Here is a 72,089-nt window from a genome sequence, read left to right as displayed (position 1 = left end):
TAAAACTCTATACAAATGAAAGCTTCATTTCAGACTCATATTTAATTTGTATCTAGTTGTTTCTAAACTTGAATGCTATTTTAGTTTTCCTATCTTTGATTATAAAATCTCAGTAAGTAGGAAACAATCCTATGAACTAGTCTTAATATAACTTTGAGGATAACCAATGTTGATGAAGATTTTTTGATGAAATTAGTGAATAACATAAACTGTGCCCAATAATTGATACAGGTGAAAATGTTGTGATTTATTTTTGTACTCTTTCTAGCATTCTGCACAAACTTGTTGCAGTAGGTCACACTGTTGTTTCACTCATTAAGGCAAATCAACAAGTTTGGATTTTTACCATCTATATCGTTCTCTCATTTAAAAAAAATCAGCTTTGATGAACAAATAATAGTGAAACTCTGTTATGAGCCAGGCACTAATCTGGACACATTCACATGTATCATCATTTTTAACCCTCACAACAGCACTGGGAAATAGGCATCATTTTATACATGCTACAGATGGGGAAATTAGGGCGCCAGTAATTTAAATGATTTGTTAATTTGTCTAGACTCACTTGACTTGTCATTCAGGGAGGAGTATTGGAACCCACCCTATTAGGCAACTTCTCTTTCAAAGATGGTATTGTGGTAAAGTGACACATTGTGGTAAAGCCAAATGTTTGGTTGTTGTACAGTCATGTAAATTGGATTCACTCTAATTCATCTAACTGATATCCCTTTAAATATTTTGTAAGAGTAAGAAACATACGTACATCCATTCTTTTTCAGATTTTTTCCCGTATAGATTATCACAGAATATTGGGTAGAGTTGCCTATGCTATAGAGCAGGTCCCCATTGTCCACCCACTGGGTATGTGTTTATGTATGACTGAATCACTTTGTCATACAGCAGAAATTATCACAACATAGTAAATCAACTATACCTCAATAAAGCTTGAAGAAAAGGAAACATATCAATTCCTTACTCAATTCATTGGAGACATCTAGTTGGAGTCAAAGTTGAGAAGAAAATAAAACCTGTGGCAAGGTGGAGAAGAAATTGGTGAGACTTTGGAAAGGTTAGTTTTTACCCATATGTAATAGCAAACTTAATAAACAAAATACATACAATAAAATTTGATCCAATGAATGGATAGAATGGAAGAACAAAATTAATAGAAGAACAGATTTGCTTTATGGAAGAAAGGAAGCAGAAGGTAGAACATTTCAATATGAAAGGTGTTTTTTGGAGTTTAAATTAAAAGTCATAAATAGGAGTATTATGACTTCACGAAACAAAACCAAACAATGAAGTTACCATCTCCTAACCCATTCATGAAAAAGTAATTATTTTAACCCCAGATTTTCTACTTGCCAAAACACTTTTCAACTTGTTATGTCTTCTAAATTTTCCACGTAAGTCCACTGCTATCCCACAGCTTTTGCATGGCTGATTTGACCTCTTTGTTCCGAAGTGTGTAGATGAGGGGATTCAACATGGGGGTAATAACGTTGTAGAGTACAGACACCAGCTTGTCCACAGAAAAAGTGGAGAAGGGACGAGCATAGATGAAAATACAGGGTCCAAAAAAGAGTGTTACTACCATGAGATGAGAGCCACAGGTTGAGAGTGCCTTTCGCCTTCCCTCTTTGGAGCGGATCTTGACCAGGATAGTGGTGTAGGAAGAAACCAGCACTACAAAGGAGCTGGTAGAGATCAACCCACTATTAGATACCATTAGCAATTCAATGACAGATGTGTCTCCACAGGCAAGTTTGATGACAGGGGGAACATCACAAAAGAAGTTGTCCACCTGCTTTGGCCCACAAAAGGGCAGATGGATAGTGAGAATCGTCTGGACAGTAGAGTGCACAAACCCTCCCATCCAGGAGGCAGCCACCAAGGCACAGCATAATCCTCGACTCATGATAGTGGTGTAGTGGAGGGGGCGACAAATTGCAACATAGCGATCATAGGCCATCACTGTGAGCAGGAACATCTCAGCTGCCCCTACAAAATGCAGGAAGAAGAGCTGCATAATGCACTGGTCATAAGGAATAAGCTTTTCATTATCAAGAAAGTCAGCCAGAAGCTTAGGAGTAGTTACTGTTGAATAACATAAGTCCAGGAAAGACAGGTTGCCAAGAAGGAAATACATGGGTGATGAATTCAGATGCTTATCAGAGGCCACTGTAACCATGATAAGGACATTGCCTACCCAAGTGGACACATAGAAGAAAAGAAATAGTACAAATAGCCCTTTTTCAATATGTGGTCTATGTGAGAAGCCTGCCAGGACAAATTCTCTGACTTCTTCTGTTTGGTTTTTATCCATTTGATCTGGCTCCACCTTCATCAAAGAAATTGAACAAGGAACATTAGTAACATGAAAAATTGATGAGCTATTTCACATTAAATGCAAGAATCTTCTCAATTCAAAAAGGGATATTTTTTCTCTAGGATACTTCTTGACTGATTATCTGGAAGAAATTATTTTTCTTCTTAGATGACATAAATATATATTCTCCAACATCACCAAATTTCAGGCAGTGATGAAGTAACCAAGATTTCTTGAAGAACAAAGCCACGTAGTGAACCTTCAACTTGATGCATCTCTCTCAGTTAGTATTTTCCCTCCAACTTTATACATTCAGCCTCAAAACCTATGTTATTTCCCTGAGATATTAGCATTTAAAAAAATTTAAATCTTTAAGAAAAAATAAATCTTGACGGTAAAATTTAAGATTCCAGTAGAGGTTTTATTTGGGATAGGAAACATCACACTGTGTAGATGTTTATACCTTTATAGTAATCCTGTGCCCTTTTCTATAAGGATAACTCTTGAGGCTCTGTGCTGTGAAAGGGGCCAGAGGAAAGATTACATTCCACCCTGGGCCTATTGCTAGTTCATTACCTAAGTAATGCCTCTTACCTAGGTTTGCTGAATGCCTGGTCAGCTTATTACTGTTGTTATAAATCATCTCTGTCCAGCTTATTATTGCTTATAATACGTTCCTTACCTTAAGTCATAGTTGCGAACATATGGGCACAGCTTACACCGTTACAGATCTAAATAGAATATAAAATGGTTACTCATCCCTTCAGGTTACTCCTTCTTTTGACTCCTGTCAAATTGGGTAAAAATAAATAATTTCTCTGAGATGAAAGTATTAGCAGTCCAGGAAGCATGTGTATGTGTTTGAGCAGTGGCTAGAATGTGCTACTGCCTGAGATGAAATGGGCGATAGCCCACTGAGGACTGCGGAGGATCATGATAACTGCTCTGGACTCAAAATCTACAGCTGTTCCATGCACACAGCAGTACTGTGAGGAATTAACACATAATAATTTCAAAGCTTAGACACTGGTGAATTTTCCCTTTCAGAGTTCATTCCCCATCTAAATATACGAACTGAATATCTTCGCTTAGATATTTTAAAATAATTAAAGTTTTGAAAAAATTTTAAAACAAAACTTGGTTTAATTAAAACAATAAAAATTTATATTGCTTCCTTATAAGGCAATAACACAGAAATATTAGCAATATGCTAACAATTAAAAGTATCAAGGAATAATGTGAAGAAAACTCCCCAAATTTAAATATTAATTTGTTAAAATAATGTTTGCAAAAGATTCATTAATCTGAGAAAATGATCAAATAATAAAGAAAAAAATAAGACACAAAAATATAATTTATGAAAAAAATCTATATATGGAAAAGTTAACAAATATAAGAACTAAATATAAACCTTTCAGTATATAAACCTTCTATGAATTTGTGCAGTTAGGTATATCCACAGAACTTATGTGTATGAAAAAAATTTTTATATTAAAAATTGAATGTAAATTCTTTTTGGCATAAGTATATAATTATAGTTACTAAATTTCAGGTAAAAATCCCCTTATTACAATCCACATAACTTTTTCAGAGAATAATTATTGTCTAGCTATAACATAAAACAACCTCAGATTTATTAAAAGCAAGTATTAAACATAGATTGTTTTTCAAGAAATAATTCAAAAATTTAATTTTTCATGTTTAAAAATTTTTATAATTAAAAAGTAATGAATACATATTGCTGAAATTTGGAAGCACAAAAAACATATAGAAAGTAGTCTTCCCAACATCAAGAAGCAAACATGGTTAACTTTAGATAGTCATATATCTGAAACTTTTTAAAATGCATTGTTGGATTTAAAATAGATATAATGATGTATATGCAATATGACCTACTACTGAAAAATACCACAATTACTGTTAAATACTAACATTCCAAGGGGGTACAGGTGACAGGAGCATGAAGAAGGGCTTTAAGTATTACAGGCTTCAAGTCAAATTACATACCTTCTATCTATAAAGTGTAGATTCTCAAGTCTTAGAGTCACAGAAGCCTGGCATGCTAACATGACAGAGCCATCCTAGACACTGTAGAAGCAAGAAGATTAATAAATTAGATTGAACCCCCTGGTTACAATGGTCATCATTAAGAATTTTTGACATTTAGGGATTTAGGAAATCAGGTGTTCACAATCAAATCACAAAGGGAATCATTAAAAATTTTTAATCACAACCTTTGCCAGAAATTATGGGACAGAAAAATATGTGTGTTTTAGGGTAATAGTGGAATGTGAGGGTTAAAAAAAAGACAATGGATAAGAAAAAGAAAATGAAAATAAAAAGATATGATAGTTGCAATAATATCAGCTGGGTTATATTGAGAAGAAGTATTCCCAGGACTGAGGATGGGAAAGATAATGAAACATTAGGAAAAGTTTGGCTGCAGGTGTCTTGCCAAAAATTGTACGTTTTGTCCTGCTTTCTTTATATTAAGTTTTTCAAGCCTGGAATATATGTATGTTTAATTTGCCAAGAAACTTCTAAACATTTTTTATATGTGATTGTACTAATTTACAGTTCACTGTCATTGTAAGAGAATTCTAAGTGTTCCACATCTTCTTCAGCAATTATTATCCATCTCTAAAAAAATTTGTTTATGCATTCTGCTGAGTATGTTATAGTATCTATGGTTTAATTTGCATATTCTTGATACGTTGTGGTGGTGAACACCTTTTTCATATGTTTATGGGATATTTGGAAATCTTTTTCATCAAGTGCCCATTCAAATTATTTGCTTAATTGTTAATTGGGTCATGTGCATTTTCTTATTGACCAAATTATTTGTGTAATGTATAAGCAAATCCTTTGCTGAATATATGTATTGAATTTATCTAATTCTATGAGTGGCTTTTCTTTTCACTATCATAGTGGTGTCTTAGTAAATAGAAGTCTCAATTTTAATGACATCAATTTTTTTTCATATGTGATAAATATCATTTAAGAAATCTTCGTTTCTTTCAAAGTCATGAAAATATTTTTTTTTTCATTTTTAAAAATAGATTCTTAAATATTTGGCTTTCACACTTAAGGGTATGATCTTTTTAAAATTAACTTTTTTAAGTGGTGTGAGGTAGGGTGTCAAGTTTCATTTTCTTCCATATGTATATTTAATTGACCTAAAAAGATTTATTAAAAAGACCATTGATTTCCCATTGCATTGCAATGGAGGCTATGTAATAAATAACACTACTGTTTATGTGTGGGCCTCCATTTCAGTCTGCTTCTCTATTTCTCGACTCTTATTAGTACAACAGCATCTTAATCACACTAGGATTTACATGAAATCTTGATATCTGATTGTGTAAATATCCCCCTTTTTTCTATAATATTGCTTTGTGTATTCTAGGTCCAATGCATTTTAACCCACATTTTTGAATTAACTTATCAATTTCCTTAAACATACTTATAAGGATACTTTTTTAAATCTTTTGTTATGTGTATATATTTTTCTACTGTACAGCATGGTGACCTAGTTACACTTGTATGTATACATTCCTTTTTCTGACATTACATGTTCCATCACAGGTGACTAGAGTTCCCAGTGCTACACAGCAGGATTCCATTGCTAATCCATCCCAAAGGCAATATTCTGCATCTATTTACTCCAAGCTTCCAGTCCCTCCCACTCCCTCTTGGCAACCACAAGTCTATTCTCCAAGTCCATGATTTTCTTTTCTGTGGAAAGATTCCTTTGTGTCATATATTATATTCCAGATATAAGTGATATCATATGGTATTTGTCTTTCTCCATCTGACTTACTTCACTCAGGATGAGAGTCTCTACTTTCATCCATGTTGCTGCAAATGGCATTATTTTGTTCTTTTTTATGGCCGGGTAGTATTCTGTTGTGTATATATACCACATCTTCCTAATTCAGTCATCTATCGGTGGACATTTGGGTTGATTCCCTGTCTTGGCTATTGTGAATAGTGCTGCACTGAACATGCTCAACAGAAAAAAAGCCAACAACCCAATGGAAAAATGGGCAAAAGACCTGAATAGACATTTCTCCAAGGAAGATATTCAGATAGCCAACAAGCACTTGAAACAATGCAAAACATACCTGATTAGTAGAGAAATGCAAATCAAAACTACCATGAGATACCACCTCACACCAGTCAGAATGGCCATCATTAATAAGTCCACAAAGAACAAATGCTGGAGGGGGTGTAGAGAAAAGGGAAGCCTCCTGCACTGTTGGTGGGAATGTAAGCTGGTACAACCACTATGGATAACAATATGGAGGTACCTTAGAAAACCATACATAGAACTACCATATGACTCAGCAATCCCACTCTTGGGCATATATCCAGACAAAACTCCCCTTAAAAAAGACACATGCACCCACATGTTTATGGCAGTACTTATAAGGATATTGATTAGGTTTTTAATATATCAATCAAGCAATATAATTGGGGAGAATTTCCATATAACAGCACTGACAACATGAACATAAACTTATCTCTTCACCTAATTTCTCTGTTATGCATGTTAGTTTTCAGAGTGAATGTCCTGTATCGATTTTGATAGAATTTTTTTACCTTATGATATGTTTAAACCACTGTAGCATTCTTTTGCCTTAGTTTCATTTTTTAGATTATTGTAGTAACTTGGCTATATTCCCTTATTCTAGGTATTGCATTGAATCTGTTGATTGCTTTGGGTAGTTTGGGCATCTCAGCGATTTTAAGTTTTCCAATCCATGAACATAGAATGTTTTTCCATTTATGTCTATAATTTATTTCATCAATATTTCATAGTTTTGAGTGTATATATCTTCGACTTCCTTAGGTTAGGTTCATTCCTGAGTATTTTGTTTTTGATGCTACTGAAAATAAAATTGATATTAAGTTTCTCTTTTGGACTATTCATAGTGTATACAAATTTTGGATATTAACTCCATATCAAGTACATTATTTGCAAATATATTCTCCCATTAATAGGCTGCCTTTTTTGTTGTTGTTGTTGATGGTTTTCTTTGTGGTGCAAAGCATTTTAATTTGTTGTAGTCCCATTTATTTATTTTTGCTATAATTTTCCCTTTCCTGAAGAGCAGATCCAAAAAAATATTAAGACCAATATCAGAGAGCATACTTCCTGCATTTTATTCTATGAGTTTTAGGGTTCCAGGTCTTAAACTTAAGTGTTTAATCTCTTGTAAATTAATTTAACATGTGGCATGAGAAAGTAGTCTATTCTAATCCTTTTGCATGTACTTGTCCAGGTTTTCCAACAACATCTGTTGAAGATTCTATGATAAATAAAAATGGTGAAAATGAGCATCTTTGTGTTTTTTCTTATCTTAGAGGAAATTCTTTCAGATATGCAACATTGCATCTGTTGTTAGCTCTGTGCTTGTTGTATGTAGCCCTTATTATGTCTAAGTATGTAACCTCTGTACCCATTTTGCTGTTTTGTAATTCATAAAAGGATGTTGAATATTACTTTAAAAAAGGCTATCTCTAAATCTCTTGAGATAATCATTTGTTTTTCATTCTTTAATTTCTTAGTGTGATGTATTCAGTTGATTGCTCTGTGGATATTGAACCATCCCTGCATATCTGAGATAAACTCTGAGATCACAGTGTATGATCATTTTTAAGTATTGTTGAATTTAGTTTGCAGATGTATTGGAAAATTTATGCATCTACTTTCATCATGATATTAGCTTGTGATTTTCTTTTTTTGTATGATACCTTTGATATTAATATCAAGGGAATTCTGGCATTATAAAATAGGTTTGAAAGTGGTCTTCAATTTTTTTTGGAATAATATGAGAAAACAGGTGTTAACTATTATTTAAATGTTTTTCTAGAATCCATCTATAAAGACTTCTGATCCTGGAATCTTGTTTGCTGAGGGTTTTTTTTTAATCACTGATTCAACTTAATTATTAGCAATGAGTCTATTAATATTTTCTATTACTTCCTGACTCAATCTTGGGAGATGATATGTTTCTAGGAATTTATCCAATTCTTTTAGGTTGTTCATTTTCTTTTTTGTGGGGGACACAACCATAGTATGCAAAAAGTTCCTGGGTCAAGGATTGGACCAAAGCTGAAGTAGTGAAAAATGCCAAGTCCTTAACCGATATTCCACCAGGGAATTTCTGTGTTGTCCATTTTCTTGGCATATAGTTGTTCTTAATAATATCTTGTGATCCTTTGTATTCCTGTGATGTTGGTTGTAACCTCTCCTTTTTACAGTTCTGATTTGATTTATCTGGGCCATCTATTTTTTTTTTTTTTACAAAGCTGGCTAAGAGTATATCAATTTTTATATTTTCAAAGAACCATCTCTTAGTTTTATTAATATTTTATATTTTTAGAGTCTCATTAATTTCTGCTCTGATATGTATTATTTCCTTCCTCCTGCTAATTTGAGGTTTTGTTTGTTCTTTTTCCCTAGTTCATTTAGATGTAATGTTAAGTTGTTTGAGGTTTTTCTCCCTTCCTTAGATAGGGTATTATTGCTATGAACTCTTCTTTTAGAACTGCTTTGTTGATAGAACTTCATTCATTGTGTTTTCATTTCATTTGGCTCCAAGTATTTCTTGATTACCTCTTTCATTTCTTCAGTAATCTGTTTGTTTTTTAGCCCCATGTTGTTTTAGATGCCATGCATTTGTGGGTTTTGCAGGGTTTTTTTATTCCTTGTAGTTGATTTCTGGTCTCATCTGTTGTGGTCAAAGGAGAGGCCTAATATGACTTCAGTCTTATTAAATATATTGAGACTTGTTTTTTGGTCTAGCAGGTTATCTCTTGAGAATATCTCATGTGCACATGAAAAGAATATATAATCTGCTGTTCCTGGATGAAATGTTTTACATGTATCTATTAATTCCATCTGGCTAATGTGTTATTTAAGACTACTATTTCCTATATTGGGTGCATATATATTAGCGATTGTTATATCTTCTTGTTAATTGATCATTTTATTATTATATATGTCCTCTTTTGCCTGTTGTTAACAAACTTTGTCTTAAAATCTAATATAAGTATTGCTATCTTGCCTTTCTTTTCATTTTCATTTTCATGGAATACCTTTTTCCATCCCCTTATGTTCATTCTATGTATTTCTTCAGATGAAGTGAGTCTCTTATGGGCAGTATATAAATGAGTCTTCTTAAAAAATCCATTAAACCACTGTATGTCTCTTGGTTAGAGTACTAGTCTATTTACAATTAAAGTTATAGATATGTACTTATTATCATTTTGTTCATTGTTTGGGGACTGCTTTGTAGTTATTTTTTCCTTTATTCTTCTTTGCTTTCTTCCCTTGAATTTGATGGCAATATTTAATATTATGTTTGTATTATTTTCTTTTTTGTATGTATCTATTATAAATTTTTAATTTGAGGTGTTCCCATTGTGACACAGCAGTAACAAATCCAACTAGGAACCATGCAGTTGTGGATTCAATCCCTGGTCTTGCTCAGTTAGTTAAGGATCTGACTTTGCAGTGAGGTCTGCTGTAGGTTGTGGCTTGGATCTGACATTACTGTGGCTGTGGCATAGGCCAGCAGCTGTAGCTCCAATTCAACCCCTTACCCTGGGAAACTCCATATGCCGAGGATGAGGCCCTAAAAAAAAAAAAATCCCAAAAACAAAACCCCAAAAATCAAAACCAAAAAAAAGTTTGTGATTACCATGGGGTTCATATGTAACAATTTTCATATACATAAGAAATTAGTTTTCAGTTGGATGGTCTCTTAAATTTAAATTCAGTAGAAAAATTCTAAATTTTTACTCTTCCCACCACATTTAATGTTTTTGCCATCATATTTTACATCTTTTTATTTTGTGTATTAGCTAATTACTTGTTGTGGATATAAATGATTTTACTACTTTTGTCTTTTAATCTTCCTAGTAGATTCATAAGCAATTGATTACTACATTTACTATATATTTGCTTTTAACAGTGAGATTTTTTTCTTTTATAATTTTTAAATTCATAGTTATGGTCTTTTCCTATAATATTTTTTATATAGTTGCATTAGTGATGTTCAACACTTTCACCTTTTACTTGTCTGTAAAATTCTTTACTTCTCCATCAAATCTGAATGATTAACTGTCTTAATAGGGGTCTCTTCATTGTAGGTTATTTTCATTGTTTTGAATATATCATGCCACTCCCTTTGGGCCTGCAAAGTTTCTGTTGAGAAGTCAGCTCATAGTCTTATGAGAGTTCCTTGGTTCATGAGTAGTTGTTTTTCTCTCTTTATCTTTATTTTTACCAATTAATTAAATGCATCTCCATGTGGTCCTGTTTGGGTTGATCCTTTTTGGGACTCTGTTCTATGCAGACATGGATATCTGTTTGTTTTCCCAGGTTAGGGAAGTTTTCAGCTATCCTTTCTTCAAATAAAATCTTTGGTCCTTTATCTATTTCTCTGGGCCCCACATAATAATGGATATTTTGACAGCTTAGGTGATTACACTACTCTGTCTTCCAGATCACTGATCCATTCTTTTGCATCATCAAAACTACTTTTTTTATCTCAGTGAATTTTAGTATATTTACAGTTGTACAACCATCATCACAACCCAGTTTTACAACATTTCCACCCTTGACCCCCCAACCAGTCCTTCCCTCTCCCAACCTGTCTCTTTTGGTAACCATAAGTTTTTCAAAGTCTGTGGGTCATTTTCTATTCTGCAAAGAATTTCATGGTATCCCTTTTTTAGATACCACATGTAAGTGATAGCATATGATATTTGTGCCTCACTGTCTGACTACCTTCACTTAACATGATAATTTCTAGGTCCATCCATGTTGCTGCAAGTGGCATTGTTTCTTTCCTTTTTATGGGTGAGTAAATATTCCAATATGTATACATACCATGTCTTCTTTATCCACTCCTCTGTCAGTAGACATTTTAGGTTGCTTCCATATCTTGGCTATTGTATATAGTGCTGCAATGAACACTGGAGTACATGTATCTCTTTGAGTCATGGTTTTCTATGGATAGGTGCCCAGGAGTGGCATTGCTAGATAAAATGGTAATTTTTATTTTTAGTTTTTTGAGGAATCTCCATACTATTTTTCATCGCGATGGCACCAATTTACATTCTGAAAATAGTGTAAAAGGGTTCCCTTTTCTCCACAACCTTGCCAGAATTTATTGTTTGTAGACTTTTTGATGATGGCCATTCTGGCTGATGTAAAGTGGTACCACATAGTAGTGTTGATGTGCATTACTCTAATAATTTGTGATGTTGAACATCTTTTCATATGTTTTTTGGCCATATGTATGTTTTTTTTTTTTGAGAATTGTCTGTTTAGATCTTATTCCAATTTTCTGATGGGGTTGTTTGTTCTTTTGGTATTGAGCTGCAGGAAGTGTTTATAAATATTGATATTAATCATGTCAGTCACTTGATTTGCACATTTTTCTTGCATTCTGTGGGTTGTCTTTTCATTTTGTTTAGGGTCTCCTTTGCTGTGCAGAAACTTTTAAGTTTAATTAGGTCTCATTTGTGTATTTTTGTTTTATTGTCATTACTCTACAAGGTGGATCTTAAAGGTATTGCTGTGGTTTATGTCAGAGAGTGTTCAGTCCATGTTTTCCTCTAAGAGATTTATAGTATCTAGTCTTATATTTAGGTATTTAAATCATTTTAAGGTTTTGTTTTGTTTTTATGTATGGTGTTATGGAGTGTTCTAGTTTCATTCTTTTACATGTAGCTGTCCAGTTTTCCCAGCACCACTTGTTGAAGGCACTGTCTTTTCTCCATTGTATATTCTTGCCTCCTTCATCAAAGATTAGCTGTCTGTAGGTGCTTGGGTTTAATTCTGGGCTTTTTTTTTTTTTTTTCTCTCTTCCACTTATCTATATTTCTGTTTTTGTGCCAGTACCATACTCTTTTGATGACTGAAGCTTTTTAGTATATTCAGGGAACCTTATTCCTCCAGCTCCACTTTTCTCTCAGGATGGCTTTGGCTATTCTGGATCTTTTGTTCTTTCAAACAAACTTTAAAATATTTTGCTCTGGTTCTGTGCAAAATGTCATTGGTAATTTGATAGGGTTGCATTAAATATGTAAATTTCCTTTGACATTGTATTCATTTTGACAATACTGATTCTTCTAATACAGAGCATGGTATATCTTTCCATCTGTTTTTGTCATCTTTGATTTCTTTCACCAGCTTCTTAGAGTTTTCAGAGTAGAGGTCTTTTGTCTCTTTAGGTGGGTTTATTCCTAGCTATTTTATTCTTTCTGATGTGATGATAAATGGGATTGTTTCCCTAATTTCTCTTTCTGATCTTTCATTATAAGCATATAAAAATGCAGTTGATTTTTTTTGTATTTTGTATCCTGCAACTTTGCCATATCCATTGATGAGCTCAAACAGTTTTCTGGTAGCATCTTAAGGATTTTCTAGCGATAGTATCATCTCATTAGCAAACATTAAGAGTTTTACTTCTTCCTTTCAAATTTGGATTCTTTTTATTTCTTTTTCTTCTCTGTTTACCATGACTAGAACTTCCAAAACTATGTTGAATAGTAGCGGTGAGAGCAGACATTTCTTTTTCCTGATCTTAGTGGAAGTGTTTTTAATTTTTCAACATTGAGAATGATGTTAGCTGTGGGTTCGTGTTATATGGCCTTTATTATGTTGAGTTAGCCTCCCTCTATGCCCACTTTCAGGAGGATTTTTTTTTAATCAGAAATGGGTGTGTTGAATTTTGTCAAAAGATTTTTCTGTATCAATTGAGGGAATCATGTGTTTTTCTTTTTAAGATTTTTATTTTCTTTATTTTAGTTGATTTGCAATGTTCTGTCAATTTCTGCTGTATGGTTTGTATTCTTCTGTTTGTTAATGTGGTGGATTACACTGATTTATTTGCAAATATTGAAGAATCCTTGCATCCCTGGGATAAATCCCACTTGATCATGACGTACAATCTTTTTAAGGTATTGCCAGATTTCATTCGCTAGTATTTTGTTGAGGATTTTTACATCTATGTTCATCAGCAATATTGGCCTGTAATTTTCTTTCTTTCTTTTTTTTTTGTATCTTTGTTTTATTTTGGTATCAGGGTGATGGTGGCCTCATAAGGTGAGTTTGGGAGAGTTCCTTCTTTGGCAGTTTTTTTGGAATAGTTTCAGAAGGATAGGTGTTAACTCTTCGCTAAATTTTATATAGAATTCTCGGAGCCGTCTGGTTTGGGACTTTCATTTTTTGGATTTTTTTTTAAATCAGTTTCAGTTTCAGTTTAAGTACTTGTTTTGGTCCATTCATCTTTTCTATTTCATCTTCATTTAATCTTGGAAGATTGTACTTTTCTAAGAATTTGTCCATTTCTTCTAGGTTGTCCATTATATTGGCATATAGTTGCTTGTTGTAGTCTTTTATGATCCCTTGTATTTCAGTGGTGTCCACTGTAACTTCATTTTCATTTCTAATTTTGTTGATATGAGCCCTCTCTCTTTTTTTCTTGATGAGTTTGGCTAAGAGGTTATCACTTTTTTTGATCTTTTCCAAGAACTAGCTTTTAATTTCATTGATCTTTTTTATGGTTTGTTTCTATTTCACTTATTTCTTCTCTGATCTTTATGAATTCTTTCCTTCTGCTAACTTTGGGTTTTCACTGTTCCTCTCTCTCTCTGGTTGCTTTAGATGTAAAGTTAGGTTGTTTATTTGAGCTTTTTATTGTTTTGTTTTTTCTTGAGTTTTTGTATTGTTATAAATTTCCCTCTTATAAATGCTTTTGCTGCATCCTGGAGGTTTTGTATTGTTGTGTCTTTCTGGTCATTTGCTTCCAGGTATTTTTAAATTTCCTCTTTGATTTCCTCAGCGATCTGTTGGTTGTTTACTAACATGCTGTTTAGTTTCCACGTGTTTGTGTTTTTTTTGCAGTTTTTTCTTGTTGTTGATTCCAGTCATGTAGCGTTGTAGTTGGAAAAGATGCTTGGTATGATTTCAGTTTTCTTAAATTTTCTGAGGCTTGATTTGTGGCCCAGTATGTTATCTGTCCTAGAGAATGTTCTGTGCGCACATGAGAAAATGTGTATTCTGCTGCTTTTGGAGGGAATATTCTATAAATACTTACCGAGTCCTCTGGACTAATTCATCATTGAAGGCATGTGTTTCCTTGTTGATTTTCTGTCTGGATGATCTGTCCATGGCTGTAAGTGGGGGTATTCGAAGTCCATCACTATTATGGGTTATTACCAATTTCTCCTTTTAGGGTTGTTAACAGTTGCTTTATATACTGAGGTGATCATACGTTGGGTGCATATATAGTTACAATTATTATATCTTATTCATGGATTGATCCTTTGATCATTATGTGATGTTCTTCTTTGTCTCTTATAATATTCTTTATTTTAAGGTCTATTTTGTGTTTTGTTTGGACTGCTTTTTCTTATTTCTGCATGTGTCTATTGTAGTTTTTTCATTTTTTTTTCATTTATTTATATATATATATATTTTTCTACTGTACAGCATGGTGATCCAGTTACACATACATGTATACATTTTTTTCTCACATTACGTATTCCATCATAAGTGACTAGACAGAGTTCCCAGTGCTACACAGCAGGATCCCATTGCTAATCCATCCTGAATGCAATATTCTGCATCTATTTACCCCAAGCTCCCAGTCCCTCCCACTCTCTCCCCTTCCCCCTTGGCAACCACAAATATATTCTCCAAGTCCGTGATTTTCCTTCCTGTGGATAGGTTCCTTTGTGCCATATATTAGATTCCAGATATAAGTGATATCATATGGTATTTGTCTTTCTCTTTCTGAGTTACTTCACTCAGGATGAGAGTCTCTGGTACCATCCATGTTGCTGCTAATGACATTATTTTGTTCTTTTCTATGGCTGAGTAGTATTCTGTTGTATATATATACCACATCTTCCTAATTCAGTCATCTATCAGTGGACATTTGGGTTGATTCCATGTCATGGCTATTGTGAATAGAGCTGTAATGAACATGCAGGTGCATGTGCCTTTTTTAAGCAGAATTTTGTCTGGATATATGCCCAAGAGTGGGATTTCTGGGTCATATGGTAGTTCTATGTATAGATTTCTAAGGTACCTCCTTGTCAGTTGTATCATTTGAAACTATTTTCTCCCATTCTGTAAGCTGTCTTTTTGTTTTCTTTTTGGTTTCCTTTGTTGTGCAAAAACTTGTCAGGTTGATTAGGTCCCATTGGTTTATTTTTGCTTTTATTTCTGTTGCTTTGGGAGGCACTGACCTGAGAAAACATTTCGTAAGGTTGATGTCAGAGAATGTTTTGCCTATATTCTACTTCCAGGAGTTTGATGGTGTCTTGTCTTATACTTAAGTCTTTCAGCCATTTTGAGTTTATTTTCATGCATGGTGTGAGGGTGTGTTCTAGTTTCATTGCTTGGCATGCAGCTGTCCAGGTTTCCCAGCAATACTTGCTGAATAGACTTTCTTTTTCCCATTTGATGTTCTTGCCTCCCTTGTCAAAGATTAATTGACCATAGGTGTCAGGGTTTATTTCCGGATTCTCTCTTCTGTTCCATTGGTCTGTGTGTCTGTTTTGGTACCAGCACCACACTGTCTTGATGACTGTGGCTTTGTAGTATTTCTTGAAGTCTGGGAGAGTGATGCCTCCTGCTTGGTTTTTGTTTCTCAGGATTGCTTTGGCGATTCTGGGTCTTTTGTTGCTCCATATAAATGTTTGGATTGTTTGTTCTAGTTCTGTGAAAAATGTCATGGGTAATTGGATAGGGATTGCATTGAATCTATAGATTGCTTTGGGTAGTATAGCCATTTCTACAATATTACTTTTTCCAGCCCAGGAGCAAGGAATATCTTTCTATTTCTTTACATCTTCTTTAGTGTCCTTGATTAACGTTTTATAGTTCTTGGCATATAAGTCTTTACCTCCTTGTTCAGGTGTATTCCCAGGTATTTGATATTTTGGGGTGCAATTTTAAAAGGTATTGTATTTGTGTATTCCTTTTCTAATATGTCATCGTTAGTATACAGAAATGTGACTGATTTCTGAATGTTAATCTTATATCCTGCTACTTTTCTGAATTTGTTGTTCAGTTCAAGTAGTTTTGGGGTTGAGTCCTTAGGGTTTTCTATATATAGTATCACATCATCTGCATACAGTGACAGTTTTACCTCTTCCCTTCCTATTTGGATGCCTTTTATTTCTTTTGTTTGTCCGATTGCTGTTGCTAGGACTTCCAATATTTTGTTGAATGGCAATGGTGAGAGTAGGCATCCCTGTCTTGTTCCAGAGTTTAGTGGGAAGGCTTTTGGCTTTTCTCCATTGAGTATGGTATTTGCTGTGGGTCTGTCATAAATGGCTATGATTGTGTTCAGGAATGTTCCCTCTATACCCACTTTGGTAAGAGTTTTTATCATGAAGGGATGTTGGACTTTGTCAAATGCTTTTTCTGCATCTATTGAAAAGAAAAGTCAAAAACCACATGATCATCTCAATATTATAGGTGTATGGTTTGCAGTTAACATGAAGTTTTGCTATAGGAGTCTATATATATACATAAGATTGCTTTAAGTTGTTGGTCTACTTAATTCCAAGTTCATCTCCACTATCATACATTCCTCTTCTCAAAATTTATTGATTTGGAGTTCCCGTCATGGCGCAATGGTTAACAAATATGACTAGTAACCATGATGTTGTGGGTTCGATCCCTGGCCTTGCTCAGTGGGTTAACGATCTGGCATTGCCATGAGCTGTGGTGTAGGCTGCAGACGCAGCTCGGATCCTGTGTTGCTGTGTCTCTGATGTAGCCCAGTGCCTATGGCTGTGATTCGACCCTTAGCCTGGGAACCTCCATATGCCATGAGAGCGGCCCAAGAAAATGGCAAAAAGACAAAAAATAATTATCAGTTTGGTAGCATATTTGTTTGTGGATGATTTCCTACTTTTACTATATGTATGCCTTTACTGGTGAGCCTTATCATTTGCAGTTTTTTTGTTTCTAGTGGTGGCCTTTTCTTTTCCCACCTAGAAAAGTTCCTTTGATATTTGTTGTAAAGCTGGTTTAGTGGTGCGAAATTTTCTTAGCTTTTGCTCAGTTGTAAAGCTTTTGATTTCTCCTTCAAATTTTAATGAGAGCCTTACCAGGTAGAGTAATCTTGGTTGGAGGTTTTTTTCCTTTCATTGCTTTAAGTATATTGTGCCACTCCCTTCTGGCCTGCAGAGTTTCTGATGAAAAATCTGCTGATAACCTTATCGGGGTTCCCTTGTATGTTATTAATTTATTTTCCCTAGCTTTTTTTCAGTATTTTCTTCTTGTCTTTAATGTTGGTCAGTTTGATTACTTTGTGTCTCAGGGTGTTCCTCCTTAGGTTTATCTTATAAGTTTATTAAGCTTCTTGGATTTGAATGACTGATTCCTTCCCCATGTTAGGAAGTTTTCAGCTTTTATCTCTTTGAGTATGTTTTTCTGTCCCTTTCTCTCTCTCTTCCTTCTGGTACCCATATAATTTGGATGTTGGTGTGTTTAATGTTGTCCCAGAGTTCTCTTAGACTGTCTCCATTTCTTTTCAATCTTTTTTTCTCTTTTCTTTTTCCACATCAGTGATTTTCACTAGTCTGTCTTCCACCTCACTTATTTGTTCCTCTGCCTCCTATATTTTGCTGTTGGTTTCTTCTAGTGATTTTCTTTTTATTTCAGTTGTTGTAGTTTGCATCTCTGCCTGCTTAATCCTTAAATATTCTATTTCTTTGTTCATTGGTTCTTGTAATTTATCAATCTTTGCCTCCAGGTTGTTTCCAAGATCTTAAGTCATCTTTATATCATTAGTCTGAAGTCTTTTTTCATGGAGGTTAGTAATCTCCATATCACTTAGCTGTTTTTCTGTTTTTTCTTTTTTCCTATTCCCCTATCTGAGTCATAAATCTCTGCCTTTTCATTTTGTATAGATTTTTGGTGCACGGTCTCCTTTTTGCAGACTATAGGGTTGTAGCCTCTTGCTTCTGATGTCTGCCCCCCTTCTAAACTACAATTGATTACTTCTAATCTATTTTCATTTCCGTAATTGTATTCTTCACCTCTCTTTGGTTCTCTATATTTTCAGTTCTTTGTTGAAATTCTCACAGTGCTCCTCATCTCAGCATTTCAGTGAGCATTTTTGTGATTGTTATCTTAAACTTGTTATTGGGTAGATTGCTTATCTTTATTTTATTTGATTTTGGTTTTGTTTTCCTGAGGTTATATCTTGTTCCTTAACTTGAAGTATATTCCTCTATCATCTAATTCCCTAATTCCCTTTGTTTATTTCTATGTGTTAGGTGAGTCAATAATATTTCCTGATCTTATAGTAATGGCCTTCTACAGGAGATGTCCTATGAGGCCCAGTAATATGCTCCTATGTGGTCACCAAAGCTATATCCTCTGGTGATTATCCCTATGTGGGTTGTATATGTCCTTCTTTTTGGCAGAAATGATTACTATGGACACACAGAGAGGTCAGGCTGGTTCATTAGAAGGTAAGGCTGGCTTCCTGTATGGTTGGCCATGCAGACCAGCAGAGTTTGTGGCTGATGCTAGCCTACTGATTAGTAAGACTTTGTCCTCGTACCACTATGTGAATGACCCAAGAGGAATCAGGGCTGGTTCTAGCCCAATGGCTAGTGGGGCTGGATCCCCATGTGGTTGTCTGCATGCCTGGGGAGGCTCAGGGCTGGCACCATCCCACTGAAGGCTGGAACCAGGTTTCTTTGTAGAAATCTGTGTTGTCTGTTAATGGCTTGGCACTGGTGACAGCCTCCTGGTAGTTGGGTCTTGGTCACAAGTGCTAATAAGCTAAATGGAGTATTCCAAAATACTAGCTTCCATCACCAGTTTTATGATAGTAGAACAAACTCCTCAAAGTGGCTGCTACCAGTACCTCTATCCCCAAGGACAAGTCCAAGTTGCATCCTATCTCTCCAGAAGGATTTCCAAGAACAGCAAGTGGATCTGACCCAGGTCCCTTTTAAATAATTTCCTCTGTACTAGGACTTGAAGCAAGTGAGGTTTTGCATGTGCTCATAAACATGAGGTCTTGTTTTCCTGAAGCTCTCTAGCTCTCCAGAAAATAAGCCCTTATGATTTGCAGAGTCAAACATACCAGGGTCTTATTTCTTGGTACAGGACTTCCAGACTGGGGAGCCTAATATGGGCCTCAGACCATGTTGCTTATTGGTGCGGGGGGGGGAACCTTTGTGGTTGTGATACTTCTCTCATTTTTGGGTTACAAACCTGGTGATGTGTTTTCTGACTATACCACATATCCACCCCCCACAAGCTGTTTGTGGTTTTTTTGTTTTTTTTGTCTGAGTTGTAGTAAAATATTTCTTCTAGTCTGGAATTCATTGTAATAGATAGAAGCTAGGTAAGTATTTATAATTTTAGTGTGTCTGTCAGAAGAGGTAAGTCTTCCTAGTCTACCACCTCGGCCACCAAATTTTTCATTCTTTTTTCTTTATATACTTTATTTTAATTATTTCAAATTATCAGTATTCCAGTTCACAGACTCTTTCTTCTACCTATCAAATCTGATAGTAATTTATTCTAATGAATTTTTCAGTTCAGTTATTTTTTTGGCTCCAGAATTTTGATTTTTTTTTTATTTTTAGTCTCTTTCTCTGCTGATATTCTCATTTTGTTCATGCATTGTTTTCCTGATTTTATTTAGTTGACTTTCTGTGATCTGTTTTAACTATTGAGCCTCTTTAATTTCTCTGTCAGAAAGTTCATGGGTACAATTTCTTTAGGGTTAGTTCTGGAGGTTTATATTAATGTTTTGATAGGGTTGTATTTTCTTGTTTCTGTTTATGCTCATAAATTTTGACTGGCATTTGGACAGTTGAAAAAACAGACACCTTTCCAATTTTTATGTACTTGCTCTGTAAAAGATGAGAACTATCTGAATTGGCTAGAGGTTCTAGGGATTCTCAAACCTTTCTCTGGTATCATCCCCCCCCCAGTATTTGCTTGTAAAACTGCAGCTCTAATGTGCTAATAGCATCTGTGTTAAGTAGATTTCAAAGTGACTTTTCCCCCATTGGTGCTGCTTTATTTTTTAAATTTTAATTTTCCTTGTTTTTGACTTTTTAAATCTTTTCTTATTATGATGCATTCTAATATTTAAATTTATTATAATTTACCTAACATTATTTTAAATTTCCGAAAAAAAGGAAAAGGGAAGTATATTTTTATTTTATTCACTTGCATATGCTTTTATCATTTCTAAGCATTTTCTGCTACATCTATATATTATAAAATGTGGAGTCAGAATTTAATTTTTCAACATTTTCATTTAACATTTTATCTTTCCTATTTATTTGAATTAAAGATAATCTTCATCAGACTCTGAACTCTTTAAAATTTATTATGTTTATATATATACTGTCCACTAGATCCATTAATTTGAAAAGTTCCTACTACATTTTCATTTAATTTAGCTTTAGAGGTAATTTTCATTATGGTAGATGAAATCTTACATCAAAATATTACTTTTTCAAAACACACATCTAATCTTGAGAATTTATATCAAAGGATATTTTAAAATTTCTTTCTCAAGTCACAAACTTCTAGAAGTCCTCTCCAACAATCTGACTAGGACTTGTCTAGACCACATTGAATTTGTGTGTTGACTCATCTTAAATATTTATCCTTAACACTAAGAAGTCATTCCATCAAGGAGTATGGTATGACTTTCCTGTTAATCAGGTTTTCTTTCATATATTTATGTAAAGGTTCATATTTTCCTCACGATGCTTATACTATCTTTCAAAGTTTATTTCTAAATGCTTTTAAATTTACATTTTTATTAAAAATAAAATAATTTAACCATAAAAGTTTACAAATTATTTTATCTATTAAAAGAAGATTGTATTATCTACATGTTTTTTAACTAGCCAATTTATCAAATATTTGTGTTTTAATTAATTCTCATACTTTTTTCATTTATAATGATTTTTATTTTTTCCATTATAGCTGGTTTACAGTGTTCTGTCAATTCTCCACTATACAGCAAGATGTCCCCATTTACCCATACATGTACACATTCTTTTTTCTCACATTATCATGCTTCATCATAAGTGACTAGACATAGTTCCCAGTGCTATACAGCAGGATCTCATTGCTTATTCATTCCAAAGGCCATAGTTTACATCTACTAATCCCAGACTCCCAGTCTATCCCTGTCCCTCCCCTGCCCCTTCACAACCACAAGTCTGTTCTCCAAATCCATGCATTTCTTTTCTGTGGAAAAGTTCATTTGTGCTGTATACTAGATTCCAGATATAAGTGATATCATATGGTATTTGTCTTTCTCTTTTTAACTTACTTCACTTAGTATGGATTCTCTTATTCTTTTCAGTCAGTGATTTCTTAGCCAGCAATTAAAATTTCTCTCTTTTTTTTCTAACATTCATACCTATATATTATTTTCTACGTCTCATTTCATTGGTGTGGATAAGGATGGTGATGGTTATTATTTCAGTTTGCTTTCCCCAAATTATATTGTCATAAAATTACCTGTAAATGTTAATAACTTAAAACAGCTTCTTTTTTTCTTATCGTATGACCCTGCTTGCCCCATGCTTGGCCCTTTATGTCTTCCACATTCTTGTATTAGGTTAAAAAAAAAACCTTTTTATGGCACAGGAAAATGTGCTGTGGTGCATTGTATAATGCTTCTTAAAGATTATTTAGACATGCCATATGTAAATTTGTTCAGTTGGCAAACGAAGTTATATTACCTAGCCTAAATTTGTGAGACATGGACATATAATCCTTTAGTAAAAAGGGGAATGAATCACTTGGGGTAGTAATGCTATCATATGACCACTTTTTGTCTTTGGTTTTAATTAGCATGCTTTTGTGTTTTAATACAAAAGTGTGATTTAGCCTAGTATTTATTTATTTTTTTTATTTTTTGCTTTTTAGGGCTGCACCCACAGCATATGGAAGTTCCCAGGCTAGTAGTCAGATCAGAGCTATACCTTCTGGCCTATGCCATGGCCACAGCAATACAGGATCTGAACCGTCTCTGCAACCTATACCACAGCTTATGGCAACACTGGATCCTTAACGCACTGAATGAGGCCAGGGATTGAACCCACATCCTCATGGATAGTAGTTGGATTCACTTCCACTGAGCCACAATGGGAACTCCTGGCCAATTATTTCTGATGAAAAGATTCTTTACCAAATTAAAATAAATCTTTTCTATTTCTGATTTATTTTGTCAAAAGTGGATTTCAGTTTTATTACTGCTACTTCTACATCTATCAAGACATTCCTCTATGTCTTCTATTAAAATAATGTTATCTTTATATATTATATTCACATATAATGGATAATTCTTAAATCAAGGAATACATCATACTTGATATTCCTTCATTCTATTATTTTCAAATATTCTATTATGTGCAAGTATTCTATTCTAGAATGTGCCTTAATATTATACTTAGAATCTTTCTAACTCTGGTTATCACACTAAAGGCTCAATAATTAGGCGTTATTTAAAATATTGTATATATGTATAGTACTAATGCTAATGGAACCATTAAAATATATTACCAAAGGGGCTAACTACATAAGGAATTTTTATAAATTCCTTTCTTGTTTAAAAATAATTTACTCTGACCTAAATATGCATCTCACAATGTAGTAGTGTCAGTGAGCTTGGGATGGGTCACACAATGTGGAATTAACCTGTGGAGAGGTGTCTTTAATACAGTTAAGTGTATGGGCTCCTCATCTTTATATTAACTTTGTCACAGAGACTTTTCTTCAAACATGGAACCAAGTCTCATCTGCCAGAGTCACAACTTTCCCTTTATCACTAGAGATAAATTTACTTTCAAGCATAAAACAGCAGTTTTTCTACCAAATTATTTTACTTGTTTCTATCCCCTCATTATTCAAAAAGAAAAATCTTTCGAATTAGAATTTTTAAAATGTAAGAATCTGAAATATCTTTCATCAAGCTGGGTTAAAGCAAAATAGGAAATCAGGTTCAATAAGACTACTATGTTATAAATTCCCTCAAGAGAGAATCACTTACCGAAGATGGCCTTTACAGAAGATGGAAGGGAACAGTATTTAAATTCTTCATTCAGTTCTCTCTGGACCACAAGACCATGATTCTCTTTGCCACTATTATATTGCTTTTATACTTTATATAGAAAGAGAATGCTACGGAGGGCAAACCTGAAGAGGGCCCATGACTGTTTTCTTAATCCCATAATGTTCTTGCTCCTAAAAGTCTCCTCAGCAATTCATATGAATTCACACAATAATGTATGAAATATTTTTATTTGGTGGTTCTGAAATCTGAGAAAACAGTTATACTGGTTTGTTTGTTTGTTTTTGTTCTCTGATGTTGAAAATGGCATTCAATCAGAGAGAATTCTATGATACTGAACTTGTAACTTCAGGTAAGGTAAAGCTCACAGGACTCTGCACTCCCCTATTTCTTCCTTCCATCCTTCTCTAGTTTTACACTCTATCATTCAATATGAGAGTGATAAAAGTATTCCATCTGAAGAATCATAAACAAGGTTTTATGTGAAAGCTTTTTTTACTCTTATAGGGTTTTTCCAGCTTCTCCTTTTTTTCACATATGTATATATGAAAAGAGTTCCAATCCTAAATCAGGGAAAATTCTGGAATATGAATGTACACCTTCCTTGAGTGAAGACTCAAATGTTGTATTGCCTATCCCTTGTTACTTTTAACAGGTAGCAGGCAAGGATTTTTATTTGTACTTGAGACTGCAAAATTTGAGAACAGTCTCTGTGAGCATAAATGAATTTGAAAGATTTTCATAAGTGACACTTATTTCACTTTAATATGTATTTTCAAGAATGCATTTTTACTGAAGGGAAGAAGTGAAATAGAAAATCTATTTTTTTTCATTTTAATATTGACTTATAATCTATTCAAAACTAAACATAGGACTATTTCCCATAACCTAACACAGTAAAACCAAAATAAATTAAATCATATAAAGTATTTGAATCTATTGAGATGGTCCTCAATTCAGCCTGACACATTCAGCACCAATAGAACAAAGCATATTGATATCACTATCATTTATATCTTTGTATGTCACAAACACTGAGTTATGTTGGCTGTATTTATTCATTATCATTAATTCAGTGCTTGACCTAGACTGTAGGTCCTTGTACACATTTGCTTATTGTCAACACAACTAACTTTGTAGTGAGACCCAGGAAATCAGGAAAGTTGTCTGTTTACTTTGTATTTGTTATATCCAGAATAGGAATATAAACTGGAAAATCATGGAAATATCTCTGTATGAGTCATAGTACTTTGTTATTTACAGACATGGAGAGTGATGTGACCCTAAGCAAGTCATAGACACTACTGAGTAATGTTTTTTAAGGCCACTTCTAATATGGAAATCTGTTGTTCTTTTGCAGCTTTGAAAACAAATAAATGTTCCCATTTAAAGAACTGCTCTAGCTCTGTGAGTAAATTCATCCTTTTAGGCTTCCCTTATTCCTGGGGAATTCAGATCCTCCTTTTTTCCATCTTTTCTGGGACATACATCTTGACACTCATTGGAAACCTGTGCATCATCTGTGCTGTGAGGTGGGACCCTCAGCTTCAAACTCCAATGTCCATCCTGCTGGCCAGTTTTTCCTTCCTGGAGATCTGGTTTATCACTTCCACTGTCCCTAATATGCTAGCCAACTTTCTGAGCCCAAGATCATCTCTTTCTCTGGCTGCTTCCCGCAGTTCTATTTCTTCTTCTCCCTGGGCACCACGGAGACCTTCTTTTTGTCTGTCATGGCCTTTACAGGTACCTTGCTATCTGCAGGTCCCTACACTACCCCACTGTCATGACAGTTCAACGCTGCTTCAGAATGGGAACTTGCTGCTGGGTGTGTGGCTTCTTGTACTTCCCCTTGCCTATTTACCTAATCTCTCAGCTCCCATTTTGTTGTCTCAATAAGATTGATCACTTCCTATGTGACCCGGGACCCCTTATACAGCTGTCGTGTGTGGCAGCTCCTGCCACCGAGATCATCTGTGCCATTTACAACTCTGTCCTCATTTTCTCCACCTTAATCTTCATTACCAGCTCCTACATTCTAGTGATCAGGGCTGTGCTGAGGGTCCCCTCAGCAGAAGGACGGCATAAGACTTTCTCTACCTGCAGCTCTCATCTGGCTGCAGTGTCCCTATTCTATGGCTCTCTTATGGTTGTGTATGTGATCCCAACAGCAGGCAGTGCAGCAGGGAAGCAAAAATATGTGACTCTGTTCTATTCTGTGTTAACTCCATTATTCAACCCCTTGATCTACAGTCTCCGAAATAACGAGATGAAGAAGGCTCTGAAAAAATTATTTAGGACTGTAAGATTTAGTCAAACGCCAGGAAGAAATCTCTGAAAAATTTGTGTTCACATTGGAAACAATGTATGGGAAATAAATAATTATTGATATTCAATTGTATTAACTGAAATAGAAAATTATTTTTTGGCGGGAGGATGAACATAGTCAATGTAATAAAATATTTATAAATCTATGTTCATTTTTTATTATTAGAAGAAATACATTAAGAATTTTATAAAGTCAAAAATAATTAAAAAAAATGACCAGTCATCTGCTGCAATTTTGATTGAATATGGTCAATATTTTGGGCCTTTATCACACACACCCATATATACAATCTATCCTATATTTAAACTTATTACTAAAATATTTTCAAGTGAGTGCAGTAGTTATGCATGCTAACATTACAAAGCATCATTTAAATGTTAATTCTTGTGTCAATGTTAAAAACATGACAAGATGTATTCACTTTCTAATGAAAATTGATTATCATAATTGTCTTTCTTCTTCTTAGTTTCTCACCAATATTTAGTGAAAATAATTTGTAATATTTAAATCCAGATGATATCTATTAACTTTTTTCATTTATATGTTCACTTTTAAGAATTATTTTTGAAAAGAGCTCTCTCTATTTAGGAAGAACCATGCATTGCCTTTTCCATGCCATTTTTGCCTGCTGTAGGTTCACATGTGAGGGCCAGTGACCCCCAGGTACTGCAACAGTAGAATTTGTTAGATGTGCTCTGTCAGCTATTTCCAGGACACTGGTACATCGTACTCCCAAGCAGAATTTTCTTCATCCCACAAAGAAACCTTGTACCCAGTAACAATCACTCCCCACCTTCCTTTCTCTCAAGTCCTGGCAACAACATTCCATTTCTGTATATTTGCCTATTCTGGACATCACATTAATTGAATTATATGATATGTTGCCTTTTACGACTGGCTTCTTTCATTTAGCATAATGTTCATTTATGTTGTAGTATGTATCAGTGCTTTATTCCTCTGTATAGCTATATAACATTCCATTGTATAGATATACCGCTTTTGTTTATCCTTTCATCTATTGATGGATATTTGAGTTGTTTCCATTTTGTGGCTATTATGAGTCATGCTGTTGTGAACAGTTACAGACAAGTTTTTTATATGAACATATTTTCACTTCTCTAGGGTATATCCCTGGGAGAGGAATTGCTAAGTCATATGTTAACTCTATATTTAACATTCTGAGGAATTGTCAGACTGTTTTCCAAAAAGGCTGCACAATTTTTTCTATCACATCAGCAATGTATATACTGTGGATTTCAATTTTCTGTGTATCCTCACTGACACTTGTTATTTTCTATTTACTTCAGCCATCCTAGTAGGTATAAAGTGGTATCTTATTGTGGTTTTCATTGGCATTTTCCTCAGTGGCTATTGATTTTGACCTTTTTTCATGTGCTTATTGACCATTTGTATGTCTTCATTAGAGAAACATCCATTCAAATAATTTGATCATTTTTAGATTGGGTTATTTGTTTTTTTTATTGGTGAGTTGTAGAAGGTATAAATATTTTAGGTATTATTTCTTTATCATATATATAATTTGCAAATATTTTCTTCCAATCTATAGGTTTTTTTTACTTTCTGAATATGTCCTCTGAAGTTTTGAATTTTTATGAAGTCCAACTTATTCAAATTTTACTCTTTTTAAATTCAAATATAGTTTACTTAAAATAGTATGTTAGTTTCAGGAGTACTATATAGTGACTTGTCATTTACAGGCACTACAAAATGGTCAACACAATATATCTAGTAACCACCTCTGTTTTTCTTTTGCAGGGTTGCTTTGGCTATTCAGGACTTTTGTGTTTCCATACACATTTTAAAATTTTTGTTTCTAGTTCTGTGGAAAATGCCACTGGTGATTTGATAGGGATTGCAATGAATCTATAATTGCCTGGGGGAGTATAGTCATTTTGACAATATTTAGTCTTACAATCAAAGATTCAGGTGTATCTTTCCATCTCTTTGTGTCATTTTTGATTTCTTTCATCAGTATCTTGAAGTTTTTCAGAGTACAGTTTTTTTTGTCTCCTTTGGTAGGTTTAGTCCTAGGTATTTCATTCTTTTTGATGGGATAGTAAATGGGATTGTTTCCTTAGTTTCCCTTTCTGGTCTTACATAGACATGCAGGAAATTTCTGTGTATTAATTTTATACTTGCAGCTTTACTGAATTCATTGATGAACTCCAGTGGTTTCCTGATAGCATCTTTAGGATTTTCTGTGTATAGTATCATGTCATCTGCAAACAGTGACAGTTTTACTTCTTCTTTTCTAATTTGGATTCCTTTCATTTATTTTTTTCTTCTCTACCATGGCTAGGACTTCCAAGCTATGTTGAATTTGAACTAAAGTGGTAAGAGTGGACAATCTTGTTTTGTTTCTGATCATAGAGGAAATGCTTTCAACTTTCACCACTGTTATGATGTTACCTGTAGGCATATCACATGCGGCCTTTATTAAGTTGAGGTATATTCCCTCTATACTCGCTTTGTGGAGGGTTTTTATTATAAGTAGGTTCTAAATTTTGTCAAAAACTTTTCTTGTATATATTGAGATGATCATGATTTTTATTCTTCAATTTTCTTTTTTTGTGTGTGTTTTTCAGGGCCACACCTGCAGCATAAGGAGGTTCCCAGGCTAGGGGTCTAATCAGAGCTATTGCAGCCAGCCTATGCCAGAGCCACAGCACTGCCAGATCCAAGCCACATCTGTGATCCTACACCACAGCTCATGGCAATGCCAGATCCTTAACCCACTGAGTGAGGCCACGGATCGAACCTACAACCTCATGGCACTTATTCGACTTCATTTCCACTGTGCCACAACGGGAACTCCCTTATTTGTCAATTTTCTAATGTGGCACATCATGTTTATCTGTGAATGTTAAACAATCTTGCATCTCTGGGATTAGTCTTAATAGATTATAATATATGATGATTTTAATGTGTTTTTGAATTTTGTTTGCTAATATTTTATTGAGGACTTTTGTATCTGTGTACATCAGTGATATTGGCTATTTTTTTTTTTAATAATGTCTCTGGTTTGGGCCTTCTAGAATGAGTTTTAAAGTTTTACTTTTTCTTCACTTTTTAAAATATTGTGGGAATTATAGGTGTTAACACTTCCTTAAATTTTTGGTAGAATACAACTATGCAGCCATCTGGTCCTAAGTTTTTGTGGAGATATTTTTAATCAATGCCTCAAGTCTATTTACTGTTACTCAGTTTGTTGATATTTTGTATTTTTTCCTGATTTAGTGTTGGGAGTTTGTACATTTTTAGGAATTTATCCATTTCTTCTAGTTTGTCCAATTGATTGACACATAATTGTTGATATCAATCTCTTATGATCCTTTGTTTTATGGTATTGGTTAACTTCTTTTTCATTTCTGATTTTATTTATTTGTGATTTTCCTCTGTTTTTCTGAATGAGTCTGACTCATGGTTTATCAGTTTTATTTATCTTTTCAAAGAACCACCTTTCAGTTTTGATCTTTTCTATTACTTTTTCCTCTATTTCTTTTTTTTTTCTCTTCTGACATTATTTCCTTCCTTCTCCTAACTTTGGGTTTTGTTTACCTTTTTCTGATTTCTTTAGTATAAGGCTAGATTGTTTCTTTGAGACTTTTCATGTTTCCTTAAGTATGCTCTATCACCATAAATGTTTCTCTTAGAACTTCTTTTGCTACATCTGTTAGGTGTGCTGTATCACTATAAACTTTTAGGTATGCTGTATTACTGTAAACTTTTCTCTTAGAACTGCTTTTGCTATGTCCCATAGATTTTTGTATTGCTATGTTTCCAATTTCATTTGTCTCTAGGTAGTTTTTACTTTTCTTTTTATGTCCTTTAATTACCCCGGTGGTTGTTCAGTAGCATGTGGTTTGGGCTCCATGTGTTTGTGGGTTTTGCAGGGTTTTTTTTTTTCCTTGTAGTTGATTTCTACTTTCATAAGTTGTGGTCAGAAAAGATGCTTGATGTGAATATCCAATATTCTTACATTTTTTTGAGACTTGTTTTTTAGCTTAGCATGTGATCTACCCAGGATAATGTTCCATGCACACTTGAAAAAAAAAAGAATATTCTGCTGGTTTTGGATAAAATGTTCTATGTATATCTTTTAAGCTGAATTTATCTAATATGTCATTTAAGACAAGTGTTTCCTTATTGGTTTTCCGTCTGGATGGCTTCCTCATTGATACAAACTGTGGTGTTAAGATTCTCTTCTATTATTGTGGGTTTATTTTCTCTTTTTTGTTTGTCAATATTTGCCTAATATTTTTAGGTATTCTTATGTTAGGTGCCTGTATTTATAATTGTTATATCTTTTCGGATTGTTCCCTTTGTCATTACGTAATGTCTTTTTTTGTCTCTTGTTATGAGTCTTTGTTTTAAAGTCTGATTTTTTTTCTGATAAAAGTTTTGATATTACAGCTTTCTTTTTGTTTCTTTTCACATGGAATAACTTTTTTAGCCCCTTACTTCAGTTTGTGTGTATATTTAGATCTGGAGTGAGTCTCTCTAGGTAGGAGAGAGTCTCTTTAGATAGGTCTTATTTTTCCTTATCCATTTCCTTTATCCATGTCTTTTGGCTGGAGCATTTAGTATATTTACATCTGAACTAATTATTGATAGATGTGTATTTATAGCCATTTTTAAAAATTGTTTGGGGATTGTTTTTATGGTTCTTTCTCATTCCTTTCTTCATATTTTACTCTCTTCCCTTGTGATGCAATAATGGTTTTTACACTTATGTTTGGATTCCTTTCCATGTGTGTGTGTTTGTGCACACGTACATATCTATTATAAATTTTTGGTTTGTGGTTACCATGTGGTTCATATATGAGAACATTTTATTTCTATACACATTATTTTGAGTTGATTTGCTCTTAAGTTTGCTTGCATTCTAACAGCCCTGCCTTTTTACTCTCCCATATCCATGTTTTATGTTTTAGACATCACACTTTCCATCTTTTTATGTTGTATATCTCTTAACTACTTGTTGTGGCTATAGATGATTTTTACTACTTTTGTTTTTTAATCTTCTTGATAATTTATAAATATTGATCGATTTCCTTAACTGTATGTTTGTAATTAGCAATGAGAATTTTCCTTTCATAATATTCTTATTTCTATTTGCGGCTTTTTATTTTTCTGTTTAGAGTAGTCCCCACAATATTTTTTTTTTTAAGAGCTGTACCTGCAGCGTATGGAGAATCCCAGGCTAGGGCTCAAATCAGAGCTGCAGCTGCCGGTCTATGCCGTAGCCACAGCAACACTAGATTCGGGTGGCTTCTGCAGCCTAAGCCACATCTCAATGCAATGCAGGATCTTTAACCCTCCCAGGGGGGCAGAGATCAAACTCACATCCTCATGGATACTAGTCGGGTTCATTACCACTGAGGCCCAATGGAAACTCCTCCTTAACATTTTTTGCAAGGCCAGGTTAATGATGAAGAAATCTTTCAGCCTTTTCTTGACAAAACACTTTATCTCTTTTTCAAATCTGCATAAGAACCTTGCTAAATAGAATATTTTTGACTGTAGGATTTTTCCTTCTTACACTTTTACTCTTCTCATGAGTTTACTGAGGATATTTATACTTATTACCATGTACTCTTTTCTTATTACCATGAACTTTTTTTTTTTTGCATTTTTTAGGGCTTCCCATGCAGCATTTGTAAGATCCCAGGCTAAGGGTTGAATTGCTGGCCTACACCACAGCCACAGCAATGCCAGATCCAAGTTGCAACTCCCCTGAAGCTCAGAGCAATGCAAGACCCTTAATCCACTGAGCAAAGTCAGGGATCAAACCCACATCGTCGTGGATACTAGTCAGGTTTGTTACTACTGAGCCACAATGGGAACCCCACCATGAACTCTTAATTGGATAGATCGCTTATCTTTGCTTTTTTTAGTTATGTTTCTGAGATGTTAAGTATTTAGCACAGGACTTAGAACAGTTCCTGATGCATGTTTAGCTCTATGTGAGTACTGTCGTGATGACTGCAGTCATCAAAGTAAAACCTACCCTGTAGAAGTCTAAATTCCAGGGCCAACAGATTTTTTTATAATATTCAAATTCCTCCTCTACTTTGAGTGGTCTTAATTCCTGGTTTGTCTTATATCTGTACACATTTCTGTGTTTTTATTTTTCTTAATGTTTTCAGTTGAATGTACAGTAATCCCTTATATTAGTTGACCTGTATTCTTGCTGTATGACTTACTATGCAAAGAACTCCAGTACTTAAGTCTAAGTCTTCATTTTTTAAGATTTTTTCCATATTTTGAGTAGGAAAGAGGTATGAAAAATAAGCAGAGAATCACATTTTCTGCACAGGTCATATCTTATTCCACCCTAGGTAGCAGTACATTCTAAAAGTGTGCAATTCTGGGCTGACAATAACCCCCCCAAAAAAACATAAGACCAACTTAAACATAAATTCACTCACACTTTCTAACTGTATAAAATTGCTCAATATCTTTACCCTTTCCTAAATTTACTTTTATTATGTATAAAGTGAGCAGAACAAATATCTCATAGACATATTTTAAGGCTTAAAAGACATGTAAAATTCTTATCACATTTCTTATTGTACAACGTCAATTAAGTTGCAGTTAGTACTCTTAGCACAATGATATATCATTGGTTTTTACATAAACATTGAACAGTGTGCAAAAGTAATGTAGAATTATTAGTCTTGTGTTGTTGTAAAAAGCTTGAGTACAAAAATATACTTGGACATTCATGCACATTTGTTTTCATTTTCATTTTGTTATGTCCATAATAAATTGATTTATTTCCCTTTGGCTCAGAAATTTAAAAAAACATTTCAGTAATAGTAATTATAGAATCTCATTAGGTGACTCTAAAAAGACTAGAAAAAACTCAGTGTTATAACATATTGTGAAATCAGAACACAGTATAAAATATAGGAGGAGCCTTGAGTACAATAAAAGAGGAAAAGGCCAAATTACCTATAGTGGGGAAGCCTAGAAAAATATTGATTTGTAAGTGATCATGGAAGGGTAAGTTCATGACTATCCTAAAGGGCTTGAAATAGGATTCTGTCATTTTCTGGATATTAGTAGTCAATATAAAAACAAGATGTTAATTAAGTAAAAAAGTGCATGTAGAAAAATAATAGTTTGTGTCACGTATCGTTATGAAAAGCTACCATATCTGAGAAGGTAGAAATGATGGAGACCTGGGGAGGAAAGAGTATTTTATCTAAGATGCTAGCTCTCATCATCGTGCCTACAAATAGTAGGGTATTGTAATACACCCCTGAAATTCCCCAGATTATTTCAACAATATTAAATGGAAATTAACATAACCAAGTACAGATTATACTGATGAATAAGTTTATTCCATGAGTTGTTTTCCATAAATAACGTATATTAAGCAGTCCACCTTGAATAAAGATTTGTGAAAGTGTTGATTATAAATACCTTCTGCTGGATAACCATGCCATTTTATATCTCATAAATTAACAACAATCAGGAGTTCCTGTCAAGGCACAGCAGAAACGAATCTGACTAGGAACCATGAGGTTGTGAATTCAATCCCTGGCCTTGCTCAGTGGGTTAAGGACCTGGTGTTGCAGTGAGCTGTGGTGTAGGTTTCAGATCTGGCTCAGATCTGGCATTGCTATGGCTCTGGCATAGGTTGGCAGGTACAGCTGCGATTAGACCCCTAGCCTGGGAACCTCCATATGCCATGGATGTGGCCCTAAAATGACAAAAGACAAAAAATAAAAAAAGAAGTAAATTAACAACAATCATAGAATAGCTCCTTATGTGCTGTCAGTTATATAGTACAGTGAGAATTACATTCTTACCTAGGTATATCATACATTAGGTATGTAAATAGATATATTATTTCTATGACATAGAGATATATATCTATTATTACTCCAAAACTGGCATCTGAGCAGAACTGTTTTGAGAGGGGAGGGGTACAATTTAATTACCACTTATAAGTAAGTTTCATTCTCAGTGTTTTGAAGCCTGAATCTTTAAAAGTTTTGAATACAAAATAGGAAATAAAAAAGAAAGAAAAGCACCCATTGGAGGGAAAAATATGGAAGATCAGTAAAATTCATTCATTTTTGTCATTGTTATTCTTCAATTCAAGCTAATCCCTCTCACTGGTCAAAATTATTTGCTTTAACATCACAGACTTCATTTGTAAATATCTAGAGATAAAGCTATAGTGGTAACAGTCCTATAAATTTACTTCATTTCTAGGAAAAGGATATTTCTTAAAGAAACCTGGCCAGACTTCAGCTACCGACTCTTCAGTTTTGCCATAGCTGCCTTCACTTCTTTGTTCCTTAGAGTGTAGATAACAGGGTTTAAAATGAGAGTAAAGATGGTGTAGAACACAGCAAGGACTTTGTCAACCGAATAACCACTGAAGGGCCACACATAGATGAAGATGCATGGGCCAAAGAAGAGTGTGACCACGGTGATATGAGCAGTCAGTGTGGAGCGGGCCTTCGCCATGCTAGCAGAGGAGCGGTTCCTAACTGTGATGAGTATCACAGTGTAGGAGACAACCAACAGGAGGAAGGAACTCAAAGAAAGAAAGCCACTGTCTGCAACTATTAGTAGGCTGATAACCTAAGTGTCTGTGCAGGCCAGCTTGGTCACTAGAGGGAGGTCACAGAAAAAACTGTCCACTTGATTAGGACCACAGAAAGGCAAGTTCACAGTAAATGCCAGCTGGCTGGTAGTATGGATGAGGCCCACACCCCATGGAATGAGGCCCAGAGTAATACACACACGGCGGCTCATGATTGTCATATAGTGGAGAGGTTTGCATACAGCAACATAACGGTCATAGGCCATGGATACAAGGATCACCATTTCACCACCAGCAAATAGATGAACAGAGAAAATCTGGGCCAGGCAGGCCTCAAAAGAAATAGTCTTGCGCTCAGCCAGGAAGTCTGCAATCATTTTGGGGGTAGCAAAGGAGGCAACACATATGTCTATAAAAGAGAGGTTTGCAAGCAGAAAGTACATGGGAGTGTGAAGGCGGGAATCTGAGGTGACAGTGAGGATGATGAGAAAGTTGCCCAGCAGAATGGCCAGGTAGAGTAGTGAAAATATGAAAAGCAAGAAAGGTTGGAGCTCCTGGGGGCCAGAGAGTCCCAGCAGCACAAATTCTGTCACCCGAGAATGATTTGTCTCATTCATTGACTTTTCTCCAGTTATCTAAATAGGAGAGAAATAGAAATCAATTAATGAACTAAGTTTAGTTCAGTTTCCTAGTTCAGTTAGGGAGTCTAGTTTCTATTCAAATATATAGACATATACATATATATAAATATATATATATAGGCATGCCGACATAGAGATAGTACTCTAGTAATCAAAATGAAAAGAACAGAGCCAGAATGAAACATTGAACCAAAAGTCGTTTAGAAAAGGACAGTGGTGTTTGGGATGTTTCATCCCACATTGATTCACTTAGTTACATAAATTTGAAAAGTCAAATAAACTCTTTTGCAAATAAAAAATTACAAATGAATATCTGAAAAGTTATTTTTATATCACAAAAATTCACCATTTTAATTTGTGAAGATAAAAATCTTTTTTTTTTCCTTCATTAAGTGTAAGAACTCTTAACAAAAGAAAAAAAAAAGTGAACTGCTATCAGGTGGAGATAGATTTTCACAAAATTAATGTGCAAAAAAATTAGACACATAGGAGTCAATGCAGTATAACTCTATTACATGAAGTTTAAAAACAGACAGGCAAATCTTTTGTATTTGAAGCCAGGATAGTGGTTTTCCTTGATGGGAGGAAAGGGGCAGGAGGGGCATTGGAGGGGCTTTTGTATTGCTGGTAATGATCGGTTTGTTGATTCAGGTGATAGTAATTGGCTTCCTGGGCTGCCCAGGTAAGAGGTGACTTTCTCTTTCCCTTCGTGGGTTCTGAAAACATCTTCCTGCTGTAGCACTTAAAGCTCTCTTCTCACTGCTAGTAAAATAGTTTTTGACATTGGCTTCTTCAGAAACTATCTTTCACAGTTCAGCATTAAATCAAAGATGATTATATATTTTATATAACAAGATTTTCTCAAGAAATGAGTGTTTAATTACATCTTTTCCGTTTTTCCCCTTATACTAAGTGGCCATGGGTATAACAAGAAAATTTAGGTCTCATGTTTGCTCCAAAGGAAAAGCTATGTGAAGGATAAACATATAGACATATTCCTTCCCTCTTCTGACACAGAATGGCTCAGTGACCTCAGAAAATCTCTTAAGTCAACACCTACACTCTTGAAAATGTTAAAATGAAGATGTTGGGCAACCAAAGCTCCAAGTTTGTTTGCAATATAAATCCATTCTTTTTTAGTTAATTCACTCTACAATAATTTAAATGCCTATTTTTTCCTGGGCACTGAGCTAGGTTAGGTATATCTAGTGATAGAGCGGATAGGTATATCTTTCCCCCATGAAGATCATTACCTAATATCATGATCCCTTGTTCTATTTAGAGAGAGCAGTGAACCCTCTTTTCCCATCGTTCTCCAGTGCATTCTTTATTAGATTAAAAAAGATTAGATTTATCATCTAAGAAAAGGACTTCTTACAACCAATAAAATGCTATACTATAATGAAAACAAATCTATTGGGAAAATATAAGTTAAGATCACAACCATGTCATCAGACATTGATCAAGTCATTTAGCCTTTCAGGGCTTATTGTTCTCATATATAAAGCATTGAACATAATGTTACCTCAGAGAGACACTGAAAATGTTTGTTAAAAGTTTAGATGTGATAACTCTTTAATCAAAAGTAAAGACTATGCATACATAAGCATTCTTAATAATGTATTATTTCAGGTCAGAATAAGTATTTTGTTTCTGATAATAATACTTATCCTAAGATGGTATTGTCTGACTTAGAGAAGGATGAGTTTGCACTACTAAGTGGGGCCAAATAAATTCAATTTTTTTTATTTTTTGTAATATTTTAGGTCAAATTAGTGCCATCATAGGTTCCTCCTTTTCCTAACTGTTATGAAATCAGTCTCTCTCCAGTACTTTTATCTCTGAAATAGTATGCTTGGTGGATAATGAAAGAAAGTATGATTAAAATTTAGAGTTGGCACCAAACTCTACAAGTTCAAAGTTTGAATTACAAGGAAAGTCATAATCTTTCTTTGACTGTCTGCTCTGTCTTCACCTCCACTCCTGGTCCCTCACAGTCACTGTGCACTAGAGACCAGTACTGTGGCATTGTCCTCAGAAAGATGCCAACAAAATGCTGTGCTTTATCTAAGATAAAATGAAGAGAGTAGACAGACATATCCTTTAATCTATGGTCTTTAAATTTTGGAAAGTGTTTAATTGCTAGGTACAAGGTACTGAGAAAAAATTATGAGCCATAAAACAGCTTTACTTCTAAAGAGGGAAATTGGCACAGGGTGTCTGTACCTGGGAGGGGCTTGTCTCCAAGAGCATGTGACAGGGCTGGATGCTGTGTCTTAATGGAAGCTCTTGGTAGCTGGGGGAGCACCTGAAGCTCTCAGGAATCTGAGAGTGGTGAAATAGGTAGAAAAAATAAAAAGGCAAAAAAAGCACTGAAAATGAACTTGCAAGTTTTGTATGGAATTTAGCCTAATTGTTGCTACATTGCTTCTCTTTATGATAGTAAACAAAGAAATATTTTGGAACTCACAATATTTTGTGGAAACTTCTAGAAATTAAAATCAATCACACCTCACTAAAATTCACATAAATAGGATTGATTCCTGACTTATTCCAGCTTAGTATCCTAGGAACATATGACCTCCCAAACTTCACTTCCAGAGGTATTAATGGAATCATTTATCTCAGAGAGGAACTCAGATATTTCAGCTTTAACTTTTTCATACAAGCCTTCTCTCTGATCAGAGAAAGTTTTAGTCAGAAATATTAATCCAAAGCACTCTAAAATATGTTTTAGGAAGCACAACCAATGACAGACATTGCCATGTAAGTTAGGTTCTGTAAAGCTTCTGAAAGGTCAGGAAATTTAATCACTTTCTCAAATTAATGCTTAGAAAAATTTTAGGTGTTTTTCTTCCTCTATCTTACTTTCCCTTAATTTTATTTATTCATTTATTTTTAATTTTATTATTAGGGCTGCATCTATGGCATATGGAAGTCCCAGGCGAGGGGTCAAATCAGAGCTATAGCTGCCAGCCTATGCCATAGCCACAGCAATGCCAGATCTGAGTTATATCTGCAACCTACACCACAGCTCACTACAACACCAGATCCTTAATCCACTGAGCAAGGCCAGGGATCAAACCTACATCCTCATGGATGCTAGTCAGATTCATTTCCGCTGAGCCACAACAGGAACTCCCACTTTCCCTGAATTTTAAAGCACAGATTAGTTTTTTCCTCCTTCTCAGAAATGTTATGTATGATCATCATATAATTGACTTAGAAATTATATCTTGTAATAATATAATGGATTTGAACATGTTAGTGATAATATTCCCAAACTCATACAGCATATAGGGGGCACACCTCTTTTCACTATTAGGTACACAGCAGATGGTTCTTAATTTCATTAGTTATTTTATTTCTAGTTACTATATCTAATAGTTATAACTCTATCTGTTTTATATCTAGTGACTGATATTGTCTTGACTTGAATAATCAAACAATTTTAAATTATAAGCTTTAAAATAGCATGGAACTCACATCAAGGAAAGATGTCCAAAGGTATCAGATTCTATTGAGAGAGCATTAGCCTAGGAGAAAACCTTTTCTACTTCTCTTTTCCAAACTTTAGGCAAATTAACCACTCTCTTAGGCACTCAGTTTCTCTTTCAGGAAAAAAAAAAGGAGAAGGTTAAGAATTCTTCTTCCTAAAATATAATACTCTATGATTCTCTGGCATTTGAAAATATCCCCAACTGGAAAATCAATTAAATGTAAAAAATAATGCAATAGGTTACATTGATGGAAATAGTACATACAAAATGTAAAACCATAATGGTTTTATCAGAGAAATTCAGGCTTGTTATTCTGCAGGTCAGGTATTTAGACAATTGTTAATAGACAAAATGGGCACAGAACCTGAGAAGATCAAAGAAGATTGTAGAGAATAATTGTCTCTTTCTGCTCCTAACTGAATCAAGAGCCTAGGAAAACAGAGCACCCTCCTTGTCCTATGCCTGTAGTAACTACACTTGCCAAATGAAACAAAATTTTGCAGAAGATATTAAATAACAGGTAAAAGTAGACAGTCCATATCTTTCCAGTCTTCACTGTAACCCTAAGCATTGGAGCATTATCACCCTCAGCATACAGAAAGAAGGAAAATTTTGACAATAATTAGAAGCTAATTGTGGATTTGAATTTAAGAGATTATAATAATTACTGATGAGATATGTGTGTGTGGGACATAGTAGATGCATGGAGGGAATGTTTGGGGAGAGGGACAAGGACAGGACAGGGACAGGGAGAGAGAAGAAAACCTGAGGTTTTATATCATATTAGACAAAGTGGTGTTATCACTTATCCTATTGTATAGACTGTCTTATTTCTAAAAAAAAAAGTTCCTGAAAATTTCCTAATTTCATATTCTATATATCTTGCAAACTTCTAATAAAAATAGAATTGTCAATTTTCATTTTTCAAAATAAAAGAAATAATTGAATATCCTCTCTGCAGTAACTTTACTATTTATAAATGCAAGTATTATAGACCAGTCAATATATTTTATATTCTTTTTTTATAATTAATATGGACACACATTGTATATATGAATAATATTCTTCCACTTACCAGCTTAGAAAGTAAGACTAGATGATCTCCAAGGCTTTTTTCATTTCTAAAAGTAGAAATGTAGAAGAACTTATCTAGTGGGAATAAGTGGAGTTTAGAAAAGTCACTCAGAATTCCTTAGACTGCCCGAGAGCTTCTTAGTTAATGAAGTATATACATTCTCATTGCTAGTATACCTCAGACATAAAAATATTTTCAGATCACAAGCCATAATAAAATAATATTCACTGATGGTTTAAGATGAAGCTTGATACTTAGGGAATTAGTATTACATTAATATCTGTCTCTAAAATGTATCAATAGAACTCTGTAATCATAAGCATACGTAATTCTTTTTGTCCACAATTTATTTTATAAAACTTACCTCCCTATAAGACCAGAAGCAAAAAGCAATAAAGGACTTTGGTTCCTATCTTAATCCCAGCTAAATTTTTTTAGTCAGTAAACATAGAATTACTGAGTTTCTAAATATCCTCTGAATAGAAAGTACAAAAAGGGCAAAAAAAGTGTGTATGATGGTTGTAATATAAGTTTATCAGATTTTAATTCTGTTCCTATCATGGCTGTCCCCAAGCCAGTGCAGTAGGGCAGTCATATGTCATGTGGAGAGAGAAGAAAACAGGAATTTACTCCTTCTAGATGGAGTTTCTAGTTTTAGACCATAAAGACTTCCCTTTTGCTAAATTATAGTTGTCAATTTTTCATCTAGAAAACAGCTCACTCATCATTTCTCTGTTCCAAGCAAATATGATCAAAATGCTCTTATAATATGTACACGTTCTAATAATTCCTCCAGTCCTTATTTCTCTGACTCTTCTAAACATCCATTTACCTCTGAGTTTTCATATTGAATGCATTTTCAAGAAACTCTTGACATGATGCATTTTAATTTGTTCCCTACACTGAAAGATGCTAAGCCACTCAGATTCTGCACTAATGTAGTGAGAGTTCTGCTCCTCTTTCTCTTAACCATACAGTTGCAGTATCCTAAGATAAAACATTAAAAAGCCTTCTACCCTGATGCCAGGAAACCAATCTCATTGGGGAAGTGAAAAATCACCCTTTAGAGATCTGTGAATTCATCCTGCAGTGGGAGTAATTACATTTTACATAAATTTTACAGGGATGGGAAAAGGAATTAAAAAAACTTACCAACTGAGTGGTGCATTTTGAAAGCAAAATATTATTTGATTACTTCAAACTCCTAATGAGTAAAGTAATTTTTTGACCCCCAACTTTCTGTCTGTCATTAAAGTCATCATACAACCTTATAAATGATAACTAAGCCTTGGGGATGTTTTCTCTAGTCACAAGAAGCCCACTACTTCACAGGATTATTTATTTTGTTGTGATAATGTTCAACTGGTTGTACCATCTGTAGTTGAAAAGATCTACTCCTCCTTCAACTCGATGGTTCTTCAAAAATTTGAGGATATTCTCATTTCTCCTCCCCAACAAATCTTCTATTTCTCTGACAAATACATCTATAGTCTTTTAAACCATGTTTTATACATTTTGTAGATGTTGCATTCCTGATTGTTCTCAGAGGCTCTTGTGTAATTATAACTGGTCATTTTTAAAGAATTGACATGACATTCTGTACTACTCAGCAAACTCAGTTTTCTGAATACTCTAGTGAAAGTTTTACATACAGAAGAATACATGCACAATGGTGTTTGTTGAAATTTTTCTAAATAGAGAAATAGTAGAAACAATCTAATGTTTATAAATTGGGGAATTCATAAATTATAATATTTTAATGCAGCGGCATACTATCAACAATTAAATTGGATTTTATGTGTAAACATTAGAAGTTTAAAAAAATAGTAAATTGAAGAATGACAATTAAATGATCACGTTTTGATAGACTGAAATAATTATGGATTTATATTTATTAAACAAAAGCTTTAAGGAGTTCCCGTTGTGGCTCAGTGGTTAATGAATCCAACTAGGAACCATGAGGTTGCCGGTTTGATCCCTGGCTTTGCTCAGTGGGTTAAGGATCCGGTGTTGCCATGAGCTGTGGTGTAGGTCGCAGACGCGGCTCAGATCCCATGTTGCTGTGGCTCTGGCATAGGCTGGTGGCTACAGCTCCAATTCGACCCCTAGCCTGGGAACCTCCATGTGCCATGGGAGTCGCCCAAGAAAAATGGCAGAAAGACAAAAAAAAGAAAAGAAAAGAAAAGCTTTAAATCAAAAACTATTGCAAGGAACAAAGGTTATTATATAATGATAAAGGGTCAATTCATTAAGAGGCTATAGCAATTGAAAATATGCATGCACCCAGTGTTGAAGCACCTAAATAATGTAAGCAAATATTATTAGATCTGAATGCAGCAACAGACAACAGTGTAACACTACAATGCAGTACTCCATTTTCAATAGGTAGATCATCCAAACATAAAATCAATAAGGAAATAATGGATTTGAACTTCACTTTAGACTAAGTGGACCTAATAGACACATTCATACATGTTACCCAATAGCAGCAGAATATATATTCATCTCAAGTACACACAGAACATTTTCCAGGATAAAATATACATTAGGTCACCAAATAAATCAACAATATAAGACAACTGAAATTACATCAAGTATCTTTTCTGACTACGGCAGTATGGAACTAGAAATGAATAACAAGAAAAAGTTGGAAAATTCAGAGATATGGGAAAAGTAAATAATACACTCCAGGGCAGCCATAGGGCCAAAGGAAAAACTACAAAGAAAATAAAAATATGTCTTGAGACAAATTCACATGTAAACACAGCATATCCAAATTATGGGATACTACAAAATTCTAGAGGGAAGTTTGTCAAAATAGATCCCTACATTAAGAGAAAGAAACATCTTAAATAAATAAAACTTCTCAAAAGTATGAAAAAAACAAGCCCAAAGTTAGCAGAAAGAAGGAAATAATATATATCAAAGCAGAAATAAATGAAATAGATGGAAGAATATTACAAAAGACCAACAAAACTAAGGGTGGGGTTTTCTTAAAAGATACAACTGACAAACCTTTACCTAGACTAGGAAAAAAAAGAAAAGTAATAAATAAAATGAGAAATGAAAAAGGAGACATTATAGTAGATAGCACAGAAATCAAAAGTTCATAAGAGACTATTATGAACAATTCTATACAAACAAAATGAATAACCTAGAAGTAACAAATAAAATCCTAAAAACATACAATCCACCAAGACTGAATCTTGAATAAATAGAAAATCTGAATAGACCTATAAAGAATAAAAACTGAATCATTAATTATTAATCAAATAACTCCAAATAAATAAAACCCAGGACCAGAGGGCTTCACTGGTTAATTCTACCAAACAGTTAAAGTCTTAGCATCAATACTTCTTAAACTCTTCTTTAAAAAAAAAAATTGAAGTGGAAGTTATACTTCCAAACTTAGTTAATGGAGCCAACACCAATGTTACCTTGATAGCAAAATTCAACGAGGACACCATAAAAAATAAAATTATATACCAAACACCTAGATTAACATAGATGCAAATATCTTCAGTAAAACACTATCAAACAGATTACAATAGCACATTAGAATGTCATACATATACCACAATCCTGTTGGACTTTACTCTGGATGCAAGGATGGCTCACCATATGCAAATCAATAAATATGATATACTACACTAAGAGAACAAAGGATGAAAATTATATGATCATCTCAACAGCTGCAGAAAAGGTATTTGACAAAATTCAACATTCATTGTGATAAAACTTTCAAAAATTAGGTATAAAAGGGAAATACCTCAAAATAATAAAGGCTATATATGAGAAGCCCACAGATAAAGTCAAACTCAATGGTGAAAACCTAAAACCTTTTCCTATAAGATCAGGGACAAGAATATTTACTTTCACCAATATAGTCCTGGAAGTCCTAGCTAGAGCAATTATAAAAGAAAAAGAAATAAAAGCCATCCAGATTGATAAAGAAAAAAGTAAAATTGTCTGTTTGTGAATGACATAATTATATACAAACTCCTAATGATTCCATCAAAATACTGTTAATAAACAAATTTAGTAAGGTTTCAGAATACAAAATCAACATGCACAAAAATCAGCTGTGTTTCTATAAGCTAACAATGAATTATCTGAAAAAGGAATTTAGAAAGCAATCCCAGTAGCATCAAAACATAAAATACTTAGAGATAAATTTAATCAAGGGGGTGAAAGATCTATACACCAAACACTATAAGACATTATTTTAAAAAATTGTAAGAGACATAAATAAATGGAAAGATATCTCATGTTCATGAATTAGAATAATTACATTTTAAATGTCCATAATGTCAAAAGTGATCTACAAAGTCAATGTAGTTTCTATCAAAATTCCAGTAATATTTTTCATTGAAAGAGAAGAAAAAAATTCTAAAATTCATATAGAACAATAGAAACCTCAAATAGCCAAAGCAATCTTGAGAAAGAAGAGCAAACCTGAAAGCATCACCCTTCTTGATTTGCAAACTATATCACAAAGCTGTGGTAATCAACACAGCATGGTGCTGGCAAATGTGGTTCATCAGAGAATTCTAGGGGCAGCAAGACTCAGTTTCTATAGAGGTAATCTGCTCATTAATAAACTCCCTATATGTTTTCTTCTTCCATATTTTATTTTCATATGTTTTTACAGTCTGTATTACTATTGTTACTTTAGCTGTGAACCATGTTATCTGTCTTGTCAATGTAGTGACTTTTTTTTTTTGGCTGCTTGTCTATCAACATGAAAATTCCAGTGTGGTCAGGTGGTTGGCAAAGATTTGATTCAGTGGAAGTTATAGTATATTCCCTAATGAAAGTGTTCTTATTCTGGCAATTACAATTTTCAATCTAGCAAAGCTTGGAATTGCAGTGACAGGAAACAAAAAATTATTAAGTGAATAACTAAGAATGATAGAAAGAAGATACGATCTTAATTCGATTCCATATTTTTCAGAGCTATATATTAGCAATTGGTAACACAGCATCACAATTAACTGTTGGTTCAATTATATCTTGGAGTTCATTGTCTCTGAGTAAATATAATCATGATGCTAGCCTCTTTTCTAAGCCTTTAGTTGGGCATTCAGTTTTGCTTTGAGGCTGGAATTATTCAGGAAAAATTGATGTCATGGTTCTGTGCCTGTTGCCACAATTTTTCACAGTAAAATGTGTTCCACACCACAGGTAATCTTTATGGAATCATAAATCCATAAATCAGACACTTTGTGAGTCCTAGGATAGTGATCTTGGAAGAAGAACTGCAAACAGAAAGGGGAAATCTCTTATCTAGAGATTTCCTTCCAATAAAGACAAATCACTGTCACCTGTGGAGGAAATGATCTGATGTAATTGACTTGCCTCTGAGTGGCAAGTTCTCAATATCAATCTCTTCTGCTTATAGAAAAAGTGTTAAGAGTAGTTGTGATAGAAGTCTGAAGAACTTTAATGAAAGGCCCAAGGCTTTGGGGCACATCCAGAGCTTAAATTCTAGCTTCTGTTGCTACTTAATTCATGTACTCATTATGTAAGAACCGAGGTGATACAGAACAAAAGTTAACTGACAGATTATCCTTTTTCTAGAATTTGATTGCCTTCTCTGTGGAGAATGGTATATGGTGGACATTGATGTAAGCACTCTGAATAATAGAAACTGATTTGTTAAATGGGGGGAAATCTAGTTACATAGTTATTTGTTAACCCACGGTCAGTTTTAAATAAGGCCCAGTTGCATCCTAGGATCTTCTTTTCAAACAGTGGGTAGGGCTCTGCTGCAGAGTACAGAATAATGAGAGCATTGCTACTCATCTGGCCTTGTGAGCGAATCCCAACAATGAATTTATTTCTTATGAATACCTCAGTTTAATTGGAGTTCATTGTTCTTATGACCCAAGAGATAGGGAATTTTGCAGCTGAAGAGGGGACTTGGCTGCAAGAATCTCTTGAAAGCTAACAATCCTGTGATGAGTCACTAAACAAGTGGATAAGAACAGTACTCAGGTAACAGGAGAGTAAACATAAAATGGGGCAAAACAGAAAGCACACATCACTATTCTTCTAATGTAAAAAAATGTTTTAAAATAGTGTATTGCGGAGATCCCGTCGTGGCGCAGTGGTTAACGAATCCGACTAGGAACCATGAAATTGCGGGTTTGGTCCCTGGCCTTGCTCAGTGGGTTAAGGGTCCGGCCTTGCCGTGAGGTGTGGTTTAGGTCGCAGACGTGGCTCGGATCCCGCGTTACTGTGGCTCTGGTGTAGGCCGGTGGCTACAGCTCCGATTTGACCCCTAGCCTGGGAACCTCCATATGCCGCGGGAGCCGCCCAAGAAATAGCAAAAAGACAAAAAAAATTAAAAAGTAAAATAAAATAAAATAAAAGAGTGTATTGCCTTCTTTATATACAGTAAATATTATTCTATTGGTTGTGTTATGAACAATACATTTTCCACCCATAGAAGGCCCAATGCATTTATACTTTTTATAAGTAAAGATATCGTACCACTGACTTCAGGGTCAATAGCTCTTTATCTTAAAACAAATTTAAATTTTACAAATTAAGGATGAAAGGAAGTCAAAAGGACAAATAAATATAATGGAAGAAAAGATGATTAAAATTGCTAAAATGCATTGTTCTATTCATATCACCATTAACCTTTAATTCGAGTTAATCAAGACTTCCCACTGATTTGAATGATTGGCTTTAACACTACAGTGGCTTTTATTTGTGAGTATCTAGAGACACAAGTTACAGTGGTAAGAGTCCTGTGAATTTACTTCATTTCTAGGAAAAGAACATTTCTTATAACTGCAGAAACCCAGCCACACTTCAGATACAAACTCTTCAGTTTTGCCATAGCTGCCTTCACTTCTTTGTTCCTTAGAGTGTAGATAACAGGGTTTAAAATGAGAGTAAAGATGGTGTAGAACACAGCAAGGACTTTGTCAACTGAATAACCACTGAAGGGCCACACATAGATGAAGATGCATGGGCCAAAGAAGAGTGTGACCACGGTGATATGAGCAGTCAGTGTGGAGCGGGCCTTCGCCATGCTAGCAGAGGAGCGGTTCCTAACTGTGATGAGTATCACAGTGAAGGAGACAACCAACAGGAGGAAGGAACTCAAAGAAAGAAAGCCACTGTCTGCAACTCTTAGTAGGCTGATAACCTAAGTGTCTGTGCAGGCCAGCTTGGTCACTAGAGGGAGGTCACAGAAAAAACTGTCCACTTGATTAGGACCACAGAAAGGCAAGTTCACAGTAAATGCCAGCTGGCTGGTAGTATGGATGAGGCCCACACCCCATGGAATGAGGACCAGAGTAATACACACACGGCAGCTCATGATTGTCATATAGTGGAGAGGTTTGCATATAGCAACATAACGGTCATAGGCCATGGATACAAGGATCACCATTTCACCACCAGCAAATAGATGAACAGAGAAAATCTGGGCCAGGCAGGCCTCAAAAGAAATAGTCTTGCGCTCAGCCAGGAAGTCTGCAATCATTTTGGGGGTAGCAAAGGAGGCAACACATATGTCTATAAAAGAGAGGTTTGCAAGCAGAAAGTACATGGGAGTGTGAAGGCGGGAATCTGAGGTGACAGTGAGGATGATGAGAAAGTTGCCCAGCAGAATGGCCAGGTAGAGTAGTGAAAATATGAAAAGCAAGAAAGGTTGGAGCTCCTGGGAGCCAGAGAGTCCCAGCAGCACAAATTCTGTCACCCGAGAATGATTTGTCTCATTCATTGACTTTGAAAGGAACTTCTCTTCAGTTACCTATGTAGGAGAGAAACAGATATCAATGAACTGAGTATGAGTTTGATTTCCTAATTCCACTTCATACCCTAAGGATTCTAATATCTATTTACATTTGTGTCTAAGTTTTCATACACCATCACAAATCATATAGACAGCATAGCAATGCTATTGAAGAAGGATAAAGGGGAGAATTGTCAAGGAGATAGTCAACCAACTGGCATATCCAATTACATGAATTCAAGGTTGTCATCAACTAATTTAAAAATGAAATTGAATATCTGAGTTTTTTTTCTTTGGCACTGTAGAAATCCAATCTAATAATTTACAGAGCCAACATTTAAATCAATAAATGGTATACATTCTTTTTGAACTGCTAAAACAAAGGAAGATGATTTCACAAATTTAATGCTGACCAAAATAATTAGACACAAAGTGGTGTATACTGTACAAACCTGTTTAAATATATGTGAAACTGTTTTATAGGGTTGAAAAAGCTCCAATAGTGGTTATCCTTGAAGAGAAATAGGGACAGGAAGGGGCTTCTTAAGCGCTATTAATGTTCTGTGTTTTGATGTGGTTGATAGTTACCTAGGTGTGTTCACTTTGTGGAAATATCTATGTGGGTATTTCTGCTCTGTGCACTTTCGTGTGTATGTCATATATTTATAAGAGTTAAAACAGGGAAGAAAGAGATAGTATTATGTTATGTGAGAGAGCCCATAGGAGAAATCATTGCTTGAGTAAATAGACCTTATTCTTTCTCTATTGAGTTACAAATTACATCAGCTAAAATACAAAACCATAGCAAAACTTAAAGGTCCAAAGTTGGAAGTCTTCCTAGAGCTATGATTCAGCCCTTCATGGAGTTCCATTATGCAAAGGAATCTAGTACATTAGTTCATTTCAATTATTCCTGAAGATATGAAGCTTCTTTAAACTCAGCCATTGATGTTAGTAATGTGAACATATTATTGAATTATGATTGATATTTTATTTGATTTGAGGGACTTTAAAAGTATAGTTACATTACACAAGGTTATGCATAGTAAGGAATTTGTACCAGAGGAAAAATGTCTTTTCTATTCAGTCATCTTACATTCTGTTTTCTCAGAACTTTACCTCTTTTATGCTATTTTTACTTTTTTAAGCTATTTATAACTAGAAAATTTGTGCAATGAAAGGTAGTGAAGGATTTTATTTTGAAGAATCTCACATATAAGTCAGATCTTGGGAGAGAGTGTGTTTTATTTTACTGACTCTCTACTCATCTGCTATTTTTTTATTTCATTATCTTCCTGGATAATAATTTAAAATTGCTTAGCATCTCTTTGAGTTTCACTGGAAAGTTTACACATAAAAAACAGAGCATGTGATGAATACTTCTAACTCCTATGAACCAATTTCAGGGACTCACCCTTATATTTTGAATCTCCAGTTCTCTAGAAAAGCTACATATTATCAGATATTATGTCAAAATATATGACTCCAGGATTTTCAGAAGACATAACAATTGGAGTTTGGAGTCAGAGTAGGCTGCAGGTAAAATCATACACCAAGATGACTTTGTATTTGAAGGACCATTGCATTCTTTTTGGCACTGTTCTCCCCTTCTCATGATTTCTCAGGAAACTCTGGTTAGCAAGTTAACTCTGGGAGCCCACGTTGGCCTTTCCTCCCTGAGAAACACCCTTACTCTTAGACCCCTTGATATAAATATTTCATTGAATCCCTAACTACAGGGAAGGAATTAATATCTAACAAAATCAGCTCATAGGGGTTCATATGTGCCCTATCAGAAAAAGCAAAGCTTTAAGCATAGGAATCCTTAAGCACAGGTTTCCCAAGAACACCTTTTGGTGCTAGAACAGAAAGGGGCAGCAGGAGGCATTTGTGAGCAGAGAAGACTTTGTGGTATTTTTAGAATGAACTGTGTTATGTGAGACAATGATCATAAGAATCATCTGCCCAATGAGTGTTCTGAAAACTTTAATTCTTCCATTGTCATTGCTCCCTGTGGTGCCCAGAAAAAAAAAAAAAAAGAAGGACTCTGCTTTCAGGGAGCAAAACATGGTCAAATCAATTCAATCAAGAAGCTGAGTTTTTTAATACAGACCATCATCATGGTGAGCAACAGAAACTTAAATTATTTTAAATACAAATCCTTTACTTCTAATATATGTGCATTCTTTTTTATTTCATTTATTCTAAAAGTTTGTAAGTGCCTGCTTTTCCCAGGTCACTGTGCTATGAACTGGTGATAGAGCATTTAGGTTTATAATTTGCCTCCCCAAAGATCATTTATTAATATTCATAATCCCTTGTTCATTTAGAGAAGTTGATGAATTCTCATTTCCCTTCATTCCCTAGCATATTTCTTTTTAGATTAAATGTGCTGTCTTTTTATCTCAGGTAAGACTACTTATTGTAGTGAAAACATAAAGTTTATTATCATAAAAAATTTATGTTAAATCACAGTTGCCCTCAGGTAGCTGTATGACACTGAGTAGGTAGCCTTTCAGGGTTCATTATCCTCAAATATCAAATGTTGAAGATGATATTACTCTCAAAGAGATACTCAAAATAGTTCTTAAACAATCATGTAGATGACAGCTTTAATTATGATGACTATCAATTAAATGTGCTTAATAACATATTGTTTCAGATCAGAATAAGCAGTTATTTCCCAATTACTTTACTGGCCAAGGATAGTGTTATCTGACTCATGCAAGAATGAGTTTCTAATTAGTAAATGTTTTCATGTAAAGATAAATTTTTCATTTCTTATAATATTTAATGCATGCATATAGGATTGTACTTGGTGACCCACAGTTCCCTCCTATTTGAAATTCTATCAATACATCTTCCCCCAGTACTTCTATCTCAGGAATTACGACCAGTAGATGCAGTGAGAGAATTAAGAGTATAGTTTACAGAGGTCACCAAACACTTCCAGTTCAAAGACATAACTTTCATAAGCTTCCCAACATTTCCACTGCCTTTACCTTCTCCCTCTAAATCCAGTTCAGAGATATAACAGTCTCTGTGGAGACAAATGCTTGTGTGTTGTCTACAGAAGGATACTGACAAAATGCTTTCACTTACCTAAGATGAAAGGGAAAGTGTAGAGATATAATCTATAGTCATTAATGCTTGGGAAAAATTTAGTTGTTACTTCTACATCTCCTAAGAAAACAGACCTGGCTCTGAAGAGATGAATTGTGAAGTTTCCTTTTAAATAAGAAAGAAAGAAATTCAGGGTATCTGTGCCAGGGTGGACTGTCTTCAAAGAGGTGAGATAGGGCTGGATGCTCTGTCCCAATGCAGATCTTAAGTAGCTGGGGGAGCCCAAGCAGTCAGGAATCTAAAAGAGGCAAAGGAGTAGATAAAAAAGAAATGCTAAAACAGAATCTCTTATCTCACAGTCTTGCAAAAAAATTTATCATAACTAGCTATCTTGCTTCTGTTTTCAATATCAGTAAACTGGATGATTATGAATGACTTTAAAGACCTCTAGAAATTAAAATCAATTAAATATCACTGAGGATAACATGAAGGTAATCATTTCCTAGGCTTCACTGAAGCCATAAGTATAGAATATTTACCCATATATTCTAGGAAAATGCTGTCTTTCAACTTAACCTCATCTGAGAGGTCCAGAGAATGGATGAAATTCTTTAGGGATTTAAACAGGGGAAGCCCGTAGAGAACTTAATCTCAATTTAATCTATAAAAATGTTATATATGTATTTTTAATTACTAAAAATATTTTAGGAACTATCACCAGTGATAGCGATTATTATATGATTTGGGGCCTGTAAAGATATCGAGGTATCAATAATATTGCATCATTTTATCAAAACCATGTTTAGGGACTATGTAGGCATTTTCTTCCCTTTATCTTACTTTCCTTTGACTCAAAGTGTAGACAGTTTTTTTCCCCTGCTTCTCAGAAATATATGATCAACAAATAAATACCTGAATCAAACATTTTGTGCAATATTGAGAAGTTCTTTTGTGGTACAGCAGGTTAAGAATCTGGTGCTATCACCGCAGCAGCTCAGGTCACTGCTGTGGTGCATGTTCAATCCCTGGCTTAGGAACTTCAACATGCCATGGGCGTGGCAAAAAAATTGTGCAATATTTAATTTACCATTGGGTAAATTTATCATAATAGTAGTAGGATTCTAAAAGTTAGTAATCATATATGAGGTACTTTTGTTTTTCACAAGTAGGATATATATTCAGCAAGATATTTTCACAAGTTAATTATATTAGTATTTTCTTGTCATGAGTTAACAAGAACAATTCTAAATTATGAGCTTTAAAATAGCCTGAAGTCCAAGTCAATGGATGATGTCCAAAGACATCACAGACTATAAGAGAAGTATTAGCCTGAGTTACAGCAAATATGTGTTCTTATTCGAACTCTCACTAAATAACTTTACAATTTTGAGCAAATTATACACTCTTCAAGGTGCACCTTTTCAAAAAAGAGAACTCTCCCTCCTAATTTTTACTATTCTAGATTTATCTATCTTTTCAAAACATGATCTCAAAAAACCAAGTTAATTCAATGATAAAATAATTAAAAATGTATCATAATAGAAGTATATTCAATCAAAAGAGTGAATCCATCCTGGTTTTAGCAAAAAAATATTATGGCCATCAATTACTTCTCAGATTTAGATATTTGGACAACAATAATAGACAAAATGGACATAGAATATTCAAATATTGAAAGGGTGAAATAATGTATCTCTGTATTCTCTACTCTGGCTGAATTAGACAGCTGAGAAAAGTAGCACTCTTCCAGTCCCTAGTCTTCTAATATTTGCACCTACTGGGAAAAATAGCATTCTTTAGGATCCATTGAATGGGAGCAAATGTAATGAACCCATGTCTTTCCAGACTTCAGTCTTCACCATTTATACATTGAAGTATCATTGTCTTCAACACGTACATATATGAAAAGCCATCGTAATTGTTAGAAGCTAATTAGTGACTTGACATCACTAGATCATAGTGTCTAAGAGACACAGAGAAGACTTGTGACAGCAAAAATTACCTTCATTAGGGCTAATTGTATGAGAGAGTTTGTTTGCTCACAAGAATTATACTGCATCATCTTGAGGATTCACAGCAGGACTAATGGAAATGCTTTGTCCTGTTGGGGAAAATGTAACATGATAGAAAGAAAAGCAGTGACTTGTTTGTTAGCTAGTCCTTTCTTCTTCAGCTGAGTTTTAGAACAGGGCCCCTGGGTGTCAAGAATTGATGAGGAGCCATTTTTTGCCTCTACATACTACACAGCAGGGCAACATCTTGGTATTTTAATAGCCCTACAAGAGCCGCATGCATGGTTTCAAAGGCAAGAATCCTGGGGTAGAGAAGAGAGAGATCTTTTATAATAGAAACACTGCATCCTGCAGAATAGATTCTAGAGACTCTAAGTAATTTTGCAAAAATTTAAACTTTTTGTTCACATTTTTAGGGAAAAAAAAATGCCACTAAGTGAAGCTCTGATTTTCTCCTCTCCTGAGGAGAAAGGGCAGAATGTAAAATGACAAAGAAAGAGGTTCTTATTATAGGATAGAATTCTGATACTTGTTATGGACACTAGAAATCAACTAATTCAGTAAATTTATATATCAGATCAGTCGAATGAACTCTGGAAGAATTAGTTGCTTGACTTGGATGACACTTTCCAGTTCCATCTTACAACCTCTTGTCTAAAGCTCTTCCACTCTACCATGACGTCTCTTCCACAGGCTGGAACATTTTGAAGTTATGATTAGAGCTAAGCTGATTGTTCATCTCTTCCCAGATTTATGTATTTAGAGCACTCCTAAATGTTTCTTTGACCAATACTTCCCAGTACCTTTGAAGTCTGTTGTTTCTACTACCTTTTCATGTAGGTAATCTCCAAAAATTTCTCATTTGGGATTTATTTTCCCTCTAGGATCTCCTGCTGGATGATTTAATACATAATAACTTTAAATCTTTATAAGAAGGAGCCCTATGTGTTCCAAGTTTCTAAAAGGTACCTAAATGTATATCTCTAAGGTTCCAAACTGTACACCACCACTGTGTGACAAATATAATATCACCAAATTAATACATTTTCCCTACATTTACCTGTATGGTAAATACCAACTCTGCTAATATCATCATTATCATCCTAGAAAATATCCAGGCTCAAGTCACAGATATAATGGGTGATGTCTACTTCTCTAATATCCCTGTGTTTAATTCTCAAGTTTATTGTGATAGATGGGATCACACTGTTTATGTAGTTTTTCTGATGCTTATATTCTCTAAACATGAGTCATGAACCTTTCTCCTGGTTGTTACATGTAATTTGTAAATTTGTAAATTTGTAATTTGTAATTTTTAATAGTTGCATTCTCCTCAAATTTATAAATTTAATAATTATTTCCACTTTGTAGAAAATTTTAAGTATTTTTTCCCTAATTGAAGATAAATGTGATTTTAAATTATATGTATAGGAACTTCCTTGTGGCACAGATGGTAAGGATCCAGCACTGTCACTGCAGTGGCTCGGGTCATTGCTGTGGTACAGGTTCTATCCCTGGCTCAAGAACTTCCACATGCTATAGTCACAGGCCAAAACTTAATTAATGTATATATAAATAATTAAAAAATTTTCCAACTGCTTTCTCAGGATAAGTTTTTCTAAAACTATTTAGATCAAGAATTTGAACATTTCTGAGTCTCTGGATTCTCACAAAACTTCAGACTCTAGTATCATAGAGTTTCATTACCATAAAATCTTCCATTTGTAGTTGAATACTTCCCCCTCCTTAACCCTTAGCAACCACTAATGTGTTTTCTAGGTCTACAGATTTGCCTTTTCCAGAACATCATATGTTCACTGTGTACAGTACATGTACCATGTGTAGCCTTTTCAGCTATCTTTAATTTAGAAATATGCATTTAAGAGTCATCTATGTTTTTGCATGGAGTAATAGCTCATTCTTTTTATCATGGTATAGTATTCCATTGTATGTCCCTCCCTTTATCTATCGAGGGACATTTTAGTTGCTTCCTTTTTTTTTTTTTTTTTGGTAATAGTGAAGTTTCTATAAATGCTCGTGTGCAGGATTTGTGAATATATATCATTTCAAATCAGTTGAGAAATCTAATTTGATAGGAAGAAATATTTGACTCATGTATTTTAAAGCTCAAGAAAAAAAAAAAAACAGGTACAAAGAGATTAGGATTATTATGTCTTCTTGATGGATTAACCTCATTATTACCATGACACACCTCTTTTATCTTTGGTAATATTCTTTATTCTGAAGTCTTCAGAGTCAGATATTGATATAATTTCTTTGGTTCCCTTGTAATTACTGTTTGCATTGTGTGTCTTTTCTCCATCCTTTTCTTTTAAGCAGGCTGTGTCTTTATATTTAAAATGGATTCCTTGCAGACAACAAAAAGCTGGCTCTTGCTCATGATTCATTCTGGCAATATCTTTTAGCGGAGTTCTTAGACCATTGACATATGATGTAATTATTTAAAGGCTCTATATTTACTACCTTGCTTTTTTTCTATTATTTATCTGTATATTTACTCCTTTTCCCACTCTTTTTGCTCTCAATTGATTGTTTTTAGTTTCCTATTTCCACTATTTTATCTCATCTTTTAATTGCTCTCTTTTTTCAACTTATTAAACTATATTGTAACATCTTATTGTATAAAACACTTCTTTTTTATATCTAGTGTTTCATTCAAAATATTGGCTAAATGTTATTTTTGAGACAATAACAATAAATTTTCATAATCGGATTTACTCTGACATGCTTTAAATTTTGTTAGATGTGGGGCTTTAATCTTAAAAATATTTTATTGAGGTATGATTAACATACAAAAACTATACAAATTTAATTTACACAACTTGATGACTGAAGGTAATTATACAGTCATGAAATTGTCACCACAATCTATGTCATAAACATATCCATTAACTCCAAAAGTTTCTTTCCATGTAATTCTTTTATGATAAGAACACTCAACAGGAGTTCCAGTTGTGGCTCAGCAGTTAACACATCTGACTAGCATCCATGAGGACACAGGTTTGATCCCTGGCCTTGCTCAGTGGGTTGCTGTGAGCTGTGGTATAGGTCACAGACACTCCTCAGATCCTGCATCGCTGTAGCTGTGGCATAGGCCAGCAGCTACAGCTCCAATTCAACCCCTAGCCTGGGAACCTCCATATGCCACAGGTGCAGCCCTAAAAAAAAGCAAAAAGCAAACAAAAAAACCAACATAAGATCTACTCTCTAAACATATTTCAGGTGTAAAATACAGTATTATTAACTAAAGTCACCATGATGTACATTAGAAGTCCAGAACTTTTTAATCTTATAACTGAAGCTTTGCAAACTTTGACCTCACTAATATGTCCCTGTTTTCCCCTCCCTCCAGCACCTCAAAACCACCATTTCACTCTCTGCTTCCACGAGATTTTTCTGTGATTTTGACTATTTTAGATTCTTCATATAAATGATATAACATAATATATATCCTACTGTGTCTGGTTTATTGCACTTATTGTAATGTCTTTCAGGTTTATGCATGTTGATGAAAATGGTAGGATAGCCTTCTTTTTTAAAGATGAAAAATATTCTGTGGTATCTTGTACCACAGTTTCTTCTTCCATCCATCCACTGATAGGCATTTAGATCCATGCCTTGACTATTGTGAATAATGCTGCAGTGAACATGGGGATGCAGATATCTCTTCAAGATCCTGATTTCAATTCCTTTGGGTATGTACCCAGAAGTGGGATTGCTGGATCATATGGTAGCTGTATATTTTTTTAATTTTTTGAGGAAACTCCATACTGCTTTCCATACTGGCTGCAGCAATTTGTATGTACACTGATAGGTTAGAAGGGTTTGTTTTTTTCTACATCTATCACTGGTTATATTGTAGAACTTTAATTCATGCTTTTTTATCCATTTAATAATATCATTTTTTTTTTGTCTTTTTTAGGGCCACACCCATGGCATATGGAATTTCCCAGGCTAGGGGTTGAATCGGAGCTGTAGCTGCCAGCCTACACCACAGCCACAGCAATGTGGAATGCGAGCCATGTCTGCGACCTACACTAAGCTCATGGCAACGCTTGATCCTTAACCCACTGAGCGAGACTGGGGATCGAACCTGAATCCTCATGGATACTAGTCAGATTTGTTACCACTGAGCCACATGGGAACATCAATAATCTCTAAATTTTAATAAGTGTGTTTAAGCAATTTGTGTTTAATATAATAATTGATATTGTTAGATTTAAGCTCATCTTCTTGTGGGTACTTTTCATTTGTCCCATCTTTTTGTTTTCTTTTCCCACTTTTTCTATCTTCTTTTGATTATTGAGTATGTTTTTTATTCCTTAGTTGACTTCCTTTATTTAACTATTTTATCTATTCATTGTAATAAGTTTATTATATACATTTTAAACTCAACATAATCTACCTTTAAGTTATATTATACCACATTAACATATAGTATAAGAACCTTAAAACAGTCTATTTCCTGTTCCCTCTCTAAGCATTTGAGCATTGTTATTTTCACTCCTGCATATGTTTAAATACCACCATATATGATTACTATTTTGCTTTAAACACTGAGTTATTGTTTAGAAAGATGAAGAAATATTGTATAACTAGGTCACTTTGCTGTACAGCAGAAATTAACAGAACATTGTAATACAACTATAATAAAAATTTTGGAAAAATTAAGTTTTTTATTTACCCACACCTTTCCAGTTGTCCTTCGTTCTTTAAGGTAAATCCAGACTTTTAATTTGTTCTCTCAAGCACACAGAAATTTCTGGATTTGGCCTGTGTTTCTTCTATTCCCTAACCAATGGCCTGGAAAAATATCTTTAGGCAGGAAGTTAGGGTAACATAGGCTCCCACTGTCTTTGTTTTCTTTCTCACAAGAATTGTTTTTCTTCATTGCCTGGATATATGTGGAAGTTTTTATTTTGTACCTTTTGTTTGTTTTTGTTTATTTCAAGAAGGAGATTAAATCTAAAACTCATTATGTTATTTTGCCTGAAAATGATATTCTAATTACATTTTAAAGAAATTTGAAAATCAGAAAAATGACCATTTTAATGTCTCTTCATATTTACCCTTATCAGTTCTATTTATTCTTTTTATATTCAACCGAGTTCATATCTGGTGTTTTTTCCTTCAGTATTAGGTACTCCCTTTAACTTTCTGTTTTTGCAGTAAAAATCTACCAACCATGAATTTTTCTCACCAGTTTATTTATTTCATCTTCATTTTGAAGGATGTTTTTCCTACATCAATAATTATATTAATAGTTTATTGCTTCCTCTTAGAACTTCAGCAATTCTATTCTTTTGTCCACTAATAGGAATCTTCAGTTATTTTTTCCATAGTTCCCCTGTTTATAATCTTTCTTTCATCTATGTCTACTGTAAGACTTTTCCTTTAAGACAAATTTCTAGTATTGATTGTGATATTCTTGTTGTGATGTTCTTAGCTGGACATTTGTAGGGATTCTTGACTATTTATGTTAAATTTTTCATCAAATTTGTAAACTTTTGGTCACTGTTTCTTAAAATATATTTTTCAGTACCTCCTTTTCTTCTTTCCCACTAAAACTCCAATTACATATGTGTTAGACTAATTGATATTATCATTACATATCACTGCAACTCTCCTCAGTTTTTCATTTTGTATTTTTTGCCTCTGTACATCTGTTTTGAGATTTTCTCTTGTTATACCTTCCATTTTACTGATCATTTATTTCATGCTGTCTGATTTGCCCAAATATGCCATTAATAATCTCTACTAATAATTCATCCATAATTATATTTTTCTCTAGAAATGTTGTTTTGTTAAACATATTTCATATCTCACTGTTATGTTCATGTTTTTCTTTATATCCTTTGCATATTTATACTAGCACTTTTAAAGTTATTTTCTTCTAATTCCAATGTCTAGGTAATTTCTAAACCTATTTCTGTTGATTTAAAATTCTTCTGATTATGAGTCATGTTTTTGTGCTTCTTTACATATCTAGTAATCTTTGACTGAATGGCAGACAGAATAAATTTTATAGTTCTGAGTGCAGGACTTTTTTTTCTTTCTACAAAAATAGTGGTGTTTTTTCAGTCAGTCAGAGAAGTTACTAGTGGGTCAGGTGAATTATTTCAGGGTTTGTTTTTAAATATTTTAGGTTGAGTTCTTTACTAAATACTCAGTTTACATCTGAAGTTTATCTGAATTGAATTTGCTATGAATCCCACCTCCATCTACTTCATTTTTATACTTTAAAAAAATTTTTTTCACCTATGGGTTAGCATTTCAGTTTACTGGCGTAGATAACAGTGTTATTTACAGGTACTATTAACTGTTTTGTCCTAGACATTTTTTTCTATTCTTAGATTATGAAAGTTTTTTCCCAGCAATGATTATTAACTGTTATTGAAATTTTTTTCATGTCTTGAGACAATCATTTGTTTCTTTCCTTGTACCTTTTTAACAGAGTAAATTATATTGACTAATAATCAAATGTCAAACCAGTCTTGCATTTCTGAGTAACCTTAATTAGATCATTCTTTTTGCTTGTTGCTTTTGTATATTCTTGGATTTATATTGCTGTTTTTTAGGGAATTTGTGATTTGTCATTAAGTAAGTTCACATAAAATGTTCCCCTATCATATGATGCTTTTCACATTTTGGAATGAAGTTTATTCTGGCTCCACTGGGTGGAAGAAAGTTCTTCCAGAGAAGGGAAGAAATGTTAGTCTCTGTCTTCAGATGGCATTCTTGCACAAAAGGATTCACATTTTTTTTCTTCTTTATGACTAGTTTTAACCAATTCTTCAAAGAAACTATAATTTTTAGAGTCCATGATGTACAACATATACATATTTAATTTTATGCTTCAGAATTGGATGATTAAATTACTCAAGAAAGAAGCCTCCAAGGAATAAGTATTGGGTCGTGAATGCAGACTTATTTTGATAAATACAACAAATTGCTTTCTAAAAATTTTTCAGTAATTTTTGACCAAATAGAACTTCCACATTTCTAAAGTTTCAGTTCTATTCAGTATTTTAGTATCAAAAATACTAAATAGAAAACACAAAACTGTTTGATTCTTTATCAGTTTACTAGAGGACAATATACTTCTCTAGTATTTTAATTTACATTTTAAACCTAATGGATTTAATTTTTCTATTTTTTGTTTACAATTTGTGTAGCTTTTCCCTAAAATTGCTACTTATGATATTGGCCTCATAAGCCTTCAGAAATGATAAAATAAGATTGCCATTAAGAGTTAGGTTTTATAAGCATACATAAAGGATAGGAGAACATATCTCACTTCTCAATTCTCAGTTATGCTGATTTCTGGGCCAGTGAATTTTGACTTTAATCTGGTAAGAGTATTAATACACCTTGAGATAGATTGTATGCAGACATGAATATATAGATAAATAAGAGGGGAAATCACTGACGCAAATTATAAGCAGTGCCCTTCCCAACATTGTTCAGGTGAGTGTTTCCCTATCAAGTTATCAGACTGTAAAGATCTTATATGTACCAATCATGTAACCCAAACTTTAAATTTTAATGTAAATTCACCAAAACCATTACTGATATTTGGCTTCTATCCCAAGAACAATGCTGTGACTCTTTGATATGACAATTATATTTTCAATGTAATTTTACAAATTCCCCCAATTTTCTTGCAATTATTAACAAGTTTGGGCCTAAACATAAACTGGGGCAACTCATTGTATTAATGTCACTTATGGGACTTTCTGGTGGTTGGCTAGCTAAAAGCCCTCTCCTGGTTATGCCATTCTGCAACTCTAATAAAGAGTAAGTCCTTTTTTTTTTTTATATGTAAAACCTCTATGATTCTCTGTTTCCTTAACACGCAGTCATTTATATGAGACCAGAGATCTTTCTTAATTGTCTCTATGTGTGCACATCTGCATAAGTTAAGTTTGAAATTGCTGAAATACATTGGGATACTTTGAATTGAACAAAGCTGAACATTCCCACACTTAATTATCAACATCACAACGTTTATAACATCCATTATAATATCCAAATATCCTTTACTTGGCACTATTGCATAATTGTTAATGAACTTTTTAATAGCTAAATTGGCTTGAAAAATTTTCTGGAATATGGAACTCTGGCTTTTGCCTCTTTTGTAATACTTGTCATTGCTCATTTTAATCATAGTCATATAGGATGTTTTAAATCAATATCAGTTTACTAAAGTGATATCTGATCAAGTAACCTTACACATGGACAACTAAATATGATAACAAGAGCAGATTGCTACAAGGTACAATGTCTCATAAAAATCTGAGACTTAGATATGGACAGTCTACTTTTCCACTAGCTCCCGACTCCATGACTCCAGATACCACTTTTGTATAAAACAACAGTAGAACTTACCTGAAATCAATGCTTTGAATTATATATCCTCTTTATGGCACTTACTGCATGTTCTTGCATGTTAAGCTCTAAGTACACTGACCAATATAGTAAGAAATGGAACAAAGGTTGTCTTAGGGAATTACAATCTATTTTACGAAAAAGCAAAAGCACAATTACATCTCTACAAAAACCACAAGTTTGAATTGAAAGCTCACACAAACAGAATAAATTCCTCCCAGCATGAATACACAGTGATACGTGGTGGCAGGGATTGATCTGTGACTGTTAAGGAACTGAATCACATATGCTCATTCCTTCTCCTATTCATTCCCTGATTTGGTGGGATGCTTCTGAAGTTTCCCTCAAAGTTTTAAAGAAAATAAGTAGGGGATATGTTTTCTAATTACTAATATCTGTGCTTTGTGTGGCTACTTGAAATAAACTCTCATACTTAGCTAAACAAAGTCAATAACTATTCAGATATCCTGTAGTCATTTTCAACTAATGGCAGGTTTATTATCAGTGATACAGTGTGTAAAGTGATATGGCATTTCTCCCAGAAAATATTAGGAGTATTCTTGTAATTTGAACTATAGAAGCTTGGTTGTACTGCTGACATGGTATTTGTTTCAGTCAGAGCAGCAAAACTCAGTCCTATCATTGATATTATAGTATTTTGAGTATTTAAGATTTAACATAAATAATAAATAAAATTTTTTTATAAACACTAATGCCTTATTTGTGAGTGTGGAATACTTGCAGCTATTTATACGAATCAAGTTATTAGCTGAAATAATTATGAACTATAATTTATAAAAGTAGAGAAGTCTTCATTCAGCATATCATGTCAGCAGATTCTGTTTTGTTTTTCTTTTTTTTTACTTTTTTTAGGGCCACACCTGTAGCATATGGAACTTCCCAGGCTAGGGGTCAAATCTGAGCCACAGCAACATGGGATCCAAGCCATCTGCAACATACACAATAGCACACTGTATTACCAGATCCTTAGCCAGGGTGAGCCAGGAATCAAACCTGCATCCTCATGTATATTAGTCAGACTCCTTACCACTGAGCCACAAGAGGAACTTCCCTCATTCTGTTTTTAATGCTAAATTTCTTTCTTTGTTACCCCAATAAATTATATGTGTTAACTAATCTGCCTTAATATAGAAATGACTTTAAAATGCCACAAGATTTTTTTAACTATATATAGGAAAAAAATATTTGGGACTTTTAATATATATAGTTGCTGTTTTAGAGAAGATGACTGAGCCACAGAATATCAGGACAGATAGCATAATATGAGATCCTGCACTGCATTTACCAACAGCACCAGATTCAGGCCCTATAATCATGAAAGACTAACTGTGATAGAAACACAGTCAGAACAATTATATGCATACGTTGCAAACAACAAGAAGAAAGGACTTGTGTTACTTCTTCACAGTTGTCTAAAAGACTTCCTTGGAACCCACATGCTGCTTCCTCAGCTTCTTCATGGCTTCCTTTACATCTTTATTCCTCAGCGTGTAAATCATAGGGTTAAGGAAGGGAGTGAAGACAGTAAAAAACACAGAGATAAATTTGTCAATTGGGAAGCTTTCAAAGGGCCAAATATAGATAAAGATTAATGGGCCAAAGAACAAAACCACAACAGTGATGTGGGCAGAGAGAGTGGAAAGGGCCTTGGATGTCCCACCAGGGGACTGGCGGTGGACAGTGGCGAGGATGACAGTGTAAGAAATGAGCAAAAGGAGAAAACAGATAAGTGAGAGCAGGCCACTGTTTGTGAGCACAAGGATCTCTAAAACATAGGTGTCTAAGCAGGCAAGCTTGATCACGAGGGGAAGGTCACAAAAGAAATTGTCCACCTTGTTGGGTCCACAGAAAGGAAGGTCAACCGTGAATGCTAGATGGCTGGATGAGTGTAGAATGCCAATGGCCCAAGAAACCCCCACCAGAATAGCACACACCTTTCGGCTCATGATAGTCATGTAATGCAGAGGTTTGCAAATCACAATGTATCTGTCATAGGCCATGGCAACAAGAAGCACCATCTCACTGCCCCCGAAAACATGCAAGAAAAAGATTTGTGACATGCATCCCTGGAAGGTGATGGTCTTATGCTCGCTGAGGAAGTCTGCAGTCATCTTGGGAGTGGCAAAGGTAGCCTGACACATGTCGATGAAGGAGAGATTACTGAGAAGAAAGTACATTGGGGAGTGCAGTCGAGAGTCTGTGATCACTTTGAGGATGATAAGGATGTTTCCCAAGACCGCAGCTCCATAAAACACAGAGAAGATTAAGAAATGGAAGAGTTGCAGTTCCCGAGAGCTAGACAGGCCCAACAAAATGAATTCAGTAACCACTGACTTCACAGAAGTCATTAACAGAACCTGGGTGCTGAAGTTATCTATAGGGAAGAAAAATAATTAAAATGAATAAGGAGAAGTCCTTCACCATTTTGCAAATCAAGTTGATCCTTCAGTTCCAATAACTATAATAACAATATGGTAAAGCTATAAGACACTGATTATTTACATTATTATTAGGAATTGATATTTCCTTTTGTTAAATGCTTAAATTGTGCTTTACTTTTGTGTTGCATTTATGCATTGGCTAGATAGAAAGATAAAAGAGATAATGGGTTTATCTAACTAACAGATAAGGTGGTTGGAAGGAAAGTAAAAGTCAACTTAACATTATGTTCTAATGTACTTTTGTAGAACTCTGCAGAATCTCAATAGCACTTTGAAAGTCACATATACCACATATACCGTACTTACACATTCAGATTATAAATTCGGAAAATGAACCCAGTGCCTTTTACAGAATCTTGGAGAGGGAGATAATTTAGGCCAAGTATAAAGAAATGGAAATCAGCCCAGTTACTTTGGTAATGGCATCAGAGAAAAAAGTGAGATGCGGCCACGCATTTCAGATAATCTGTGGTAATAATAAGAGAGATATTCATATTTAATAAATTAAACTAGTGTGATTGACAAATTGCCTTCACTTTTCTATGTTAAACAATTTGCATTTTAGAAGTGAGTTACATGATTTAGTAGTCAAAGTATGTCCTTGAACTTTAGAAGCACATATTCTTTTCAATCACTCTTTGCTCTTCTCTGTATAATTTCTCTTCAGGATCAGCTTAATTTAATACTATTTAATCTGACCAACTATCTGCTCTTCAAAGATGAAACTGAAAGCAGATTTAATTAACATGATTGATTTTCTAATTAAATTTATATGCTAATTATATATATGTGTATCTTTGCTGATGAATTTATAACCTCTTCTTTCTCTAATGAGGTTAATATCACAATTACAAATATATTTTTTCAAAATCAAGGGAAAAACATAATTGATGTAATTAACCCACTCATCAAATAATATAGATTGCCTTCTCTGCATCATGCAATGTTACAGACTCTAGAGTTAAAGCAATAAAAAAAAAAGGAAAATATATCCTACCTTCATCTATTTATATCCTAATGGAATGGTGGGACTGGCAGAGGGAATGAAAATAAAATATATGTCAGTTAATGATAAGTGCTACAGAGAAAACAGAACAGAGCAAAGGACTATGGATTAGCCAAGTGGTCAGAAAAAGTTTCACTAGGCAGGTTACATTTCAACAACAGCTAAGGGAAATGAAGAACAAGCCTTGGAGAAATCTACTTCAGATGAAGGGAATACAAACATGCGCAGTAACTCATTTATGTGAAATAAGCATCTATTGAGGAACATCTGTATAATTTTGGCAGGTTTATTAGAGAGTAGATGGATGGAAATTTAGCTTTTAACCTTATCATTGAATTGGCACATGCATAATTGGCATTTCTGAGCAGTGTTCTGCCTCATAGACTTAAATAACCACAACTTAAGGAAGCTATAAATTCAGCCTTAAAATAGTAACACATACTGAAAACCTAGCCTTTTTTCATTTTCTAGAAAGAAATATGGATGTAATACTGATTTTTAAATTCTATGTATGCTTCTATACCTAGAATTTTGAAAACAATTTATATATTTTTAAACAAATGCATAGTGCTAATTATACATTCAAAATAAATTGAAATAATCTAGGATTTCCAGGATGAATCCTTTGAAGTAAAGCTCATGTCCAGATCAGAGAAGCTGGGAAGACTTTTTATGTATCTCTAGTCATGCTCTGTGACAGCTAGCTGAGATACATTATTTATTCAAGATTTTCCCATATTGAGACCACTTAAAATATAAAAATTACTAATTAATCCTCTTGTATTATTTCATAGAATCCTGTGCCTTTTAAAACATCTTCCTATACTGTATCTATGTGTTTACAAGGCCTGCCAAGAGTTTACAAGTGATAAATGCATGAAACCAAAATTTTATGAACTTTATTGCATTTTGTCTATGATTAGTTTTACTGACTTTATGAGTACACGCAGAATTTCTCTAAACCCATTTTAGAAGTACCTTTTTCCATATTAAGAGATAATCATATTCACAGTTGTGTGATCAGCCAGTCTTCACAGAAAGGCAAAGAGTGAAAATTTTCACAGAATGCCATAATGTAAAGAGCATACAATTTGAGATCAGAAGATCTAAATTTAATTCTTTGCTTCCCTACTGATTTGTGATAATGTTTTTGTTCATTCATTTCAACTTACTGAGCACCTGCTATGATTACAGGACAAGCATTCTGCAAGCCTGAGGATAGCAATGACCAAAACAGATAGGATTCATGTCCTCATGCAATTCATCACAATTCCTTAAACTTTAAATTCCTTATTTGTTACACCATACATTTAAAAGAGCTGTGTAAAATATAGTCACCAATACACATTTGTTGTCTTAGCCCACTATTATAATTAAAAATCATGTAATGAAGTTTCACCTCCTCACAGGTAAAGCCAATGTGAATGGAAAAATATCTGCTGATCAGATTTATAATCTGTGAGAGTTTAAAAGACAAAAATAAGACTAAAATAAAATATTAAAATGAATTATTTTCTATAATAAACCTCTAGTTTGTTGAAATGATGAAATAGAAATCTGACAAAAAAGGAAAGCAGATACTGAAAAGAAGCCAGGTAGTGTTATTTACTGAACTCTCTGTATTCCCCTATAGTTATTTCTGGTCTTTAGAGTTCTTTAGTTCTCACCTGTAAAATAAGAAACAAGAGTTAACCAGAGCTAGAATTTTGTTTACCAGTGGCTATGCTGTGAAAGAGAGGAGGGCATTCTTTGATGTTTCCTTATGAAATCTACTTCAGGTTTAGAATACAAATAGTGGCCTCTCTTATGCATCAGAATCCCTAGGGATAATCTCTCCTTGGTCACTGACTTTGGAAAGCAAGCAATTGCAGGTATCTACATTAGATAAAAATAAACTTCATGTGGAACAACCCTTTCATTTAAAAAGAAATGTGAAATTCATAGGTGGTGCTTTCTGGACCCAGAAATTGATTTTTCTGAGCCATGAGGTTTTTCTAAAGAATTCCAATCAAATAGAAAGAGAAAAGTGAAGTTTACGAGGCGAGAGTTGAAATCATGCAAGCTTTTCCTTTGGGTCAAATTCTAGGTTGCTCAGCTCAAATTCACAGTCATCTAAAGGTTTTTGTGACAGTTATGGAGATGTGATCCGTGAAAAGGGCCAATTAAAGACATAGAAGAGAAAGAAGATAGCTTGACAAAGAAGATAACCTTATTTATATGAGGCAATTGGCTTCTTGTCTCTGTGTAGATAATCAAGGTGGATAAAAGCTTTTGGACATGAAGGACTTCAGTTGTCTGCACTGAGATGTGACTATAAATTACATAAATATATGTAACTGATTCAAGAGAGTGCAAAAGCATAGAAGCTAGAAAAGGTCTTCAATAAGTATAAAGGTCAAATTACGGTATTCTACAGTTGTAAAATCCTGAGAGAAAAGAACTTCTGCTAATGTAACTAAAACTGCCAGTATTTTCATAGTCAACTTGGTACAAAGCAGTGTGTAAATACTTCACCCACTATCTCACTTATCCTTACAGCAGTTTACAAGGAAGGACTGTTATAATTCTAACTTTATAGTAGAAGAAATTAAATCTTTTTTTCTTTGTCTTTTTTTAGAGCCGCATCTGCAGCATATGGAGATTCCCAAGCTAGGTGTTGAATCAGAGCTATAGCTGCCAGCCTATACCACAGCCACAGCAATGCCAGATCCGAGCCGCTTTTGCGACCTACACCACAGCTCATGACAGTGCCAGATCCTTAACCCACTGAGAGAGGCCAGGGATGAACCTGCATCCTCTTGGATAACAGTCAGATTGGTCTCCACTGAGCGACGATGGGAACTCCAAGAAATTAAATCTTAGCAGTAAAATTAGTGTCAAAGGGGCACAGTGCGGATCAATTGGGTTTGGCATACTCAGAAAACACATTTAACCACTGTTGATTGCTTAATTAAGGACTTGATCCTAAGAACCTATATCTGAGGAAGTCTACCTGATCATTAAAATGGCAATTTTATGCCCCATCCTATTGTCTGTCATCATCTGTGCTTTTGAAATGAGATGTCAAAATTCTCACCTTTGCCTAGATGCTTCAGCCCATCTAAATGTTAGCAGTGACAGTAATTAGACATATTATATAATAATTATACATGTTATTATTAAATTATTATAATAATAAAATGACATTGTTTCAGATTTCAGATTTTAGAATCATATATAAACATCAATTTCTCATGTTCAAGAACCCAAGTCATCTTAATTACATGATAGCTTTAGCCCAGAATCTCCACCTCTCTGAATGACACCATTTGTATTTAATTTTTTGCTTGATGTGATTAAATTCCACATACCAGTTTTAAGAGAAATCTTAGAGGAGCAATAACAGGTTGAAGCAAAGAAACAGCCAAAACCCATTTTCTTAAAGATTGAGACACAAGAGCCTATAAAACAAATACTTAAATACTATACCGCATGTCCCCAAATCTCATGTAATCAATTCTATCAATTGAAATAGCCAACTGAAAAACTACTTTGGTGAAGTGAAATCATCTTTCTGTGGGAGTAATTAACACACTTTGGGTTGTTTTTCTCAAAAATGAGATGGTAAAAACATTTAAGTTGTTTGCCCATAATTGAAAGTGAGTTATACATCACAAGAGGGAAGTGTAGTGACATGACCTAGAAGCTTGCAATAGCATTCATTATCACTTACTAGTCTGCCTCCATGTGCTGCTTTCCCTTATTTAAAGTGACCAGGCCCATAGCACAAACCCATTTGCTCAGAGCCTGAAGGAAATCATACTATATGAAAAGTAAATCTGGCAATGGCCCAAAGAGATTTAGACTCTTGTTTTGTGTAATTGTTTGCTTCTTTCTTTTCATGGAAATATTTATGATAAAGTTTTTCAAACTCCATAGCATGTAATGCTGACATCCCCCCCCAAAAAAATCAGTATTTTAATTGTCACGCACAGTACTTAAACATAAATTAGATTCAGAAAAAAGGTTTAGTTGGACATAAGTGGCTAGAACTGCTTAGATATGCACATGGCTTGCTTTTGGATGAGGAATGATTTTCAGAGCAGTGGAGGGACTGAGAAGGTCTACAGAGAAGAACAGGTGACAAGGAGAAAATGTTAATGTGAAAATGGAGTATGTGCCCCAGAAACTTGGTGCACCTAATAAAGAATCCCAGCTTCTCTGAATTCTCTACTGAAAGATAAAGTTCTTTCTTAACATTAACATTTTACAGACATTTCCATTCTTCTGTTTCCAAACCTACTGCTCCTTTACTCTGCCCTGTTTCAGCTAATGGCATTTCTCTTGACTCAGTGATCCCAGCCAGAAACTTAGCTCCTTCCTTTTCCTGACTTCTTTCCTTAATCTTGCTTTGAGTTCCTCCAAAATATTCCCAATTTATCAAATTATTTTCAAATCATTTATCAAATTATTTCCATTTTAACTCTCCTGTCTAAGCCTTCATAATGGTTCTCTTTAAGTGCTTCAAGGCCTTCTAATGGTCTCCACCTTATACCATTGCCCTTTCTTTGTCTTATTAATATATAGTTCAATACCGTATCTCATATCTCTTTCTCTTTTGTCCATGGTTTTCTTTGCTGTGCAAGTGTTTTCAAGATTAAAAAATCCCATTTTTTTATTTGTGGTTTTATTTCCTTTGCTTTAGGAGACAGATCAAAAACCATTGCAACAATTTATGTCAGTGTTCTCCCCATGTTTTCCTCTAGGGGTTTTATGGTTTCAAGTCTTAACATTTAGATTTTTAATCCATTTCAAAATCAGTTTTGTAAATGAGTTTAGAGAATGCTCTAATTTCATTATTTTACATTTGACTTTCCAGTTTTCCCAATGCCTTGCTTTCTTCATGTATTCTCTCCTAACTAAACTTCTCTCTTCCCATTTATACCCAAAATTCCTGGGAGATACTTGCCTCACTGTCCCCACATTGTTATCCCCCCTTCACTTCTCTTGCTATTTTGCTTTTTCTCCATTTGCTGTGTTTTATACCTTTTTCTCTTCTGTGTCCCGATGGGCTGACCCTCCCCCATGGACTACATTCATCAGGCTTTTTTTTCTCTGATCTTTGTGAAGACTGGATAGGGAATGGAACTGGCAGGAGATTAGAGAGAAGGAGGAAAAGTCTGGATATTTCTTTCACCTCTCCTCCCTGCCACATCACTAAAATTTTGGCAGTAAGTACATCCCTGGCTACTTTTTATCTTGTATTCCCCTTCTTGGTTCTAGCTCTCACCAGTTTCTATTTCCTTCTCTTGTCCCTTCAGGCTAAATCTGGTAAAGTTTTCAGCCACTGGTCCCTGGATGCCTCATTTAATTCTGACAAGAGTTGCTTCTTATATTATACACATTTTTTAGCTGCCTGCTCAAAACTTTAAAAATCTTGCCCAGAAAGTAGCCTGCCAAGATATTTCACTAAATAAAAGGCCTGTGGTCTTAGGAGGACTTATATCATTTCCTTGTAAAAAAAAAAAAAGGTGCTAAATGTTGATATAATTTTAAATAGCGTACTTTCTCACTAGTATATATCTAAATTACCTAGTGGGTATGGCCACTTTAAATCTTGTATGTGCAATAATTCATCATCATCCACCCCATATTTGACATATAATGAATGTTTTAGAAAACTAATGAATGGAGTTCCCTCTATGGCACAGTGGTTTAAGAATTCGACTGCAGCAGCTCAGATCACTGAGAAGGAACAGGTTCTACCCCCAGCTGGGTGAGGTGGTTATAGGGATCCAGCAGTTGTGGCAGCTGCAGTGTAGGTCACGGTGTAGCTCGGGATTCAAGCCCTGATCTGGGAACTTCCATATGCTGCATGTGCAACCATAAAAATAAGTTAATATTAAAAAGTAATGAATGAATGCCTTTTGGAGTACATATCTTCTAGCTAGTTCCCCAAACAAGAAATCTGAAAGCCAATTTTGATTTTCCCTTACCTTCAAATAGAGCCAATCACCAGGATTTATTTTTAAATACCTCTGAATTTGCTCAACTATATCTGGCCCTTATCTCTCATTGCAGGCATACAATTTCTCTCCTAAGAGGAAGTATCCTTCACCAAATTATTTAATACTTCCAGAGATAATTTATGTATATATAAGTAAAAATACATATGTGTGTATATACATATATACATACATATATATCATACATTTATATCACTAAACACAAATGATTGTATGCTTTGCACATGACTGTGCATACTGATTTTCTCATCTGCGAATACTTAGGTGAGATATTTTCTGTCAGCAAAAAGAACTCCCTAATTCTTTTTTTGTTCTTTTTTCATCTTACAAAAATCATTTCTTTCTCATGGTTTTGGTGCTTTAGGAATTCAGCGGCGATTTGGCAATTCGAACTCAGGGTCTTGTTCTTATGGAGCTACAGTCATTGAAGGCATGACTGGGGCTGGATGATGCAATTCTATGGCTGGCAGTTGGTGCTTGAGGTGGGAGGGAGGCATTGGTTCCACTCTGTGAACTTGCTTGAGTGTCCTCATGGCGTGGAGACTGGCCTCTTCCAGAGGAAGCAGTCCAAGAGAACAAAGTTTTTATGACCAAGCCTCAGAAGTACCACATGGTGATTTTCACCTTATTCTGTTGGACACACAAGCCGGCTCTAATTTGGTGTGGAAGGGACACCACAAGGCATTAAAGTCAAGAGATTAGGATCATTGGAGGCTAGCTACCACAACTGCAATATTTAGTGTTGGCCAGAATGGGAGAAAATGGGTGCCTTCATATGCTATTGCTGGGTGTGTAAATTGGTGTACCTCATTTAGAGGATGATTTGATAATAGTGAGATGAAAAATGCACATATCTTTGACTGTATTCTCTGTGAAAAAATGCATATAAAGATGTTCACTGCCACAGTGTTTTCCACAACAACAAAAAAGGAATGGAAACCTAAATATCTATAAATTAGGGAATGGATAAATAAATTATAGAATACTGAGGAGGAGTTAAAAATGATGTGGCACATCTACGACTTACCATGAACAGCTTTCTCAGACACAGTGTTCAGAAAACAGGCAGAGGGAGTTCCCATTGTGGATCTGCGGGTTATAAACCTGAGTAGTATTCATGGAGATTCTGGTTCAACCTCTGGCCTTACTCAGTGGGTTAAGGATCCAGTGTTGCTGTGGCTGTGGCATAGGCTGGCAGCTGCAGTTCAGATTCAACCCCTAGCCTTGGAACTTCTATATGCCACAAGTATGGCCCTAAAAAGCAAAAAAGAAAAGAAAATAAAGAAAATAGGTGGAAAGTAAACTTAGATACACTTAAGAGAAACCAAACACATGAAAACCTATGTGTACCTATGCACAAATGAATGTAAATATCCACAGGAAACTCTTGAAGAATACCTTTAAAAATTTTGGCAGTTACTTCTGAATACAATGTAGAGACTGGGGTGTGACGACAGCACTTTTGCTTTATAACATTCTGTCTTGTTTGGATTTTGAACAAAATGGCTTTAATGATTTAAACATTTTAAATTGGTAACTAACAGAATGAGTGACAACCCGGGATATCCACTTAAAGGCGAGAATGTGAACTTTAGTGGTTAGACTTCATGATACTTATTTTAGCTTTCAGAGACCTGTTCCAGCCTAAGATGTTCTAATTGCTGCTACAATTTTGTTGATCTCAGAGACAAAATGTTTAGAAAATTAAGAGAGCAAGGTCTTAGTTTTTTTTTTTTTTTCATTTGTGGCTCTGTAATGAATAGAAAATTGCTGTTAGATATGTAGACTTTCAAATATTGTCTCCTATT

The 72,089-nt window shown here is 34.4% G+C and overlaps 3 protein-coding genes and 2 pseudogenes across 3 annotated transcripts; 1 reads left to right on the top strand and 4 right to left on the bottom strand.

Moving 5' to 3' along the window:
- Nucleotides 1-1,393: 1,393 nt before the first annotated feature.
- On the bottom strand, nt 1,394-2,326 carry LOC125136717 (olfactory receptor 4Q2). Its single transcript, XM_047797516.1, has one exon. It carries the CDS (start codon nt 2,324-2,326, stop codon nt 1,394-1,396), a length of 933 nt encoding a protein of 310 aa, XP_047653472.1.
- Nucleotides 2,327-23,745: 21,419 nt separating this feature from the next.
- Nucleotides 23,746-25,777, top strand: LOC125136716 (olfactory receptor 11H6-like). The gene is given in 4 exon segments (XM_047797515.1): nt 23,746-23,794; nt 24,803-25,084; nt 25,087-25,179; nt 25,182-25,777. Coding segments are annotated over 4 exon segments (1,020 nt in total).
- Nucleotides 25,778-34,057: 8,280 nt separating this feature from the next.
- LOC125135935 (olfactory receptor 4K15-like) lies at nt 34,058-34,972 on the bottom strand (annotated as a pseudogene).
- Nucleotides 34,973-46,337: 11,365 nt separating this feature from the next.
- LOC125135896 (olfactory receptor 4K15-like) lies at nt 46,338-47,360 on the bottom strand (annotated as a pseudogene).
- Nucleotides 47,361-62,241: 14,881 nt separating this feature from the next.
- Nucleotides 62,242-63,180, bottom strand: LOC125135734 (olfactory receptor 4K1-like). The gene has a single exon (XM_047796121.1). The coding sequence runs from the start codon at nt 63,175-63,177 to the stop codon at nt 62,242-62,244; it is 936 nt and encodes a 311-aa protein (XP_047652077.1). The 5' UTR covers nt 63,178-63,180.
- Nucleotides 63,181-72,089: the final 8,909 nt, after the last annotated feature.

Source organism: Phacochoerus africanus, chromosome 9 (assembly GCF_016906955.1).
Source record: "Phacochoerus africanus isolate WHEZ1 chromosome 9, ROS_Pafr_v1, whole genome shotgun sequence".
Lineage (NCBI taxonomy): Eukaryota > Metazoa > Chordata > Mammalia > Artiodactyla > Suidae > Phacochoerus > Phacochoerus africanus.
The sequence above is the reverse complement of the archived record's forward strand: the minus strand, read 5'-3'. Positions and strand labels throughout refer to the sequence as shown.

Coding starts and splice junctions, on each gene's coding strand:
- LOC125135734 (XM_047796121.1), bottom strand. CDS start 63,177: ATGACTTCTGTGAAGTCAGTGGTTACTGAATTCATTTTGTTGGGCCTG.
- LOC125136717 (XM_047797516.1), bottom strand. CDS start 2,326: ATGGATAAAAACCAAACAGAAGAAGTCAGAGAATTTGTCCTGGCAGGC.